The 72,089-nt window shown below is 37.1% G+C and overlaps 2 pseudogenes; both read left to right on the forward strand.

Moving 5' to 3' along the window:
• The first annotated feature begins 10,534 nt into the window (after positions 1-10,534).
• Positions 10,535-11,032, forward strand: LOC140523906 (UDP-N-acetylglucosamine transferase subunit ALG13 pseudogene; annotated as a pseudogene).
• Positions 11,033-27,997: 16,965 nt separating this feature from the next.
• On the forward strand, positions 27,998-29,145 carry LOC140527326 (cyclin-dependent kinase 5 pseudogene; annotated as a pseudogene).
• The last annotated feature ends 42,944 nt before the right edge of the window (positions 29,146-72,089 follow it).

The raw sequence follows: 72,089 nt of genomic DNA on the forward strand, positions 1-72,089 counted from the left end.
CTCACTTTGTAACATGTTCAATTTTTCTCCCCATCAATCCCCTCCCCCTACTTCCTAATACCTTGCATTCTGATTACTCCTTCCCTTAATGTACCCTCCCTTCTGTCACACCCGACCCTTCCTTTATCCCCATCTTCTCTCTTTTCTTGTAGGGCAAGATAAATTTCTATGCCCCATTTCCTGTAATTCTTATTTCCCGATTATATACAATACAAATTCTCAACATTCATTGCTAATACTTTGAATTCCAACTTCTCTCCCTCACCCCCTCCTCCCCAGCCCCACTAAGAAGGTAAGCAATTCAATACAGACTAAATATGTGTTCTTTTGCAAAAGACTTCCATAATAATCATATTGTGTAATACTAATTATATTGCCCTCTGTCCTACTCTATCCCCCCTTATTTTTCCCCCACAATTAACCTTGTCCCTTCTCTAAAGTGTTTATTTCTAGTGACTCCTTTCTCCCATTTGACCTCCCTTCTAACATTCCCCACTTGTCACCTCCTCTCCTACTTTCCTGTGGTGTGATACAAATTTTCATATCAAATTTAGTGAGCATGTTATTCTCTCCTTCAGCTACTTGTGGAGAGAGTAGCTTCATTTTCCCCTTCTTCTGTTCTCCCTTTTCTCCACCACTAAATAAGATTTTTCTTATCTCTCTTATGAATTATAACCTGTCCCATTCCATTTCTCCCTTTCACTTCACAGTATTTTCCTCCTTCATCCCTTAATTTTTATTTTATTTATTTTTTTGTGTGTGGATATCACCTCCTCTGATATAATACACCCTGTACTATCTATGTATGTGTATGTGTGTGTGTATGCACAATCTCTCCATCTACCCAAATACTGAGAAAAGATTCAAGAATTATAAATATTTTCCTTCCATGTAGTAATCTAAACAGTTCAGTTTTAGACAGTCTTTTATGATTTTTCTTTCCTTTTTACCTTTTCATGCTTCTCTTGATTCTTGTCTTGGCAAGTCAAATTTTTCTATACAGATCTGGTCTTTTCCTCAATATGAATGATTGAAAGTCATCTATATCATTGAATGACCATTTATTCCCTTGAAGTATTATACTCAGATTTGCTGGATAGGTGATTCTTGGTTTCAATCCCAGTTCCTTTGACCTCTGAAATATCCCATTCCCATCTCTTCAATCCCTTAATGTTGAAGCTGCCAGATCCTGTGTTATCCTGATTGTATTTCCACAGTACTCAAATTGTTTCTTTCTAGCTGCTTGCAGTATTTTCTTCTTGATCTGAGAACTCTGAAATTTGGCCACCATATTCCTAAGAGTTTCTCTGTTTAGGTCTCTTTCAAGAGGTGATCAGTGAAGTCTTTCAATATTTATTTTGCCCTGTGATTCTAGATCATCAGGACAGTTTTCCTTGATAATTTCATGGAAGATAATGTCTAGGCTCTGTTTTTTAATCATGGTTTTCAGGTAGTCCTATAATTTTTAAATTGTTTCTCCTGGATCTATTTTCCAGGTCAGTTGTTTTTCCAAAGAGATGTTTCACATTATCTTCTACTTTTTCAAATTTTTGGTTTTGTTTACTAACTGCTTGGTTTAACTCATAGTCATTCATTTCCCTGAACTCAATTGTCTCTTTCAAAGAATTATTTTGTTCAGTGAGCTTTTGAACCTTCTCCTCCATTTGGCTAATTCTGCTTTTTAAAACCTCCTTCTCCTCATTGGCTTTTTGGACTTCTTTTTCCAATTGTGGTAGCCTCTTTTTAAAGCTGTTATTTTCCTCAGCATTTTTTTGCTTCTCCTTTAGTAAGCTGCTAACTTGTTTTTTAAGGCCTTCTATTGCCTGAGTCCAGTTTAAGTTCCATTTGGAGGTCCTGGAGGCAGAGGCCTTGACTTCCTCTGACAGTATGCCTTGTTCTTCCTCATCTGAAAGGATACCAAGAAAGTAACCTTCTATGGTCTTATCATTTTTTCCCTTTTTTAGACATTTTCCCAGCCAGTTACTTGACTTCTGAGTTTCCTCTCCACAACCATCTAGCCTCCAGTTCCTGCCAAGCCAGCACTGTGGACTGAGATTCAGATGAGCTGCTCCATAGCCTCAGGGGTTTTAGGCAGGGGCAGGGAGGGCTGTTATTCAGTGTGAAATTAAGATCAGCTGCTCAGGAGGGGCAGAGCCTCCACACAGGGTTCAGTTCCCTCATGGGATTTAAGACGAGGTCTTCAACAATGGATGCTGGCTGCTGCCTGCTTTGGGAGCCTGGTCCACTGCTTCTTCTACTGCTGCCTCCCGAGGAGGCCTGAGTTATGGGAACACCATGCTCCCCTCCTGGCCAGCCAAAAAGACCCTCTCACTGACCTTTGGTGCCTGTGGGTTGAGGGATCTGTGCTGCTGCTGGAGATTCTGTCCCTGAACCCTGCTCGGATCTGCTCCTTTTGATGCTGCATGCCCAAGGCAAGGCTGGGCTCTGCTCCATGTCTTATTTGTGACAGATATTTCCCATCAGTCTTTCAGGTCTCTATGGGATAGAAATCTCCTCCATTTCATTTTTCTGTGGCTTCTGCTGCTCTAGAATTTGTTGAGAGTTCTTCTTTACAGGTATTTTATGGGCTGTTGAGTAAGAGCTAGCATATGTGCATCTTTCTACTCCACCTTCTTGCTTCCCTCAGTGGAAGATATTTTTTAGAAATTATATAAAAGATGAAGTCCAAAAATATGAACATAGATTAAATGAGCTTGACTTTAATCTCTGGGAATTTTTAGGAGTTTAGCACGTAAATTGTAAATACTCAGAAAACAAAGGAATGATTGTTAGGCTCAACAAATAATTGTTAGCATGTGCCTGAAGAGATCTAGTAAGAGAAATCTAGTTATTCTTTAAGCAATACTTTATTTTTTAGGAACACATTGTACTGCATTGTGTTAGTAAGAAATACATAGTGATCAATGTATATTACACAGGGAAACAGAGGAGATAGTGTAATAGATAATAATGGGCTATCAAACCTTAGCACCTACTAAATACTCATACCAATATGATCTGGTGGGTAGAATTATATATCAAAAGTTCCTTAACTTTCATTGACTGAGAGATTATAAATCCTCATACTATAAATATTTACCTTATAGTATCCTAGGGAACTCAACCAATAAACTATACTGGAAATACACCATTGGCAGAAATTGAGCCATTGCCCATATTCTTCTGGATATAACAATAATTCATAAAAATTTAAGAAACTGCCATTGTACATACCCATAATCTCTAATATAATGCAAAAAAATTAAAAATATAGAGTCAAAGAGTTCAAAATCATAAGAGAATAAAGTGCAAGTTATCTCGCTTGTCCTATCCATATTATTTGAGTCATACCAAAGTTGATTTCAGTAAGTCTACAAGAGGATGAGCTTTTATTCTAATACATTAATTCAAAAAGAATTTATTTTATTCACCTGTGCAATATCCCACTAAAAATTAGTCTAAAGGAACAATAACAAGGTAGCAACTTGTACCAGAAATATTTCTATCTAAACCCAACATAAAAACATGAGAATGAGATATCAACAAAGATAACAGGTAACATGATTACAATGGTTTAAGGTTTGTCAGACACCTATTTGATGTTAATAACAATCCTGTGATGTAGGTGTTGTTATTATCCCCATTTTACAGATGTAGAAACTGAGGATCAGAGAAGTTTCATCTTATACAGGGTCACAAACTGGTCAATATCTAATGAAGGGTCTCAATATAGGTCTTCCTGGCTTCTATTTCCTGACTGCTATTTTCCATGCCATGTTGCCCCCAATAAATGGGCATCTAGCCTTTTCTTGAAGAACTGTAGTGAAGGATCCTACTATTTCATGGGCTATTCCACTTTCCTTTTGTATTACTTTAATTGTTAAAATTCTTAATTACATTATCAGTGATGACATATACAATCTGTGGCATCAAATAATTCTATTCAGGAAATACATGAACAGAAAATGAGGTAAAATGTCCATGTGTTAAAGGTAAAAAAGTAGAGAGATTATACAAATGCTGCATTGGTACCTGCATGATATATGTATGTATGTGTTCTGCTGAGAAGCAAACATTATCAAGAGGTATCTTTCTCTGTATATAAAGTCCTACAGTGTATTGTATAAGGCCTTATGGAATAATATAGACCAGAACAATATATAGTTTTGTGCATGTTGTCTTTACCATTATAATGAGCTCTTGGAGAGAAGGATTCGATTTTTGTCTTTTTTGTATTACTAGCATTTTTCACAATTCCTGGCCCAGAATAGGCACTTAATAAATGCTTTTCACAAAGATTATATAGATACATGTGTGTGTGAGTGTGTATTTATACACTCAACATACAGATTATATATATATTATGTAGATCTGCTAGATAACAGTTTCACTGTAGCATTGAATTATTTACGAGACACTAACATTTCACGCAAAATATTAGCAAGGTAGATAGGAACCCATCCACTCTCTCTCTCATCCTATCCAATTCCCACATCCTCTGACAAATTCTCCATATAGGATATACTCATTGAACTAGGAGATTATCTCTATACATTTCATGAGTACCAGTGAAATACTCAGGCTATTCAAGAAAGGAAACAGAAAAAAGTGCATGTGTGCCCTGTTCCCTGTTACTAATTTTTTTCACATTTATTTATAATTTATGGAATAAAACAAACACTTTCATAACAGTATAATAAAAAAGATGGTTGCTCTTGAAACTACAAATCTATTATGTACCACTTGATAATCCTTTTAAATATATAATAAAATTATCATGTAAATTGCTCTTTTCCTTTTTTTCTTCCCTCTCCTCTACCCTAAAGATGAGACTACCATTAAACACAAATACATACATGTGTGTATACATATACATATATATAGTACATATGCATTATGTATGTGTGTATGTATGTGTGTGTGTATATATATATATATATGTATATATATATATATATATCAATAAAATCATTCCATATCTACTTCTCCTTCTCAGTTCTTTCTATGGATAGAATAACATGTTTCTTTGTATGTCCTTTATAGTTAATTTATTTGATACACTGTCATTAATATTATAATAAGAAAGAATAAAAATAAGTCTCAATAATTTTAACTAACCTTTAGTTAACATTTTTAATGTTTACAAAATACTTAAACTACTTTGTCTTAACTGATCCTTGTAATAAGCCTATGAGGTAGATACTATAGATGCTAATGCCCCACTTTATAGATGATTAAACTAAAATTTGGAGTGTTTAAGTAACTTATCCATGCTCATATATCTAGTAAATGTGAAGCAGGATTTAAATCCAAGGTTTCCTGAGTCTTAAACAAGCACTTGAGGGGTAACATTAAACTGCCTCTAATCAATTGCTAATATGTTAAGGAAATTCACAAGGAATAGACTATAACATGTTTTTGTTTCATCAGATATTCAAAAAGGATCATCTCAGTTAAAGATAGAGAAAATCAGACTGGGAAAATATATTGGCATTTTATTCTTAGATATGAAGAATATTATAACATGTAGACAGGATAAAGGATATTTTAATATCTAATATTTTAGTATCTCTACTAGACATGGTATGTAAAACTAATTTCCCCACTGGTGAATGAAAACATTATAACACCACCTGAAAAATAATTTAGATCTAATTTCATACTGTTTATTTTTGGTTCATAGTTGGAAGTGGCTTAAATTGATTGGCATGGAGAGTGTGTAAATATCCTCAAAATATATAATAAAGCACTGTAAAATGGCATATAAATATAAAAGCAAAGAAAAATTTCAGCTGGGGGCAGCATCAAATATATTTGTTACAGGAAAAATGCTTAGTGTCGATGTTTAAACCCAAGGATGATATGAAATAATATTTCCAAGACTTTGAATTATGCACTAGGGATGATGAAACTGAGCATGATATATGTTCAAAAAAGGATTCCAGAACTGAGGCATAAAAATGGATTTTCTGCTACTGTATTTCCATATTATTTCATTGATTTTCATGACTACACCAGAGAAACTCTACAACTATTATTAACAAAGGATAAAGTTTCATAGAGATGCTAGACTTTATTTCATGTCCAATTCATCTATCCAGTAGCATGAAGATGTGAAAAGTTATTTTCAACAAAACCAAACACATGTGAGTCTGCCTGTAGATAGCAACTGCTGCTAATACCCATTCATAGTAGTAATAACTCAGATGAATGAAATTCAACAATTATCCAAAGCTTGCTGCTTGTAAGGCATCGTATTATGCAGTGAGGCATATAAAGATAAACAGTAAGACTGTGATCTGTTTTCACAGAGTTTACAATCCACCAGGAGTATGTAGTACAACAATACACATATAACTAACTATAATTCAAATTAGAATAACATACTGGTAATAGAATTATAAAGGAAAAGCTACCTGAACAGCAAAGTGGAGAAGACTGTCTACAAGTGACACCAGGGAAGGTTCTCGTGAAGAAATAACAGTTTGTCTAATCTTGAAAATTAGATAGCATAGAGAAATAGTAAAAAAGACATCTTAAGGACAGAAAGTTTAAGATGGGAGACCAGGGGAAGCTGAAGGGCTGTCTTCCCAATTCTGTGTTCCTGACTCTCAATTTTCTCTACCACATTATAGAAAGCACTTCATTTCTGAAGTTCATTCCAACCTTGGACTTCACATACTGGAAAAATGTGCCTTTTCTCTCATCATGCCTCCTTGCTCCTCCTCAAATCTCCATTTAAAGGGGATGCTCAGGTCAATCAGGTCTTTATTCCTCTCCAGATTTCATTTTGGTCTTTTCTCTACTGAACCCTCTTACCCCTTCTCAGCTTTCCTTTATATGTTGCATTATTTATTAGAATATTAACTCCTTAGGGACAGGGATTGCCCTTCTGCTGCCATTTGTGTCCTGAGCACTAGAAGGATGGTGATGGGTACATAGCACTTAATACAAACTGGGCAACTTGCCTCAAGAGATTTTAAGTGGGCCAGTTTGGCTGAAGCATGTGGAATTAAAATGCTGAGAAAAAAATGGAAATAGAGGCAGGATCCAGATTGTTGAAGGTCTGATGTGCCACTCATTTGTGGGTCTTTGGAGGGATTTTGTGAAAAAGTGATATGATCATGCCTGTGTATACAGCTATGACCAAGATATCAATTTATACCAACACTGGACAGAGACTGATTCTCATAGCAAGGGCTACATGGATAATGAATATTAATCTGACCATTCTGTGAAGGATTATTTAGCTATGGACATTAATATAAATTAAAGAGATTATGAAATTATTATGAAATTTCTGTGTAAGTCACCAAAAGGCTTATTACCAGTTTATTTTAAGCAACTGAACTGGAGGTCAGAAGACAGTGTTTGAACTTTTCCTCTCACACTAGCAATGTGATCACACTCAGGTGATGTAAACTTTATGAGCATCAATTCCTTTAACTGTACATGAGGATAATAATATCTCTAGTACCTGTTTTGTAGAGCACTTATGTACCTCATATAAACTATTGCATATAAAGTATTTTCAAACCTAAAAATGTTATAAAAATGAGAGAGGTCATAACACTATCTAGAACAATCCCCTTAATATCTCTCCTCTCTTCTTTGTTTCTTTATCTGTCTTTGTCTCTTTCTGTCTCTTTTTCTGCAAGTCTCTGCCTCAGAATTTATCTGTTTCTGCCTCTGTCTCTCTTTGTCTCTTTCTGTCCCTCTTTTCCTCTATTTTGCCCAAATATACAGACAAAAAAATATCAAAATCATATGAAAATGGTTAAATGGATTATTTCAACTCAATTAACATGGATACTATGTTACTATGTTAAAGCACTAGGTATATAATCATTTAAAAGACAGTCCCTAACTTCGAGGAGCTCACAATGTAAGGGAGGAGGAGAGACAAAAAACAAAGGCAGGCAGGAAAGGAGGGAGGGGAAAGGGATATGAGGACATCTTATTCAGTGGAGTTGAAACCAGGAAGAGCAGCAGATGCTGACTGGAGTATGCCCTGCAGTCAGAGGGGAAGGGTATCTGAGTGAAGTGGTTTCAATCAGTGTAATGGATGTGTGGAGATAACCCTAGCAGCACGGTGACAAACTTAACCTGGGAGGCTCATCTTGTTCCTTGGAGCTGAAACCACCATTTTCCATTCTGCTGCCCCACCATCAAGTCCTCAGTTCTAGCTTTCATTAAGTGACAGAACTAAGTACAGCATGAATAATCATTTTCTTTCACATTTTACCAGTCCTTTTCCCATTTGGTTCATCTTGAGATAGCCCATGCCCTTCCTAAATGTGGCACTCAAAATCAAACATTATTCTTCCCATATTATCTGACCAGTATAGAATATCCTTCATCCATCTCTTCTTGATTCCTGAGAGCTATCAGTCAGCCATAGTTACAAAAGTGATTTACAGACTTATATATCCAGCCCTAGTCTGTCTCCTGAGCTTCAGTACAGCATCATCAACTGTTTTGGGGGCACTTAATATTCCAGGAAAAAAAGAAAGAAAAACACAAAAGAGTACTCACTATCCTTCAAAATCCAGCCCTCCTCCAAACTGTCCTATTTTGGTAAAAATGCTACCATTATTATAGTATCCCATGTTTGGAAGTTCAACATTATTCTTGATTTCTCAGTCTTTCTCATCCCACAAATCTATTCAATTGCTAAATCTTTCCATTTCTACCTTCAGAACATTTCTGAAATCTCAAATTTTGTCTCTGTTCACAGAGTTCTACCTTCTCTGAGGCTTTTGTTTCCTTCTAATTTATTTCCCTGTACCAAGTCTCTCTTAACTCTAATATGTCCCCATATAGATGTCAAATATTTTGTTTAAGCATTACTTAACCATTTTGTTTTCCTAGGAAGGATATTCTAGTGATTCCTTGACTGTTTCTAAGGAAAAAAGATATAAACTACTGTATTTGGTTTTCAAATTCCTTCAAATTCCTGACTCTAAACACTCTTTTCAGTTTCATTATACATATAGAATGTACATATACACACACATATATACACATAGATTATATACATAGATTATACATTTTGCACACACACACACACACACACACACACACACACACACACACACACACACACATACTATTCCCCTGAGAAAATCTGAATGGTACCTCATAATAGTGATTCTCTTCTTTGGAAACTCAGACTTGGAAGGGTGAAGAATGATTCAGTCGAGAGAAAGTCAGTGGTCCCACATCCCCATTGAGAGGCTCTAGTGACAGATTCACACACCTATTACATTGGCATAAAAAATCCTCATAACTCAATTCTGCATGAACATATCTGAAGGCTAAAAATATAAAGTTTAACAAACTCCATATGTAATCATAATTTCCCATGTATGCACAAAACAAAGAGAAACCATGGCATAAGTGTTTCCCTCTTCCATTGCTCTGTGGTCTATGATTTAATTAATTTGGGTACTCCTTACAATGCTGAAAACTATTTTAAAAGTGTATTATAAACTATTTTTAATGAAAGTATCATTTTTCCTCTTCTGTAAATCACAATAAAAAGTTTCTCTGTATTTTTTTAAATAAAGAAATTGATTGAGAGACCATGTGGTCAAAAGCTGTAGATCCTAAGACCTAGTTGTTTCACAGCTACTTTGATTTATGACCCAAGAAAATTTACTTCACCTCAGAGGGTCATAGTTTCTGTATGTGTACCAGAGGCAGGAAGAATAGTTCATACTGAAGGTAATTTCCAACAGTAATAATCTGTATTACTTTATTGCATTTGAAGTAAAATGAAGAAGGAAGGTTATTATAACTAGATTGGAGTTGTGTCAATACAAATTTTTGTCACTTAGCTTCAACTAGGCCCTCACTCCAGCAAAACAATCTTCTGTTTCCTCCCTAACTGATTTGACTACATACAAAAACTTTCCAAAACTTTCTCTTACTTTACTGAAGAAAATGAACCCATACCTCACAATCTCCCTCTATTCCCCTTTTCTTCATTTCAAAATCTTTTAATATCACCCCCAGTATTTATTCCCCTTTCCTTCTTTATCTGAAAATGTAATGACCCTTCCCTTTCATAAGGCTAATTCTTCTACCTGTGCCCTTGATCCCATTCTTTCCTATCTTCTTCAGGGTACTTACCCTTTGGCCACTCCACTTTCTCTCAGTGATCAATATATTCCTGTCTGTTAGTTATTTTCTGCCTTCAAACATTCCCAAATCCCAACCCTCAAAAAATAACAAACAAACAAAACAAAACAAAACAAAAAATCCAACCTTTACTAAACCTTATCATCTTCTCGAGTTCTCACATCAAATTATGTTTTTCTCCTTTTCTCAGTCAAATTCCTAGGGGAAAAATATCTATACTCTTTCTCTACACTTTACTCATTCCTCAAAACCTTTTTTATAATATGGATTCTCATTTCACTATTCTGCTTGAAAAAACTTATCACCAAAAATCACCAATAATATTAGTATCAGGCCGCTGGTGTATGACGTCACGTCCAGCCACTCTGAGGCAGGCTGACAGGTTGTGGCCATGAAGTCCATTTTCGTCACCGTGGGCACCACCAGTTTTGATGAGCTCATAACCTGCATTTCTTCGAGGGCTACCCTCCAGATACTCAGGAGACTTGGTTATCTCTAACTTGTTCTACAGATTGGAAAAGGCACAGTGGTACCAGACTCCTTTGCTTGGACCTCTTTTTCTTTCATTGGTTACAGGTTGAAGAATTCCTTGAAAGAAGACATGAAGAGATCGGATCTTATCATTAGCCATGCAGGTGTGGGGAGCTGCGTGGAGGTTCTGGAAGAGGGGAAGCCCTTGGTGGTGGTTGTAAATTAAAACCTGATTGACAATCACCAGTTAGAGCTGGCCAGACAGGTGCACAAAAAAGGGCATCTTTTCTATTGCACATGCAGCACCCTTCTTGAGCTCTTACAATCAATGGATTTAACATCACTGAAACCTTTTCCTCCTGGCCAGCCAGAGATATTCTCGGAATTTTTGGATAAAGGTGTGGGATTTGAAAAATGAATTCGTGTCCTTTTTTGCTTCACTCATTTGAAAACAAAGATATACACATAGACAAGCCTTCCTAGACAATGCAGTGAAATCCAATCTTCTCTTTAGTGTGTTTTTGTAGTATGACCTGTCCTTAATAAATTTTTCACATCTAAAAAAATTAGTATCAAATCTATTCATCTTTTTTTTAATCTATTTTTACTTCTTTGCTGCATTTAACATTATTTGCCAATCTGTCCCAGATACTCTTCTTTGTGAGTCCAAATCTAGATTTAGACACTAGCTGTGTGACCCTGTGTAAGTTACTTAACCTTGTTCCCCTCAGTTTCCTCATCTGTCAATGAGCTGGAGAAGGAAATGGCAAACTTCACTATTTTTACCAAGAAAATCCCAAAGGGGGTCACAAAGTGTCAGGCATGACTGAACAATAAATGAATAAGCATATTCCTTGAATCCTCAGTTTCTTTAGGCATTGACATAGTGATTTCTTGATATTGTGTTCTTAGTGTAACTTTCTGGAATCAAGGAAGGCAAGGTATAGGCATCACCATATATATCTCCTTCAAAAACCTAGATTTTATATTGCAGATTAAAGACCTCATAAAAGACTCACTGATCATTCGACATTTTGGAACAAGGCTTCTACCTGAATCCAGAAGTTTGGTAAATCAAACAAATGAAAACTCAAAATGGAAAATTTTCAAGATAATTTGAAATTCCTAACCACCCTTGTCTTTACAACTTTCTTTTGTGTGTTGTCTTCTTTCATTAGATTGTAAATTCCTTGATGGCAGAGTCTGTCTTTTTATACTTGTCTCTCCAGTGTGAAGCATAGTGCCTTATACATAGTATTAGATCTTTAAAATAAGAAATTTATTTACATATTTCTATAATTCAAACACCATTTAAATAGTGGGTTCACTTTACTCATTAACTTTCTTAAAACTCTTTAAATAGTGCATAATATATGATCAATATCATCTTAGAAGATATTTTGCATAAAATAAAAAATTAGTTTGCAACATATTTCATAATAAAATGTCATTATTGATTTTTCAACACACTAATCAATCACTTATTTTCATCTCATAGACTATTAGGAACATAATAACGTTGAAAGTATTATTGTTCTTCTATCAAAATAAGGGGGCCTAGACAGTCAACCCTCTAATATATCAAATTGTCAGAACACAAAATCTCTGATTTTGCAGAAATCATGAAATATTTACATGTCTGTGCTATGGGGAGTGATACCAGTAATATTCAGCCTCTAGTCTTTCTTTTATGAATGATGTGATTCATCTTACAAAGTGGACCTATATCTTAATTTTCTATAACCCCTGCAAGAAACTCATCAGAGAAAGAAACCTTGGTTGACTTCAAAAGGAGTTCTGAGTTTGGATAAGCATGATAGCACGTGGGAAAGTTGAAATAATATGCCACATTTCTTTCTTCAGGACAAATGTTGCTCAAGTTTTACATTCCCCTTATTAGTATAAATAAGCAACTTATTGAAAAAATATCTTCCACCCTGAGGTTTGGTTGTTCTCTATTTATTTAACATATACCACTGGTGTTCTAAGTACTTTTTAAAGATAATTGGTCATAAAAAATTCAGCCAGGCCAATTTTCATTACTTCTTGCTAATATTTTCCCATAGCATTTCTCCATAAGGAATCCCTACAAGTTACATTGGCTTCCATTTATCTAGGCTAATTTTAAAACCCTAGCAACATTTATAAAAAAAACTATTTTTTTAAATCCACCACTATATATTACCACAGCATCGGGAACAGCAAAGCAAAGGATTTTGCTTTGGGGGTCTTTGTTAATGACCATACCATCTGATACAAAGGCATCATTCATCCATAATTCTTGAAATAAATGTGCCCATTTCACCATCCTGCATTCAGAATGATGCTAGAGCTGAGAGTGATTTAGTCCCAATTATACCATGTCCTTAAATTTCTCCAGTCTCTACCCAAATAATACTGAGCACTCACAAAGCATAGAAAGTTTTAGCCTTTCTGGAGTCTTTGTGAGAAACCATGAAACTTTTCCCTGTTTCCCACCTAGTTCAGAGATACATTCTAGGGCATGGCAAAGGTGGTCTGCCTGAATGAAAATATCATAGTTATCTAAAATCTCCAGCAGGTATGTACTAAGCATATTTCCTGATCCTTGGGGTACCCTCCTTTGTCTCTCTTTTCTGAATTAGTTAAATAAAATTTTTGAAAGATTAGAGAATTCTAATCAGCATAATGGCCAAGAGGTCAATTCATTGAATGGGTGTATCTCACTCAAAGTGAGAATGTGAAAAGACATTAGCCTAAATGACCAGGGTCACACATTGCATCCTGGGCCATCTCCAGTCATCCTGATGAATGTCAGGCTACTGGACTCAGATGGTTCTGGAGGAGAGAGTGAGGCTGGTGACCTTACACTGCAAGTTGTGTTGTCATGTTGAGGTCACAGTCTCTTTGAAAATGAAAGACAAACACAGTCTGTGAGTGAATAGCAACTCCTCTCCTGTCCTTTCCTTTCCATGGCCAAAATCTATCCTTTTTCCTTTGGGTTTACTGGCTAGATTTCTTGCTCAAAAACAAAATCTTAAACCCAATTCACTCTGGAGCTCATATATTAGAAGAGAGGTCCCCGACCACTTAGCACAGAGTGAATGTAAATACTTAACAGCAACTGTTTCTCTTTCACCCTGGAAATATGAAGGTCTTCCCCTCCCAGACTGATTTTTCTTTAACTTACAGGGGACATCCCTTGAGTAACTACTTAAAGAGGCCTATTCATTCAATGGGTGCATCTCACTCAAAGAAAGAATGTGATAAGACCCTTAGCCTAAAATGGCCAGAGTCTCACACTGCATTCTGGGCCATCTCCAGTTATCCTGATGAATATCAGGTCACTGGACCCAGATCACTCTGAAGGAGAGAGTGAGGCTGGTGGTGACCCTGCACAGCCCTCCCTCACTCAAATCATAGTCAACTGCAAGTCATGATAATCTTGATGTCACGATCCTCTTCAAGAACAAAGGACCAATACAACAATGGCCAATGAAGATTCCAGAAGACGAATGATGAAGTATGTTACCCATCACTCAATAGAAAGGCAACTGAGTCAGAATGTAGAATAGTACACAAATTATTGGATATGATCAATGTGGGAATTTGTTTTGCTTGATTTTGCATATTTGTTATAAATGTTTACTTCTCCCATCTATTTCCACCCTCCATGGAGAGCAGAGATGGGAAGAAAAGAAATAAAAGTGAAATTTAAAAAAAATCAATAAACAAAATAAAAAGGGTATGTATAGAAGGCCTTTTTGAGCTATTAAAAAAAATTCTTCCTTTCACATATTTAGTTCAGCAACTTGTAGTTCAGTCATATAATACTCTTAGTGCATTTTGTAGGACATTAAGAAGTTTAAATAACTTACCCAAGGTTGGACAACTAGTGTATGTTAGAAGTAGAACTTGAGCCTTGGACTATTTGATTCTTAATTTCTGTTCTCTACCCACTAAACCAGGCAACCTTGCATCATATATGTATGCATATATGTGTGCATGTGTATGTACATATATCTGTGTGTATGTGTATATATATAATGTGTGTGTATGTGTGGGTATATATATATGCGCTACATGGTTATGTATGTGTATGTATATATATATATATATATATATATATATATACACATGTGCCTATACATATATAAAAAGACATATATACACATGCTATCTACACACATATATGTATATATATGCATGCACATATACATACACACACACATACTTTCAGATTAGAAAATGAGGGACAATAGCCTAAACATAAAATTACTACTATTCCCCAGACATCCCCTTCAATCTTTAGTTATAATTCTTTTTTTTTGGACTTTAGAGTTTACAGAATGTTCTCTTCCCATTATCCCTTGAGGTTGATAGATGATGTAACTATTATTTTTCCTACTTTGTAAATAAGAAATGAAGACATGGAGATCAAGTGACTTGCCCAAGATAACACAACTGAAGAGCTTGGACAGAAATCTGAATAATCAGGGCCAGTTCTCTATGTCTTTTTTGATGCTGTCTCTCAAGAGAGATACTTTAGATAGAATATTGTTTTGTTCAGTTGTTTCAGTTGTATCTGATTTTTTGTGACCCCATTTGGAGTTTTCTTGGCAAAAATACTGGAATGGTTTGCCATTTCCTTTTACAGTTCATTTTACAGATGAGGAAACTGAGGCAAACAGGATGAAGTGACTTTCCCAGAGTCCCACAGCTAGTGTCTGCAGCCAGACTGAATCCTGGTCCTCCTGACTCCAAGCCGGGACTGTATACACAATGCCACCCACATGCCTCTTCGGACAGAGTAGAAGCTCCCTAATGGCACCAACTATTTCACTATTATTTCCAGAAACAAAAATGTTCACTTTCATACAAGTGAAGTGCTTGTTGACTCACTATTAAAATAAACAAACATTCCCACTATTCTAGTGAATTTACTGAAAAGTTCAAAAGTAAAATTTCAAAGATTCTGAATCTTCAAAATTGGTGCCACTAGGTAGTGGATAGAGAGAAGGGCTGGAGTCAGGAAAATCTGTGTTCAAATGAGGCCTCAGACACTTACTGTGTGACCCTAGACAAGTCTATCTGCCTCAGTTTCCTCATCTATAAAATGGGGACAACAATAGCACTTTCCTCCCTAAGTTTTTATGAGTATGAAACGAGATAATAATCATAAAGACTACAGCATAATGCCTGACCTATAGTAAATACTATATACATATTAACCACTCTAATCATGATGTTTTCACTTTGATACATAACATTGGTGGAAAGAAAGAAGAGAAACCATATAGAATAAGCAGAAATCCCACGGCTTCCAGGTATAGCAATTGTTTCACATCAAATGCAAGTTCTTGAAAATAATTCATTTTTTTTACATTTCTTCTAGTACAATAAAAATTACATAGCTCTTTAAGTTTTATGAAGCACTTATCATAAGCCATCTCATTTGATCCTCATAATGACCTAGTAAAACAGGTGCTATTATTGCCCCCGTTTTACAGATGTGGAAACAACTGCAGAAAAGTTTAAGAGACTTACCCATGGTCACACAGCAAATATGTTTCTGAGGCAGAATTTGAAATCTAGTCTTTCTGAGTTCCGGTCTGGTATTCTATGCACCTACCAGAAGGCAGGTGCTTCTAACAGAACATAGCAACATCACAAATTTTTTAAAAAATAAAGAAGCCCCCAAATTATATTCATCTTAGATAAAGAAAAATCTTGTCCACATGGTCTTGATCTGACACTTCCCCTATTAAAGCACTTTCTTTGGGGTTGAGTTTTTCTGGTTTCTCTTTTGGTAGCATAACTCAGGATAAAGCAGAAAGCCCCTTCAGCAATCATTTATTCAATAGAGATTTACCTAAAACAACTTGCTACTCGTTCTTACCTAGAGAGAACCAGAGAATCAAATAAAAGGGTTAAATACCTGTAAACCCCTCAAAAAATATCTATGAAGCTTCTCTGAATTTTATGAAAAATGAACCTCTACTGCCAATATTTGGGCAAAAACTCCACAACAAAATTAGCTTTGCAGGAACATATATATTTATTACATATACTTTAGTATATCTATTTACTATATATCCATCTCATCTCTATATGTAGATGCATAGAAATTGATAGAGAAAGATATGAAACAGAGAAAGAAATGGAGATAGTGATGTAGAGACTGAAAGGGAGAAACAAATCCAGATAGGGAGATAGAAGTAGAGAGAGAGAGTTGAGACAGAAATAGAATCAGTATAGATGGACAATATTTTGGACTTTTCAAAGTCCTTTGGAAAGGAAGACACTGGATCATATGAATTCCTTGAAGTGTAAGTGAAGGAATAGGAATAGAATCCACATCTTCAACATGTAGACAAAGCATCCTCTAAATGAATTCTGACCTCATGAAGTTGTGACAAGGAGACATCACAAAAGTAAAGCAAACATGAAGACCCGTCAGGTGAGATAACTTTAAGGAAGACAGTTACATCATTGGGGGTAAAAATAAAACAACTATAAGTCCTGTGTCATCTTTATTCCCCTCTAATTCTCAGAGTCCTTGACACTTTATGCAAATGTGCAGCTGCTTGCCACATTTCTCCAGGTTCCTCCAAGCCTGGACAACTCCCTGCAGGGTGATGACGGGGAAAGACCTCTTTCAGCCTCCCACAGTGTTCATTTTGGTAAATATATGTGCTTAACTCAAGTCCTATGTTGGAATTGAAAAAAAAAACTAAATCAGGAATAAGTAAATAATTTAGATAATTATATATCATAGCTCTAAAGCTGGAAAGGATGTCAGAGGCCATCTAGTTCAACCCTGATTTTACAGGTGAAGAAACTGAAACCCAAAGAAGCGAGACGATTTACCCAAAGTGTTGTAAATGATAAACATATGAGGCAGAATTTGAAACTATGCCTTGAGAGCCAGAGATCTTTCCACTGCACTATGTTTCATCAGAATGAAAAAGAGACAAAGAGACAAAAAAACCACTACCATCATTGTGTTGAATGGTAAAATCCCATTGAAACTGTTTTGGAATATCCATTCATTAAAGAAAAACATAAGCCAGAACTGGGTCCAATCGTAGGAAATGAATCAACCAAGGCAACCTTTGCTTCAAACCACAATTCTTATCACCTCATCATTCAGTGTTGCTTTAGCTTTGATGAAAGTGTCCTTTGGTTGAAAGCTTAATTCTTTCTTAAAGGCTAGAATAAGGCAGCTCCTATTGGTGGATATAACAATATGATAGCAACTCTCACTCGACAGGAATGATTGTCCCTCTGGGTTTACAACACAGGTAACTAACAACTGTCTCACATCAGGGACACTGCCAGACCCTGATAATCCAGATACATTTTCCCCACCAGTACAGAATAGCCCAATTTTCCCTTCAAAATAACCTGAAATACTCCAAATGTAAATGCTCTAATGCAGAAAATAGACAATGGGGAAGAATTCTGTCCCCAGAAGATCACAGTTTAAACTGCTTAAATTACCTGAATATGGTAGAGTAAATAGTACTGGATTTGAAGTAAGAGAATTTGTACTCAAATTCTATCTCTGCCAGTTTCCTAATGTGTGACCCTGGACAAAACCCTAAACTTTTGGGAGGGAGGGGCTCATTTTTCTCGCTTATCAAGAAAGGGAATTGGATTAGATAGCTTCTAAGGTACCTTTTTGCTCTAAGTCTATGACCCTGTGAATTGCAAAGGCTACATCTCTCTTTTCTGTGAGCAAACCAGGAAAAAGCAGTTAATCATGTTAACTTAGCAGAGTTACAAGTCAAGAAAGCTGTACAAGGGGATGGAGACAACAAAATCATAGATCTAGAACTGGAAAGAATCACAGGAGCCACCTTTTCTAAAGCCTTCATTTGAATTAAGATGAAACTGAAGCCCATTTATTTTAAGTGAATTCACCAAGGTCATGTAGTTTGTAAGTGTCTTAGTAGAATTTGAACCTTCTCCCAGAAGAGACAGTGCTCATGCCATTTTACTAATTCATGCTCAGAAGCACATTTCTTAATTTTATTTTGGCCAGTCCTCATTCTGCAATTAGCGTCCATCTAATGCTTGATTAATCCCTTGAATATGCCCAAAAAATAGGCAACATTCAAATCATATTGAAGAAAAAGATCAGGGACAAAATAGAGTAGAACTAGATTAGACTCTTAATATTGCTATCTCCTGGGTTGCTAGATAGCAAGATGGATAGAGTGTCAGCCCTGGAGTCAGGAGAATCTGAGTTCAAATTTGGTCTCAGACATTTATAAACTGTGTGACACTGGGAAACACACTTAACACTATTTCCTCAGTTTCCTCATCTGGAGAAGAAAATGGCAAACCATTCCAATATCTTTGACAAGAAAACCCCAAATTGAGTCACAAAGTGTCTGAACTGACTCAACAATAAAAATTGCTACCTTCCTGATCTTAAAACAAATCACTTAGCGCTATTTTTCCTTTGTTAATTGGTGATGGTAACACATTCCTTGCTTATTTCAAAGTGTTGTTTCAAGAATTGAATATGTGGAATCGATTTAATTTTTTTAAGCAAAAATCAAAAGCAGAATAGTATTCTTATTAGGGATGAAGCAATCATCACCACATACAGAATTTTAAAAGCTAACTGGGGCTACCAATAGGTGGATACTTCCTGCTCTGAAATCTGCTTATTTTTTCACAAGGGATAAGCATCTACTAAAACCTGAAGAAACCCCAGCAATAATCAGCTGCTGATTTTCATCAGTTTATTTTTAAGGGAAATCATTTGGAGCAAAGGAACAAGTTGAACTAATTTAATTAATGCTTTAACAAAAAGTATTCCAAGAGAGTTGTCATTATCTTTTCTTAACCCCCCCAGGTCTGTAAGACTATGAATGTCTAGAGCAATCATAAAGGGAAAATCAATAGAAAATTTTGGGGAAACATTGGTGTGGCATAATGGGAAGAGGATTGGAGTATAGTTATAAAAGTGGGTACTCAATTTTCTTCTTGCTGATATGACTTGAAGAAAGTCCCTTCATCTCTTGGGGATTCAATCAATCAATAAACATTTCTCAATGCCTACTATAGTCAGGCAAGTGCTAAGTGCTAGGGAATATAAAAAAAGACAAAAAGCAGTCTCTGCCTTCAAGGAGTTTAAAATCTAATATATTGAGAGGCAGCTTGGAATAGACAATAGTCTATTAGAGTTGGAGTCAAAAATGTTAATTCAAATTCTGCCTCTCATACTTGATACATATGTGGCTACAGATAAGTCACTTAGCCATCTTAGAACCTCAGTATTATCATACTTAAGATGATAACTTACACTTACTGTTCTTACTAAATGTACCTACATTTAGCACATCATGTCCCCAGAGGGAGGCTAGGTATTTCTCCCCTTGCCTTTCTAAAGGTAACCGTGAAGGACTGGGAGATTTTTCCTAGTCTATTAGTTCATGATAATTATCAGTGTGATTTGCCCCATTGTTTATCAGTTCTTAACAACTAGCCAGTCGGACTTAATTTTTAGAAACTGTTATTTACTAAGGTGAAATAGTAAGAACACATGAAACAAACTTCTTATCAATGATCTGAGACTCCCTGTCCTACAAAATACACACAGAAACCAGAGGGAAGTCTACAACATAGGGATATAACACACCTCCTTGATCTTTTGCTTAGATATCATTTTCTCCTCTTCATGGGTCACTCATGAAGTTCTTGTTTCACACAGTGGATCTTTTGAAATTCTTTTGGAATTATGAATTTGCATTTCCTTAGTTTGTCCAATTTGTCATTGCTTCCCAATGCAGACATAAACTATTCTAGTGACACTAATATTCTCAAGGGCAGTCCAAAATCATCTAACCTTTGAAAGCTTATAAAGTCATCTTCTGGTCAAAGGTTGGCAGAATAATATAGATGATTTCTCTTTCCACACACCCCTCCCCAAATGAATATCTTCCAGAAATTTTGCTGGAATCATTTCCGACACTGGAATGCAAAAGCTAACCTGTCACTTCTATGCTAGAACCTAAGTTCACTTGCTATTTTACTCAAGTTCCGTGGGGCATGATTGAATTTCCTCAACCAGACTTAAAATATTGCATGTGTAACATTATTTCACTTCATTCAATGGCTTGAAACACTCACTTTATTTTGAAGTTGATCAGCTAGGTTGCTTGCATTCACTTTCATGTCTTTTCTCGATTTAATGAAGTCCAACCCATGCATTGGGAATCTTATATTAGTAACTGTGGGAGTATGATTTGGAGAGGGGAGGAGGTTAAAACACAAATTAGGAGGCTATTCCAATGTTCCAGGTGGGAGGTCATGAGGGACTGACATTAGGTGGTGGCCATCTGGGTGCAGAGAGGCAGATAGATAGGAAAGATGTTGGAGGAGTAGAAAAGTTAAAATAAATTAGTTTTAGCAACTGAATGGATATGTGGGTTGAGGGAGAGCTAATAGTACAGTATGATTCTACTAGTGTTAGCCTCAGTTATTGGAAGGATGGTGAATGGATGAATGGATGAATGGATGAATGGGTAGATGGATGGATGGATAGATGAATGAAGCATTCATTAAGTGATTTCTATGTGCAGATTACTGTGGTGGTACCCTCCAAGAAAATATGGAAATTTGAAAGAAAAGTTGATATGGAGAAAAAGGTTTTGGATTCTACTTGGAAGATAGTGAAATTGGATGTCAACCTTATAATCTAATTTGAAATAGCCAATAGAAAATGTTTTCTAAACTTTAAAGTTTCCTATATATAAATTAGCATTATTAAACTTCATCTTTAAAATGAAGGGATTGAACAAGGAAAGGGAATAAACATTTATTAAATTCTTACTCTGTGTCAGACACGGTGCTGAGACTTAAACTGATAATATCTCAGTTGATCCTTACAACTCTGTGAGACAGGAACTATTATAATTTCTGTTTTAATGTTGAGGATATTGATGGAAGTTAAATGCTTTATCCAGGGTTACACAACCAATGTCTGAGGCTGGATTTGAACTCAGGACTTCCTGGTTCCCAGCATAACACTCTATTCACTATGCCACTGGCTACTTGCAGAATTAGATGAATTATAAGGTCTCTTCTAGTTGTAGCATCCTCTTGATGTATGGTTCTTGCAATATTTCTCTCGATGTCATAAAAATATACTAGATGACAGAGGTATAAGCTCTGGCACTTAGATGGTTAAATGAGTCTTTCTGAAAGTGCTCTGTAGAGACTGAAATTGCTGCGATGCTTTCTTTGTGGATGGGCATGGCAAGCAAAATACAAAAGGTATTTTTAATGTCTGGATATATTAAAATTGAAGGCTTAATGTCTAATATCCTCTCTCCAATCAGGTATGGATTTAAGATCCATTTTACCACTGCTGTTATTTTTGCTTAGCTAAAATGCCCAGTGAAATCCACCTGGCTGGAAGATTGTTGACTTTCAGCAATTTGATTTTTAAAATTACTTTCCAGATCATATTGCTGAATATAATCACCACACCAGGTCAGGGACATAAGAACAGAAAACCTCAATGAATAAGATGGCAGGGGTTCAAGAAAGTCCAACATATTGTATTTAGGAAAATCCATATGATCATTTAAAGAGACCCATCTGAAACAATGGCTGACCTTCGTGGCTAGAAATTATTCTTCTTTCATATCCAGGTGTTTTATCACTTGTCAGTTTCTGAATACAAATATCACTTCTAAGTAGCCAGAGCTATCCAGGGAAATATGTCTGGGTGGACTTAACAGGGTCTAGTTAACCCTAGAGCCCAAAATTTTGTTTTGCCTATCAGTTACATGTTGTTTCCAGCCATGAAGAAGAAGGCCAAAAAAGGCACAAAGAGGAGAATGGATACTCGTAGAGGTACTAGAGACTTATGAGTACAAATGTTAGGGGGAATATTGTCAGACTTATCATCTTTTTGCGCAGAGAAGAACCTTCTCCTGACTGCGTCATTTCTGTTAATAATACCATTATTTGCCCAATTACTGATATATCAAGTCTCAGAGCTTCAAAATCATACATGTGACATTTATCTTAGTGTCCAACCAGTCCAGTGGCTAGGGAAAACATTAAACCCTTCCTTTACAATATGTTTCCTTACCCCCATCAAATTGGTCATCTCACCTCTGATTGAAGACATCTAGCAATGGGGTATTTTCACTTTCTGGGGAACTCCACTTTTTATATCTTTACTGATATCTTCTGTTTATTATATCATCACCATTATCCCAATCATCTCCCCCCCTTTCCAGAGAGATTTCCCCTGTAACAAATAGTATTATTTAGAAATGAAAAAAATTAATTGATATATTTGAAAAAGTTTGAAAAAAAGTGCAAAGTAAGAGTCATTTTCATGAATTCAAGTTTGGCCTTAGACACTTACTAGCTGTATGACCCTGGACAAGTCACTTGACCTTCTTTTCCTCAGGTTATCATCTGTAAAATGAGCTAGAAAAGAAATGACAAACCACTCCAGTGTCTTTGCCAAGGAAACTCAAAAAATGGGGTCACGAAGAATTGAACTGAAAAAATGGCTAAATAACAATAAAAAATGATTTCATTCTCTGAACCAATCAATTCTGTTTCAAATGGAGTAACTTAACTATGCTTTTAAATCTAAATTACTCTGATTTTCATTGAATGACCAAAAATAGTCCCTAGCCCAAACCTTTATAGCTAATTGCTTAGGATTTGATGGCTTAGAATGAATATAAATAACAACTGTTTTTTGTTCTGATCAGAAACTTATGTTTGTGCTAGTAAATTAGGCCATCAATTCTTACCTAGCTTTTAGTCACAGAATGGCTGTTGCCTCAGACAAACTGAGGCATGGGAAAGTTCTTAATTTACAAAGATTGAGGTCATCCACTGCATCCTGGGCTGTAGTCAATCACCTTGACTTTTATCTTGTCACTTGACTTTGATGTCTCTAAAGGAGAGAACGAGGCTGAAGACTTTATGCAGCTCTGCCTCACTCAAATTTAATTCACACTTAAGAAATCATCCTTGTGGGGGGAGGAGCCAAGAGGGCGGAGTAGAAAGACACACATATGCTAGCTCTGAACCCACAGCCCATAAAATACCTGTAAGGAAGAACTCCCAACAAATTCTGGAGCAGCAGAACCCACAGAACAATGGAGTGGAGGAGATTTCTGTTCCAGAGAGACCTGAAAAACTGACACGAAGGATCTGTCGCACACCAGACCCAGAGCAGAGCCCAGCCCTGCCTTGGCTGCGTGGCCCAAGAGGAGCGGATCTGAGCAGGCTTCAGGGACAGAATCTCCAGCCACAGCACAGGTCCCTCCACCCACAGGAGCTGAAGGTCAGTGAGGGGGTCTTTTGGGCTCTCCGAGAGGGGAGCGGGGTGTCTCCATAGCTCAGTCACCCTTAGGAGGCAGCAGCAGACAAGGGCTCCCAAGGCAGTCAGGAGCTCAGATCCATTGTTGAAGGTCTCTGCATAAACCCCCTGAGGGAACTGAACTCCATATGGAAGCCCTGCCCCCACCTGACCACCTGAACTTAATCTCAACTGAATATCAACCCTGCCCCCACTGAAAACCCTGAGGCTGGGAAGCAGCATTTGAATCTCAGACCCCAAGCACTGGCTGGGCAGATCTGGAGGCAAGGTGGGTGAGGAGAAGACACTCAGAAGTCAAGTAACTGGCTGGGAAAATGCCCAGAAAAGGGGGAAAAAAATAAGACCACAGAAGGTTACTTTCTTGGTGAAAAGATATCTCCTCCCTTCCTTTCAGATGAGGAAGAACAATGGTTACCATCAGGGAAAGACACAGAAGTCAAGGCTTTTGTATCCCAAACATCCAGAATAAATATTCAGTGCACTCAGGCCATGGAAGAGCTCAAAAAGGATTTTGAAAATCAAGTGAGAGAGGTGGAGGAAAAACTGGGAAGAGAAATGAGAGAGATGCAAGAAAAGCATGAAAAGCAGGTCAACACCTTGCTAAAGAAGACCCCAAAAAATGCTGAAGAAAATAACACCTTGAAAAATAGGCTAACTCAATTGGAAAAACAGAGTCAAAAAGCCAATGAGGAGAAGAATGCTTTCAAAAGCAGAATTAGCCAAATGGAAAAGGAGTTTCAAAAGCTCACTGAAGAAAATAATTCTTTAAAAATTAGAATGGAACACAGGGAGGATAATGACTTTAAGAGAAACCAAGAAATCACAAAACAAAACCAAAAGAATGAAAAAATGGAAGATAATGTGAAATATCTCAGTGGAAAAACAACTGACCTGGAAAATGGATCCAGGAGAGACAATTTAAAAATTATGGGACTACCTGAAAGCCATGATCAAAAGAAGAGCCTAGACATCATCTTTCATGAAATTAACAAGGAAAACTCCCCTGAGATTCTAGAACCAGAGGGCAAAATAAGTATTCAAGGAATCCACAGATCACCGCCTGAAAGAGAACCAAAAAGAGAAACTCCTAGGAACATTGTGGCCAAATTCCAGAGTTCCCTGGTCAAGGAGAAAATATTGCAACCATCTAGAAAGAAACAATTCAAGTACTGTGGAAATACAATCAGGATAACACAAGATTTAGCAACTTCTACATTAAGGGATTGAAGGGCATGGAATATGATATTCCAGAAGTCAAAGGAACTAGGACTAAAACCAAGAATCACCTACCCAACAAAACTGAGTATAATACTTCAGGGGGAAAAAATGGTTTTTCAATGAAATCGAGGACTTTGAAGCATTCTTGATGAAAAGACCAGAGCTGAAAAGAAAATTTGACTTTCAAACACAAGAATGAAGAGAAGCATGAAAAGGTAAACAGCAAAGAGAAGTCATAAGGGACTTACTAAAGTTGAACTGTTTACATTCCTACATGGAAAGACAGTATTTGTAACTCTTGAATCTGGGATTACACACACATACACACACACACACACACACACACACAGCACAGAGTGAATTGAATAGGATGGGATCATATCTCAAAAAAATGAAACTAAGCAGTGAGAGAGAAATATATTGGGAGGAGAAAGGGAGAAATGGAATGGGGCAAATTATCTCTCATAAAAGAGGCAAGCAAAAGACTTTTTAGTGGAGGGAAAAAGAAGGGAGGTGAGAGAAAAACATGAAGTTTACTTTCATCACATTCTGCTAAAGAAAGGAATAAAATGCACACTCATTTTCGTATGAAAACCTATCTTACAATATAGGAAAGTGGGGGAGAGGGGGATAAGCAGGTTAGGGGTGGGATGATGGAAGGGGAGGGCAATGGGAGGAGGGAGCACTTTGAAGTGAACACTCTTGGGGAGGGACAGGATCCAAAGAGAGAATAGAAGCAATGCGGGGCAGGATAGGATAGAAGGAAATATAGTTAGTCTTATACAACTCGACTATTATGGAAGTCATTTGCAAAACTACACAGACATGGCCTATATTGAATTGCTTGCCTTCCAAAAGAAATGGGTGGGGAGAGAGGGATGAAGAGAAGTTGGAACTCAAAGTTTTAGGAACAACTGTTGAGTTCTGTTCTTGCTACTAGGAAATAAGAAATACAGGTCAAGGGGTATAGAAAGTTATCTGGCCCTGCAGGACAAAAGACAAGATGAGGACAAGGGAAGGGAGGGATGATAGAAGACAGGGAAGATTGGTGATAGGGGCAATTAGAATGCTCGGTGTTTTGGGGTGGGGGGAGGGGACAAGTGGGGAGGAAATTTGGAACTTAAAATTTTGTGAAAATGAATGTTAAAAGTTAAATAAATTAATTTTAAAAAAAAGAAATCACCCTTGTGATGCCATTGGTCCTCTTTAACAATGGAGGAAAACCAAAACATGTACACACACATGCAACTTTGCTGAAGCTATTAATTTTCTCAGTGGGTAGTGATTTGAAAGTATACCATCATATTATCAACAAATAGGGATAGTTTTATCTCCTCTTTACTTTTATGCATTTAATTACTTTCTCTTCTCTTACAGCTGTTAACTAGAATTTATCAAACTATATAAAATAATAATGGGGAGACAGAACATCCTTGCTTCACTCCTGTATGTTTTGGAAAAGGTTCTAGTGTATTATTTTGTATATGACCTTTTTGTTGTTGCTGTTGTTGTTTTAGGTAGATATTATTTATGATAAAAATGTCCTGCTATGTTTACACTTTGTAGAGTTTTTTTTGAAAAAGTATGTTGCGTTTTGTCACAGGGTTTTGCTGCATGTATTGAGATTATCATGTGGTTTTGAATGGTTTATTTTGTAGTATGATTAAATGTTATTTTTTTCAATGTTGAGACATCTTTGCATCCCAGTTTAAGCCCCCCCCCTTAGTTATACTGAATGATTCTTAAATAAACTGCTATAGATTGTTTAATGGGATATTGTTTAACATTTTTGAGTTAGTGTCCATGAATGATACTGATATATCTGTATTTTTCTTTCCCTGGTTTAGGAATTAGAACTTTATGTGTCTCATAAAAAGATTATAGCATGATCTTTTACAAATTATTGAGAATGAATTATGGAATATGTGTACTAACTATTCTTTAAAAGCTTGATAAAATTCTTTTGTCATTTTATCATGACAAGAATTTCCTTCCCTCTTTGGCAGTTCCTTTACAGCTAAGTCTTTTTCTTTTATGATATTGCATTAATTAAGATATTTATTTGTTCTTCTAAAAATTTGGATATTTTATTTTTTTAAAGCTATTTCATTATTCTTTTTTGTCCTCAGTTGTGATTCTTTTTATTTCTTGTAGTTTTGTTGTGATTTCCTTTTGCTTGTTTTCTATTTTATTTGTTTCATTCTATTTTCTGCTCTCTTCTTTTTGAACAAATTAGCCAAGGGTTTATCAATTTTATTAGACTTTCCAAACATGGCACTTTTAGTTTTATTTATCTTTTCCAGGGATTTTTCTTTTGTTTTCAATTTATTTCCCATGTAATTTTAGTCTCTTGTGTTTATTTTAGGTTCATTTATTTGTTGGTTTCCTAATTGTTAAATTCATATTTGGTTCATTTAAACTCTCCTTTCCTATTTTGTGCATGTATGTATTTTAGGGATATATACTTCCCCATACATTGAGGATTTTTTTAACTGAATTTCAGAAATTTTGATATGCTGCTTAATCATATAATTTTTATCATTTTACAGTTTATTTTATACTTCATCATTTATCATTTTTTATAATTATTAACTATTTCTATGATTTATTCTTTGACCCATACAATAGTTAGAATTTCATTAATAAGTTTTCATTTAAGTCTGTACCTTTTATTTGTTTTCCCTGAACCAATTAGTTTTCAGTTTTGGTTTTGGTTTTTGCACTATGGGTTAAAAAAGATCTATTAACTATTTTCATCTTTTTACATTTGTTTACATCTGTTTTTATAAAAATTTCATATGGTAGGGGGTGCTGCCTGGGGGGACTCCTTGGAGCCTCCTCCCCACCTGAGCCGGGGTCCTAAACCGGGAGCCCGGGGCTCGCTGGGGACCCCGCAGTCGCCGTGATGCAGAAGTATGAGAAGCTGGAGAAGATAGGCGAAGGCACCTATGGAACAGTGTTCAAGGCCAAGAACCGAGAGACCCACGAGATTGTGGCCCTGAAACGGGTTCGCTTGGAAGATGATGATGAGGGGGTACCAAGCTCTGCCCTGAGAGAGATCTGCCTGCTTAAGGAGTTGAAGCATAAGAATATTGTCAGGCTTCATGATGTTTTGCACAGTGACAAGAAACTGACCCTGGTTTTTGAGTTCTGTGACCAAGATCTGAAGAAATATTTTGACAGTTGCAATGGAGACCTGGACCCTGAAATTGTGAAGTCATTCCTTTTCCAACTGCTAAAAGGCCTTGGATTCTGCCACAGCCGTAATGTTCTGCACTGGGACCTGAAGCCGCAGAACCTTCTAATTAACCCGAATGGGGAACTCAAGCTTGCTGATTTTGGCTTGGCTAGAGCTTTCCGGATCCCTGTTCGATGTTACTCTGCAGAGGTAGTCACTTTGTGGTACCGCCCACCAGATGTCCTGTTTGGGGCCAAACTCTACTCCACATCCATTGACATGTGGTCAGCTGGTTGCATCTTTGCAGAGCTGGCCAATGCTGGACGGCCCCTCTTTCCTGGCAATGATGTAGATGATCAACTGAAGAGGAGTTTTAGGCTGCTGGGGACACCAACTGAGGAACAGTGGCCTGCCATGACCAAACTTCCAGATTATAAGCCTTATCCTATGTATCCAGCAACAACATCACTTGTCAATGTTGTACCCAAGCTCAATGCCACAGGGAGGGACCTATTGCAGAACCTGCTCAAGTGTAACCCAGTTCAGCGCATCTCAGCAGAAGAAGCTTTGCAGCATCCCTACTTCTCTGACTTCTGCCCTCCCTAGCCAAGGGTCTCCTTTTGCCTTTCCTTGTCCAGAGAACTAAGTCCACTACCCATGACCCCTCCTCTAGGCCCTCATATTGGAACTGCTCAATGCACTCTCACCTTGCTGGTCCACCCTGTTCCCTACCTACCCAGAGACCTCATGTGTTGAGGCAGGAGAAATAGACCCTGGAAGCTATGGGGTTTGAGACTCTTTTGTCCTCTCCTCTCCCCTGGCCCTTCCCCACTCTCCCCCACCCCACTGGAAAAGGGGTGGGGGTGGGGATGGTGCTATGCCCTTAAGCTGTGCTACTTGGGCCAGATGTTTGGGGTCAGCCTTGGTGGGGTTAGGGGTGTGAAGGATGGATGCCAACCGGAGCCCCTATCCCCCCACTTCCTGTGCTCCTTCTTGTGTATGGACTTTATTTAATTTCATAAATTGGCTTCTTTCCCACACAAAAAAAAAAATTTCATATGGTAGAGGAAGAATTTAAAGCTATCCCTAGTCATCCAAAAAACATGTTCTAAATCACTATTGACTAGAGAGATTCAAATCTAAACAACTCTGAGGTATCACATCACATCTATCATATTGGTTAACATGACAAAACAGGAAGATGATAAACATTGGAGAAATGTGGGAGAGTTGGAACATTAATTCATTGTTGGTGGAGCTGTGATGTGATCCAACCGTTCTGGAGAGCAATTTGGAACTATGACCAAGGGAATAAAAAAAAATGTACATACCCTTTGAGCCAGCAATATCTTTTCTAGGATTGTATCCCAAAAAGAACATAAAAATGGGAATGGGTCCCACATCTACAAAAATATTTATAGCAGCTCTCTTTGTGGTGGCCAAAAACTGGAAATCAAGGAGATGCCCATCAATTGAGGAATGGCTGAACAAGTTGTGGTATATGAATGTAATGAAATACTATCATGCTATAAGACATGATGAGGAAGACTTCAGAGAGGCCTGGAAGGACTTATATGAACTGATGCTGAGTGAAAGGAGCAGAACCAGGAGAACTCTGTACATAACGACAACCACAGTGTGCAAGAAATTTTTCTGGTCGACTTAGTCCTTCACAGCAATGCAAGGACTGAAAAAATTCCCAATGGATGTTTGAGGCAAAATGCCTTCCACATCCAGAAAAAGAACTATGGAACTGGACTGCAGAATGAAGCAGACCATTTTCTCTTGTGTTATGTTTTGTTTTCTTTTATGGTTTCTCTCATTTATTTTAATTCTTCTATGCAACATGACTAAGGTAAAAATGTATTTAATAAAAATGTATGCGTAGAACCTATATAAGACTGCATTGTAGGGAAGTCTAAAATATCAAGAATGTGCTTCCTAGAGCTCTCTTACAAATATACTCTCCCAAATCTATAGGCCTGGGGATTACATGGCATTCCAATGAGTTCTTCAGGTAGACAAATATCAATATAACTGACAGTAAAAAAAAGTTCTTTGGAGTAAAAAGGGAAGGGAATAGTATGATAATTAGTGATGAGATTATTGCCATGTAGAAGTGAACTGATTTCTCCCCTTAATTCACATAGCAAGTCAATAATAAAGTTGGGTCAAGAAATCAGGTGTCCAGATTTCTAGTCAAAATTGTCTGTCTTTAATACCAGGGGCTTCCAATGCAATGTCGATAAAGCACATATATTTTAATTCTGTTCTTCTATCTATTTATCTTTCCATTGTCAAAAATGTCATGAAAAAGTCTTGGGGTGGAAGGGGAGATTTTCCTCATCATGTACCAAATCTCGTATCCGATCATCATTTCCTGTGTCAGGACACAACCTCACCTATTAGTAGCAATAACTTTAATGGCTATATTGATGATTATTGGTTGGTTGGTTTTCTTCTTTAGAATGCTCATCAGAGTATGACACTTCATGATAGAAGTAAAAAACTACAATATTAGTTAACAAAGTCCTCATTGAATAGACAGACTTGGATGTTCCACCCCCCCCCCCAAGATCTTAAATGAAGCCAAGGCAATTTGTATTTCATTACCAGAAAAACAAATATAAATATAATACCTTATAAAGAAAGGGAAAAAAAGAGAGGGTCAGAACATTGGTGCTATATAAGAAAATTAGTGAAGGTAATAAATGTAAGCTTCTTTTCTTTCATGACACTCTACCCTTGTTTCCATTTTGGACAGGGTTGCAAAACTGGTGAATTGGAAAAAAGTTAAAACTTTTCATATTACTCTTGCAGAAAAGATGGAGAATTATGGACTCCTTCATTGAAAATTAGGTGTATATTTAAATGGTTGAGCAGTTATACAGAAAAATAATGACTGTCCTAGGAATCCATCTTTGACTATGTTCTATTAAAACTTTGTTTAAATTACTTAGACAAACATATATTTTGCTTGTCAAGTTCTAGATAAGATGAAGCTGGGAGGACCAACAGACACAATGGATGACAGATTCATAATTCAAAAAGATGAGTAGCATGCTAGAAGATTGGGCTAAATCAAACAACTCAGAGTTTAACAGGGGTAAATATTCAGTCGTCCATTTGAGTTCAAAAATCACCTACACAAGTCTGAGATGGTAGAGACCTGGCTAGACAGCAGTTCTGATAAAGATATAGTAGTTTTAGTGAACAGAAACCTACGAGTACAAATTGCAATGTAGCAACTGCAAAAATTAATCAATCTTAGATCACTTAGGCATAGAACTGACGACTTTTCAGGTAATGATCTTTTGAACTCTTCCACGAACAGACAACCTCTGGAGTATCAGGTTAAGTTCTAGACAACATATTTTAAGAAGGACATCAATAAGTTAGAAATTGTTCAGAGAATATTAGAAACCATAAATCTAGAGGTTTAAAAGAACACATAAGCCATGTACAGAAACAGAAACTGATGGCAAGGGAAGACGTGACTTACTTAAAGTTATAATGAAAATGTTAAGCATCTGAGGTGGGGTTTGAACCCAGATCCTTTGACTTGAAAACCAGTTCTCTTTCCTCCCAGGAACAATGAGGATGACAAATGTTTTGCTTTGTTTAATTTGTGCTATATGAGGTTAAGTTGAATAAACTGAGATTGTCTAACTTGAAATTAAAGTTTCATAGGGACAATCATCTTCAAGTTTTTGAAGAGCTATAAGAAAAGGGATTATATTTTTGTCTACTGAACTCCATTGGGCATAACTAAGAGAACTAAGGCAAGATTTCAAAGAGACATAAAAGGGGGTGGGGAAACAAAAGAACATCCTGACATTAGTTACATAAAAGTTATTAAATGGCTGATTTGAGAGGTAGGTTCTTTCATCTTCAGTCTTTGAGAAATGGCTGTATGTCCACTAATCAGATATGGTATAGATGTAGGGGGCAGATAGGTGGTACACTAAATAAGAGTGCCAGGCCTGGACTCAAGAAGACCTGAGTTCAAATTGAGTCTCAGACACTTACTAGCTGTAAGCCTGGGCGAGTCATTTAAACTCTATTTGCCTTAGTTTCCTCATCTGTAAAATGAGGATTAAAAATAGCATCTAGTTCCTGGGTCTGCTGTGAGAATCAAATGAGATCATGGTAAAGAACTTACTACAGTGTCCAGCACATAAGAAGCACTACAAAAAAGTTAGATATTATAGCCTATTATATTTCAGTGGCAACTCTTTTGGGGCTTTGGACTGAACTGGATGCCCTCTGAGGTGCCTTTCAAATATAAAACTCTTGGTTTTCTGCTCCTAAAAGACTCTGGGGTCTGTGCTCTAATCCTTAGATGGTCCATTCACAAAGGGACTTTTTCTACTTGCAAAACACAGGCACTTTGACCACTACAAACTAGAAAGGGTATTCTACTCTCCTCTCTCATGACCCTACTCAAAATTTAATCCTGAAAAAATCTTTTAATCCCCTTTAAAAACCATCTGTCTGGAATAGTGACCTTTGGAAATCAGTCCCCAGTTCTCCCTCATCTTGCAGTATTATTCTCAATACTTAGCTTACTTTTTTTTTTTTTTCACACCTGAAGATGGGAAGTATAACTTAAGGGAATTGTACAGTGTGAAGCAAAGAGTAATTGGTGGGGGGCAAGCTTTTGTGTCTCACTAATCAGTTCTCTCTCTCTCTCTCTCTCTCTCTCTCTCTCTCTCTCTCTCTCTCTCTCTCTCTCTCTCTCTCTGTCTCTCTGTCTCTCTCTCTCTCTCTCTCTCCCTCTCTCATTATCTGCATTATCTCACAAGGTACATAGCCCCTACCCTTGTGTTCTCTGGGCAGAGAGTTCAGCAAGTATTAGCATTCACAGAGTAGTGCAAAGGTAGATCATGTCCAAAGGCTTTGGGTCAGACGGTAATCACTTGTGGGTCTCCTAAAGAGATAATAAGAGACCAGCTGCTTAGTAGAGATTTAACTCCATGTCAGAGCATTTACATAGGCTCTATACCCTGGATCATCTTGTTTGGAGATTCAGAAAGGGTGCTGCTAGCCATTCTGTGGGACCTAGAGATCAAACTAAGACCAAGTTCCAAGCCGTTGTTGCTGACATTCACCATTAATGAACTAAATTCCTAAGATGAAGACATGACAATCCATAACTATCAGCATGCACATTTCCTTTGAAAGTAAGTTTAAGTCATGAAGGAGAAAAGAAGAGGGGAGGAGAGCAACAAGGTGATTAAGAGTATTGTCCTTTATCAAAGCCTGTACAAATAAAGCATCCAAGAAACACTGGGTCTACTTGCTGCATGTTAGCCATTCATATAGGGTCCTCAGGACAGGGAGTTTGTGTTTTTCATTTCAAATATTTTGCATCTTATAAAATGTCATGTGCTGCTCAGAAATGGCATTAATAATAGAGTATGAGCTCATGAATTCACGCTAATAACAAGAAAACCAATACAAATTACTGAATTTGGTAGATTAATGAGAACGCAGAGACATACAATAACCAAATCAGACCCACTTCATCAAGCGGATGTTCTTTGCTGCACAATAACAAAGATAATTGAAGATTGTACTGGAATGGAGCCGAACAGTCTAATAAGTACTTGGCTGTGATTCACTCGCCAATCACAAACTGGGGCCTGACAAGTGCTGATGCCTACGCAATGTCGGGTTTGCACACTCTCCTTATTGTTTATTGATTTCCAGTTTAGTAGAGAAGGATTTCTTAAAATCCAGCAAGAATCACATTGTCAAGCGAGGGACACAGGAAAGACTGTGGATTTTAATGAAAGCTTCCAATACGACTTGCATTCATTTTATTAATATTCAAACCATTAAACAAAAAAACTGCAGCAACAATTTGTGATTTCCAGATGGGGGGGGGTGTCTTTTAGGGCAAGAATAGCTCATGGGGAAGAGAGTGAGGGGGTTCTGTAGGAAAGATACAGTCTTTTATGTCCTTTGAAGACATAGTTCAGTTCAGCTGACATCAGTGAATGTTTGTTGAAGGCTTCTGCCACAAGGCTCCTGTCTTCTCTTATAAATTCTCAAAGGACAAGGAAAGAACTCAGACTAAGGCTATAAATGAATGAATGAATAAATGAATGAATGAAACATTAAGTACTTAACTATAGGCAAGTGCTGTACTAAGCACTGTAAATAGTAACAGAAAAGTAGGGCAATGCCTGCTCTCAAGTAGTTCATAGTCTTATGGTGGGGAAGGAGAACAATATGGAAGGCATGTAGGGGGATTTAAGGGGAAGAGAAGTATCCCTTGCTCTTGGTCATGGTGGGAAGGGGAGCAACCCCTGATCTGAGGAGGAAGATGGAGTCCTATTCTCAAAAAGTTACCTAACTACATACAGATCATGCATTTCTATAACTCCCTCACCTACTCATGACTCAACGGCATGTCTGCTGCACTGGCCTGTGACATGACTCTCCACTCAACCTTTGGTCCATGGTGTCAGATAGTTCATGTGAATTCAAGAGGCCATTAGGTGTTAATCCACAGAGTTCTGGGCCTGGAGTCATGAAGAACTGATTTCAAATTTGACCTTGAACACTAGCTACATAACCCTGGGCAAGTCCCTTTGTCTATCTCAGTTTCCTCATCTGTAAAATGACTATAATAATAGTAGCCAACTTACAGTCATGATAAGAATAAATTATTTCTAAAGCACTTTGGAAAAATTAAAAAAGTTATGCAAATTTTATTATTTCTTTTTTCTTGGCTTCAACTGTCAGCCCTATGTAGATGACTCTTAAACCTGCATCTATACCTTAAATCCCTTACCTTACATTTTAAGTAATAGAGTTAGGTGAAGAAAGTAGTACACTAGACTTCTAAGAAAAGAAAAACCTGAAATCAGAGACAGTGTAAGTGGCTATTGTACTAATTGGAAACTAGTTTAATGGCAAGCTGAATAATTAAATTTCTGTACATTAATTGAATCCCTACTATGCATCAGAACAAAATTGGGACATATAAAAGAGCTAGCTATTTTTTTTAATGATACAACTGAAAGACCACTGATTTGTGGGGTCCGAGGACCTAATTTCAAACCTGATACTATCTAAATGACCTTGGACAAGACACAACCCCACTGGCCTCAATCTCCTTTTCTTGAAAATGAAGAATTTGGACTAGATGCTCTCCTTCCAGCTCTAGCTATATGATCCTATAAAAATATATTGTGTAGGCACTGGGATCAGAAAAGGGGAAAAGGGGTTGTAGAAATCATTTTCTTTTTTTTTTATAATTAAATTTATTTATTTAACTTTTAACATTCATTTTCACAAAATTTTGGGTTACAAATTTTCTCCCCTTTTATCCCCTCCCCCCCCCAAACACCAAGCATTCTAATTACCCCCATGACCAATCTGCTCTCTCTTCTATCATCCCTCTCTGCCCTTCTCTCCATCTTCTCTTTTGTCCTGTAGGACCAGATAGCTTTCTATACCCCTTTACCTGTATTTCTTATTTCCTAGTGGCAAGAACATTACTCGACAGTAGATCCTAACACTTTGAGTTCCAACTTCTTTACCTCCCTCCCTCTCCACCCCTTCCCTTTGGAAGGCCAGCAATTCAATATAGGCCAAATCTGTGTAGTTTTGCAAATGACTTCCATAATAGTTGTGTTGTATAGGACTAACTATATTTCCCTCCATCCTATCCTGTCCCCCATTACTTCTATTCTCTTTTGATCCTATCCCTCCCCATGAGTGTCAACCTCGAATTACCTCTCCTCCCCATGCCCTCCCTTCCATCATCCCCCCCACCCTGCTTGTCCCCTTATCCCCCACTTTCCTGTATTGTGAGATAGGTTTTCCTACCAAAATGAGTGTGCATTTTATTCTTTACTTTAGTGGAATGTGATGAGAGTAGACTTCATGTTTTTCTCTCACCTCCCCTCATTATCCCTCCACTAATGAGTCTTTTGCTTGCCTCTTTTATGAGAGATAATTTGCTCCATTCAATTTCTCCCTTTCTCCTCCCAATATATTTCTCTCTCACTGCTTGATTTCATTTTTTTTTAAGATATGATTCCATCCTCTTCAATTCACTCTGTGCACTCTGTCTCTATGTATGTGTGCGTGTGTGCATGTGTGTGTGTGTACTCCCACCCAGTACCCAGATACTGAAATGTTTCAAGAGTTACAAATATTGTCTTTCCATGTAGGAATGTAAACAGTTCAGCTCTAGTAAGTCCCTTATGACTTCTCTTTTCTGTTTACCTTTTCATGCTTCTCTTCATTCTTGTGTTTGAAAGTCAAATTTTCTTTTCACCTCTGGTCTTTTCATCAAGAATACTTGAAAATCCTCTATTTCATTGAAAGACCAATTTTTCTCCTGAAGTATTATACTCAGTTTTGCTGGGTAGGTGATTCTTGGTTTTAGTCCTAGTTCCTTTGACTTCTGGAATATCCTATTCCAAGCCCTTCGATCCCTTAATGTAGAGGCTGCTAGATCTTGTGTTATCCTGATTGTATTTCCACAATACTTGAATTGTTTCTTTCTAGCTGCTTGCAATATTTTCTCCTTGACCTGGGAACTCTGGAATTTGGCCACAATGTTCCCAGGAGTTTCTCTTTTTGGATCTCTTTCAGGCGGTATTCTGTGGATTCCTTGAATATTTATTTTGCCCTCTGGTTCTAGAATCTCAGAGCAGTTTTCCTTGATAATTTCATGAAAGATGATGTCTAGGCTCTTCTTTTGATCATGGCTTTCAGGTAGTCCCATAATTTTTAAATTGTCTCTCCTGGATCTATTTTCCAGGTCAGTTGTTTTTCCAATGAGATATTTCACATTATCTTCCATTTTTCCATTCTTCTGTCTTCGTTCTGTGATTTCTTGGTTTTGAAAAAAGTCATTAGCCTCCATCTGTGCCATTCTAATTTTGAAAGAACTATTTTCTTCAGTGAGCTTTTGAATCTCCTTTTCCATTTTGCTAATTCTGCTTTTGAAAGCATTCTTCTCCTCATTGGCTTTTTGAGCCTCTTTTGCCAATTGAGTTAGGCTAGTTTTCAAGGTGTTAATTTCTTCAACATTTTTTTGGTTCTCCTTTAGCAGGGAGCTGATCTGCTTTTCATGCTTCTCTTTCATCCCTCTCATTTCTCTTCCCAGTTTTTCCTCCACCTCTCTAACTTGATTTTCAAAATTCTTTTTGAGCTCTTCCATGGCCTGAGCCCATTGGGTGGGCTGGGACACAGAAGCCTTGATTTCTGTGTCTTTTCCTGATGGTAAGCATTGTTCTTCCTCATCAGAAAGGAAGGGAGGAAATGCCTGTTCTCCAAGAAAGTAACCTTCTATGGTCTTATTTCTTTTCCCTTTTCTGGGCATTTTCCCAGCTAGTGACTTGACCTCTGAATATTCTCCTCACACCCACCTCATCTCCTGATCCTCCCAGCCAGCATTTGAGGTCTGAGATTCAAATGCTGCTTCCAGCCTTAGGGCTTTTGGCGGGGACAGGGCTGCTATTCAGTGTGAGATTAAGTTCAGGTGGTCAGGTCAGGGCAGGGCCCCCTCTCAGGCTCAGTTCCCTCAGGGGGTTTATGCACAGACCTTCCACAATGGATCCAGGCTCCCGCCCGCTTGGGGAGCCCCATTCTGCAGCCGCCTCTCAGCTTCTACCTCCCGGGGGGGCCTGAATTATGGGGGCACCCCACTCCCCTCTCGACCCACCAAAGAAACTCTCTCACCGACCCCCGTCACCTGTGGGCGGAGGGACTTGTGTGGCTGCTGGAGATCCCGTCCCTGAAGCCTGCTCGGATCTGTATCTCTTGGTGCCACGGCCCCGGCCGCAGCAGGTCTGGGCTGGGCTCTGCATCTGCAGTGCAACGGACCTTTTGCGAGAGGTTTGCAGGTCCCTCTGTGGGTGGAGGGTCCCACGTGGCCTCTGGAGATCCCATCCCTGAAGCCCGCTCGGATCTTTTCCTCTCGGTTCCACGGCCGTGGCAGGGCTGCACTCAGCTCCCAGTCCCGGCGCCCAGTCCACAGCGCAAAGGACCGGCCTGCAGGTCTCTCTGGAACAGAAATCTCCCTCCCTCCAATATTCCATGGCCTCTGGGTGCAGAATTCGCCGTGAGTTACTTCCCTGTAGCTGTTCTATGGGTTGTGGGTTCAGAGCTATGTGTATGTGCATCTTTCTACTCCGCCATCTTGGCTCCTCCCCCTAAATTGGGACATATACAAATATGAAGGGAGAGGGATATTTCAAAGGAAAATTATGTGTATGAAGACATATGAATATGTATATATATGTTTTATGTATCTATACATATGTGCATATATACATACATATGTGTGTGAAACCTAGGCTGGTCTGGGTATGTCCCATTTGATTAACAGAGACACTCTTGAGGTGCCTTTGGAGAATATCCAGATTGCCTAAAATGGAAGTTTTTTTATCCTTTACCACATGAGTGCATTTAGGTTCCACTGACTGGCTACCTGTGTCTTTAAAAAACTAGGCACACCAAATCATTCCCTCTCATTCTGAATGAGCTCTTTTCTATTATCAGTTTCTTTTGCATTCTTTTTACTGACTATTATTTGCTGCATCCACAAGATGAAGATCCCAGTTCACTCACATCATGGGATCCATGCACTGAACAGGTGAAAAAGGATTTTCCTTTCCTTCCTCTTCCTTTTTTCCTGACTGAGAAATGGGGCCACAACTTTTGTTTCTGTTCTTTAGTCCTCCTCAGTTTCATTTGCTGAGCTACCATGGCAATCTTGAAGCCAGGACTGTAAGCAGGATAGTGAAGCCAGTCAGTTGGAAATAGAAGCCCTGAGAAACCAGGGTGTGTAGGACTCGAGCCCAAGGGGGATTTTGGACTTGAAAATGGAACTATGCTCTATTAGAACAGAGCTAAACTATGAACCTAATCACTTCCCTTCCCCAGAGACTGAGGTGACACAAGGAGGGATGGGGGTTATGCCTCCCAGGTATTGAGGAAATTGGTTTGAATAACTTTTAAAGTTAATATTTCTGTGCAAAAGCTAATCTGACTGTTGGTAGCTAATGGAACTGGTGGTGCAGGCAATCATCCTCAACACTTAAGAGGAACAACATTATTTAGTGCAGGAGCCAATGGAAGAGAATTTAGACCCACCTGCAAATCCCCTTAAAGGTAGTAGAAAATCCTGGGGAAAGAATGAGAACCAGACTACCTGGCCTTCCAAATAACAAAACAGCAAGGACTATGGGAGATAGGGAGGTAGAGAGATAGATGATAGATAGATAGATAGATTGATAGATAGATAGATAGATAGAGAGATAGAGAGATGATAGATAGATAGATAGATAGATAGATAGATAGATAGATAGATAGATAGATAGATAGACAGATAGAAAGATAGGGGGAGAGAGAGACAGAGAGACAGACAGATACACAGATACATAGATTATCAATTCACGTGGTTTATATAGTTTGTATAGTCTTTGGTAAGAGATATCTAAATACTAGGTCTACTCTCCCTTCTTCACAAAGGATATACAATTGAACGTATATCTTGTTAAAACCTTTTGGATGAATCAGGACATATTAAAAATTTGGAGAAGTAAAAACATAGACTTGAGTGTAGGTTTGACATGCTGTATCTGTAGTGGAAGGTCAGGAACATTCACTATAATACAAACATGATCAGCTTTACAGCTCTAGTCATGCTAATAAATCAAGATTTGAGGGAAGACTCCTGTTATTTGTGGTCAGAAAGCTTACTTATTTTCTGCCTCCATAAGTCAATATCAGTTTCCACTGAAAGAATTTAAACTCTCTGAGGGAAGAGACTATGTAAACCAGTTTTTTTTGTATCCTGAGTGCCTTAGCATGGTGTAGGTCCTGAATAAGGTTTATTAATTTATTGATACCTGTATTTGTTAAGCTCAAAGACTTCATTCCTTCCAGCGTTCAGAGTCCACACAACAATACCAATTTTCTACCAAATTTTCTATTTTCTCAGTTTCTAAGTAGAATTTCACTTTTTTTCAAATGTCCAGAATAAACCAAGTCTGTCTCATAATGAGGTTGCAAAGACGCTAAAGCAAAACCATCTTTACCATTTCCTTTCTCTCATGAAAAGGAAGAAGATGGGAAAATCAGATCTTTCAATACTGAAGCTTAAAGCTTTCAGAGAATTCCTTGCTGATCTGGACATATGAGGAATCCATGAGAGCACAATTTGAAGGATTCAGAACCACTGAATAGCTGGATTCCAAAAGAATTAGTTAATGGCTTGATGTCGAAGTCTCAGAAGTGGAATGGAGTGTCCCAGTGATCTGTGCTGCTTAAAATTGTCATCCTTAATTAAGATGAAGTTTTGTATGGCAGAATTATCAAATTTACAGGTGATACAAATCTGGGAGGGATAGATAACACTCTAACAGGGTCTGGGACCAAGGAGATCATGGCTGGCTAAAATATTAGGTTGAATTTAACAAAATGGACATAAATAAAAAGTTTTACACTGGGGTTGAGAAGATTGACTTTTGCTTTTATAAGTTAAATTATTTTATTTGTTTTCAGTGTCCTACAATCACTTCCATATATCTTAGATTTTTCCCCTCCCTTTCCCTTCTTCCCCACTCCCTCCCTGAGAAGCTATAAAATTTTATATAGGTTCTACACATACATTCCAATTAAATACATTTTCACCTTAGTCATGTTGCATATAAGAATTAAAATGAATGGGAGAAATCATAAAACAAACCAAAACATAATACCAAAAAAAAAAAATGGTCTGCTTCATTCTATGATCAAATTCCATAGTTTTTTTTCTGCAAGTGGAAGGCATTTTGCCTCAAGAGTCCACTGGGAATATTTTTAGTCCTTGCATTGTAATGAAGTACTAAGTCTACCAGAAAAATTTCTCACATACTATGGTTGTTGCTGTGTACAAAGTTCTCCTGATTCTGTTCATTTCACTCAGCATCAGTTCGTATAAGTCTTTCCAGGCCTCTCTGAAGTCTTCCTGTTCATCATTTCTTATAGCACAATAGTATTCCATTACATTCATATATCACAATTTATTCAGTCATTCCCCAATTGATGGGCATCCCTTTGATTTCCAGATTTTGGCCACCACAACGAGAGCTGCTATAAATATTTTTGTACATGTAGGCCCCTTTCCCATTTTTATGATCTCTTGGGGGTACAGTCCTAGAAGCAGTATTGCTGGGTCAAAAGGTATGCACACTTTTGTAGCCCTTTGGGCATAATTCCACATTGCTCTGCAGAGTGGTTGGATCAGTCGCAGCTCCACCAACAGTTAATTAGTGTTCCAACTCTCCCACATTGAGGTGATTGACTTTTCAAGTGTAAAAGTGGTGAGACAGTTAGAAAGCAGTTTGAGAAAGAACTGTGGGTTTTAATGATTTATAAGGTTGGTATGAGTCAATAGCTGTTTGATATGGCAGCCAACTAAGCTAATAAGAGCTTGGGTTATGTTGAGAGAGTCATAGCCTCCAATTATAAAGTGATGACTGTGCTAACTGTCCTTTCACCTAGTCAAATCAACATCTGGTGGGAGTGAGGGTAGTGGGGGGGAAGTGTTACAATGATTTCAGAAGGACATTGATAAGCTGGGCAGCATGTATTACAGGATAACTGGGATGTGATGGTCCTTGAGTTGATGCCATGTGAAGTCAATTTGAAGGAATTGATAACAAGAGAAGACCTACTTGAGCCTGATAAACTATGTTCAAATATTTAAAGAACTAAAGATTTAGCTGGTGGAAGAAGATTTAGACTGGTTCTGTAGGCTCCAAAGTGAGAAACAGGATGGGGAAAAGGTTAGATGTTGTAGAAAATCTATATTTAGGTTTAGCATGAGAAAAACAATTAAGTCTCAATTAGAGTTGTCCAAAAGTGAAACAGCATGCTTCAAGAGGCAATAGTTTCTTTCATTGGAGGTATTCAATTGAAGTGAATTGAATTAGATGACTTAGGGCTTCCAACTTCCAAGAGTTTTGCAATTCTGTGACTGTGTGAGTGGTCTTCCATCTGTCATTTGTCTCAGATGGTTCTTCCTGCTGTAGTGATCAGGAAACCTTGGCAAGTAACAATGCTTAGAAACAAGATGTCTTCATGATCAGCACATAGCACCAGATACCCAATGTCACTTAGTAAGAAGAGTAAGTAGATTATGTTAGAAAATATATGCTCTCAGTTTCCATAACCTGATGAAGAAGACAAACAGAAGATATTTTAGCCTCTAACACAGAGTCACCTATCTCTAGAGATTCACTTGATATGACTAATGGCAATACAAGAAATTTGGTCCTTAATGCAGCATCTGTTTAAAATTATAGGTGTTATTCTCAGATCTTTTCTTTGCTTTGGTGCTTGTGGGTGGATAATATTTTCAATATACCTACATGAAATTCTAGGTTTTTCTCTTAATGTGAAGATTCTCCTTCATGTCCACTAGATGAAATGGACAAAATCCTAGTAATTTCAAGAAATTCATTCTTCCATGGTTCATCAATATGGTCCAAGCATCCATCATGGGCAGACAGAGTTGGTCTCTTAAATATAACTCTCAGTTTAATGCTTAGTGCAGTTCTTTAGTTTAGAGATTGAATTAAGGATGCTACACATAAAGTATGCTTAAATTCCACCAAATTCTTATCTACTCTATGGTCATAACTCAGACAAAAAGCTTCCCATAGGCATGCTTCAAATGCTGATGGATGTTCTCTTGGCTTTTGAACTATGCTACTTAAGATTTTCAAATTTCCATCCTATACAACTCCTAGAGCTAAATACATTACTTCTATCCAGGCCCTTTTGCCCTAGACTTTGAAAGGAAAATCTCCATGTAAAGCATGGGATATCATGACAAATTAAAATGGTAGCCACTTCATCTTCTGAAGGGGCAGTTTGTTTTTTTTCATAATGACAACTACAGATATTGAAGCACCAGGCTGAAAACTTCCTGAATGATCACAAACACAGTGAATATTTTCAAAGAACTCAGTGTCACATCATTTCACCTCTCAGGGCTACAATTCCCTTATCTCTGAAAAGCTTGTTTTGGATCTATGAATTTTTCTATGTAGGAATGACCCTCTACTAAATTTGTTCTGCAGTTCATAGTTTTAAAGAGTTGTCCAGAGTTACATAGTCATTGTGTTGAAGGCAGTATGTGAACTCTATTCTTCATGATTCTGAAACTTGTACTCACTCTTGCTGTAAAACGAGAGGATAGGAATTAGATGATCTCATCATTCCCTCTCAGCTAAAAATTCTAGAACCTAGACTGTCCTTAGAAACCCTCTTGATCCTTCATTTTCCATATTTCTTTATATGCTATATGTCAGCAAAGTCCATAATTTATGCCTTTTAGATGACACTAAGATTTGTTTATTATGCTCCAATCCCAAAACTTATATTGCCTGAACTGAAATAGATTAGTGGATTACACCAACCTCCTAACTGGTTTCCATTGCCTCCAGTCTCTTCTCCAATCTTCTATGACCTTAGGCACTTAATTTAACATTTTTAGACAACAATTTCTTTACATCTAAAATGAGCTAATTGGATTATATGATTTCTGAGGTTAATTCAATCTCTCTGTCTTACTAGGTAAATTGGGAAGGGGAAGATGGGACATTCCTGGGTACTAAACATGAGGGGTTTGTTTCTAAATATAATAATGATCCTGCTTCTTGGAATAGCCTTTCCCCCGCTCTTTGCCTAAGTCCCACATACACTCTCCTTCAATTGTGCCTCCCCAATGATTGCAGACCCTTATTTATGAGTATCTATTGCCCTTATCGCTCATTCTATGCAATGTTCAATAAATTTTTATTTTTAACTCTATGTGCTTTTGGTACTTACTTGGTCTGCTTGCTTTTATTCTCTTCCTTTTCTAATTCACATTCCACACATGTGTAAAATTAATATTCTGAAAATACAGCTCTGATCATCTCTCCTCCCTCACTTACACACACACACATGCACACACACACACACACACACACACACACTTACTCACTCATGCAAAAATCTCCATTGTTTTTTAGCACAACACAAGGTAGGGTTTATCTCCAACTTGCCTTTCTAGTCTTCTTTCATATTATTTCTTTTCAAGAACTCTTTGTTCCAGTAAAACTGGACTGTTAGGTATTCCCTATACAGAACGTGGGGCAGAGGTGAGTAGGTAGATCATTTAATTCATGGGGACAGCTTGTGCAGAAAGGCACATAAATGAGAAATAGAAGTACATGTACACACAATAGCAAATATGCTAGTTTGACTAAAACATGCAAGAGTTGAGGGAGAGTCATATGTCATCAGCCTAAAAAAATAGTTTGGCAACAGACTACGAATGGTGTTACATAACCAAGCAGGGAAGTGTGTGCTTTATCCTGTAAATAAAAGGGAATACTTGAAGCTTTTTCCCAGGGAAGTCACATGATCAGGACTTGGCTTTAGAAATATTAATTTGGCAGCTACGTAAAGGATAGGTTGGAGAGGAAAGAAATTAAATACAGGGTGACCAATTAGGAGAATACTTTAGTAGGCCCAGCAAAATAAAAATAAAAATAAAAAAAGGAATGGAGGCCTCCATTAGGGAGGTTGTATCATGAGAGGAGAGAAGATGAATGTGAGAGACTTTATGCAGATAGCATTGGCAAGCCTTAGTAATCCATTAAGGACTGGGAGCATATGTGTGGGCTGAGTGAGAGTAAAGGGTACCCTCATGAGAAAGACAAATATTTCAAGCCTAGTCACTAAGTGAAAGAATTATGATCTGAATTTTTATTATGATATGAAATAAAGTCTTTTGACTTTGAGTCCACTATGCCATGCTCCTCTCCTGGATCATTGCCTTGTTATAGCACAGGGGCTTTTGCACCTCAATGAAATTATGAGTTATATTATCCAGGGTTGCCCAAGATAGAGAGGTCATAATGGAGAGTTCTGCCAAAAGGTGATCCACTGGAGGAGAAAATGGCAAATCACTCTAGTATCTTTGCCAAGAGAATCCCATGTGCTAAAATCCATGAGATCACAAAGAGTGAGACATGACTGGATGATTGAACAATAAATAAAATACCATGCTGATTCCCATATCCTATCCATTTGTGATGAATGCTAAAAGATACCTGTCATTTTTTGTTTGTTTGTTTTTGGTTGGGTTTGAATCCAGCCAGTAAATACCATGCTAGTTAGTGCTCAACAAAATGAGACACTTGAAAACTATTCAATGATTATCAAAATATTTGCCCATACTAAGAAAAGTCTATTCAATAAGAACAGGCATTTAGGACACCTTGATTTGTTTCAGTTAAATGAAGCTACATCACTTGAGTGATTCACTCGCCAAATCTCAGTGTACTTTTGTAGATATTCCTGGTCACTTAGTACTCAGCAAGGAGAAAATGACATCAACAGTCTGAGCTTTTAATTTTAATCTCCAGAACCAAACAAGTCTCAAGGAATGTTTTTAATAAATACTCTTTTAGGAAAAAAAACTAGCCCAATGTGCATGGGAGGAGTTAGAATACTGCTCTTACCACAGAGGTATTAGATTATGTTCATACATATGTACGTACATATACATATGTATATACATACACACATATATGTTGCTTATTTGTTCAGTTGTATCTCACTATATTAGAATTTTATATATATATATAGTATATGTATAGATATGTGCAAATATTATGTATTACATATGCAAATCATATTTTACATATGCATATTCATGCACATGTGAATTATATTATAACATATACAATGCTTACCATACATATATAGTATATGTATACTACACTTTGAATATGAAGAGACACATATACAGGTTATGCAATGCCTATGGGTACATATAGAGTATGTACTCTCCATATATGATCTCAATCTACACAGTATATATGCTTTGTTATATATAGTTACCATTTTATGCTAGTAACTAATAAACTTGATACTATCATATGCCAGATATTTCCATTATCTCTGAAAGATGCCACAATTCTTCCTTTCTCAAGTCTCAAAAGCTCTGTCATCTTTCATTTCTCCTTCTTATCTGTCCCCTTAAACAAAATCTATTCATGCTTTGTGATATCTCTTGCAATAGTTCTTTGTTTCCCTTGCCACTGCCACCATATTATTTCAGGCCTTTATCTCTGTAACCCTGAACTACTACAAAAGCCTTCAACCTTGTTTCCTATCTGGTCTCCAGAATGCTCTAGCCTCTATCCCTGTTGCTTTACTGTGCACACAGCTGCCAAATACAATTCCATTCAACACACCTAGACCACACTTTAGGCATGCCTATGTTGAGGAATTGATATTCTCGTTATATTTGACAAATCTTAGTTTATGTTAAAGCCCAATCTATATCATGACATAAAAGAAGCTGAAAGTGCTAATTAAGTGCATAGTGCTATGGGAAAAGTTCTGGATTTGAAGCCAGAGGACCTGAGTTCAAATCCTATCTCTGTGGCTTACTACTTATATGACCTTGGTAAAGTCACTAAACCTCTCTGAGTCTCAAGTCCCTCATTTATAAAATAAGGCTGTTTAACTAGATAGCCTGAGGGGGTACCTTTTAACTCTAAATGTATAATCCTGTGATCCTAATTCAGCCAACCAGATGACCATAACTTTGTATAAGGTTATTTTTTTCTCTTTTAATCATTCTAGAAATAGCCACTTTGACTCTCCCATTGAAGTAACTACTTTGATAGAATATTTTAAATCACCTGCTGATTTAGGAACTGCTTCAATATTTCCTTTGCTTTAAAAAAAGAAAAAGAAACTTTAGATCCCAAAGTCAAAATTAAATTAATTAAAATATATGGCGCCAAATTCTATCATCTTTTCTAAAAGAAGAAAAAAAGCACACATCCGTCATGCTAGACTTCATGAGAATAATTAGTCATAGCCCCTAGCATTGTCTCACATGCAAATTGCTCCTACCAGAAGTTTTAGTAGCATACATCTCGGGGGATTTAAAATTATTCAAACTCTTCAATTCACAGTGGAATTTCAAGTCTACTCTTTCACATAAAAAACTAGGGCTAAATTGTTAGAACTAAGATGTATGCCATCAAATATAATGACATGTTTAAGTTGACAGTCAGTAGGAGGTAGTGGAAAGAAAGCTGGCCTTTGCTTCCAAAAGACAGGTTCAAGTCCTTCCTTGGACACATTAGTTGTAATTAATTTGACTTAGTTATCTGATAGTAGCTTAGCAAAATACTGTAAATGGATTTTATTTTTTCTCTCATTTCTCCAGTTTGCATAAGAATTCATTATCCAAATCAAATTGCAGGTCTCTTTCTTGTGCTCCTATTAGGAAGTACTGGACAGAAATTTGGGTATAATTCGTCTATACACTGACAAGTCCATCTGAGTCAAAAACTGACCATTTAGCCAACTTTGGTTTGCAAATGGTTTCTGCTTTCATTTTTATGTTTGCCCTGATGACTTCAAAGTATGAAAATAAATTTAAATTCACTTTCAGTGGCCTTCTGGCTATTCCCCAGCAGGAGAAATTCAGTCTTCTAATTCTGAAAATTTTCACTGGCTATTCCCCAATGCCTGGTAACGTTTCCCTTCTCACTTTCACCTTCTGCGTTGTTTTCCTTCCTGCTATAAATAATGCCACAATTTCACCTCCCAAGTCTCAAACCTCTGTCATCTTTCATTTCTCCCTCTTATCTGTCACCCCCAATATAAAATCAGAAATCAAGCCATGTCTATTTATGCTTTGTAATATCCCTCACAATTGTTCTTTCTTTCATATGCTACCACCGCCATATTATTTCAGGCCTTTATCAGTGCAACCCTTGGCTACTACAATAGCCTTCAACCACATTTGCAATCTGATCTCCCAGAATACTCTGTTTTCTACCCCTGTTCATTTTATTGTGCACAGATAAAGACCCAGCTAAAATCCTACCTTCTACAGGAAGACTTTCGCAGTTCTTCTTAATCTTCATGCTTGTCTCTGAGAGTATTTCTAATTCATTCTGTATATATTTTGTCTGTACACAGACATTTGTGCACTGTCTTTCCCATTAAATTGTGATCTCCCTGAGGGGAGGGACAATTTACTACTTTTCTTTGAATCCCCAGGAGGGTCTGCAATGAGGGTTCTTCTCCCCTCACTATTAACAATCAATGAAAAAGCATTTATAAAGAGCTTATTTTATTCCAGGCACTGAGCCAAGGCCTGGTGATACTACAAAAAGCCTGTTATGATGGGTGAAACAATAAATTAACTATGTACACAGAAGACATATAATGGAGATAAGTTAAGAAGCTCTAGGGTCAGGACGACTTGGTCTTAAATACTGTGCTAGATTTGTAATTGTAGGACCTGGGTTCAAATCTACCTATGAGACTTTAAGAAAGTTTTTTCCTCTCTGGGCCTTTGTTTCCTCATTTCTAGAGTGCTCCCAGTGGATTAGGTGACCTTTATGGTCCCTACCAATTCTAAATTTGTGATCCTTCATCAAGGCTTCAAGGAACCTCCTTTTCTATTTTTATAAAATGGAGATAATCGTAGAATCTATGTCACAGGAGTCTCAAATGAGATAATTCAGGCAAAGGACTTTGCAGACTTTCCATTACTGTATAAATGAACTATTATTATAGCCATACATCTGATAAGCTAAATAATATCCCTGTGGAAGTCAATAGAGAAGTCAGCATTGGCACCCAAAGGTCAGGCTGACTGTCTATCAAAGCTATTACATTGTTAGTGGAATCATTGTTTCCCATTTTAAATGGATCCCAAACCTTGCTAGTGTATACACTTTATTCAAAGAAAGAATGTGCCCTTTTCTGTTTATTTTAGAATAGGAAGATTTTTTTTTTTTGAGTTCTTGAACACTGTGATTTTGCAAGGGACAATCATAATTGTAAAGTGAATTGTGTGACAAAAACTACTGAATCTGTCATTAGGCAAGTAGGTGACCTTTCTACTCAGGCTAACTTGCCAAATTCAAGCAGTTTCCTTAACATTTTGGAGAGAATTTACTAGCAGCGAGGGGAAATGACTGTCAGCCAAAAGGCTAAAATCCCTTGTTCTTTCACAAAATATATGCAAAGAGTAGCAACATTCGTTTTTCCCCACCTTTCCTCTTAAGTTGAAAAGAACTACGTAAAGAATACATCATTCCCTACATGCATTCTACCTTAGAGTTCCATTTGTTTTTTTCTAAAAGGATCCCCTTTCCAGGATAGTCAACCTATGGAAGATGATTATTAAACATAACAGCAAGAATATGGGCAGAGGCTTATGACTTAAGGAGCTTGTTGCTTCGCTATGGTGTCTATGAGAATATAAGTACTTCTGTTGGGAGTTTCTGTGGCTAGGATGATAGGTTTAGATAACACATTAGATAAATTTAAAGCTGGGAAGGAGCAGTGGAGTCAGTATTACCCTACCTTTTTTATGGAAAATGAAACTGAATTACAAGAGATGACATCTAACAGTCCCAATATCACATAGGTGCTAAACGGCAAACCTTTCTGTGGACTATGTATAGGTGAGACAGAGAGTACACCAGCAAAAATCAAAAGTTCTACCAAGAAAGCCCAAGCCAAAACAAACAAAACCCTCAAACTTTCATTCCATTTCTCCTTTCTTTCACTGGCAAACTTCAAAATTAGGGAGTGTGTTTACCTAATGCCTCCACTTTGTTATTACTCAGCCACTTTTCAAACATGTGCCCTCTGGACAAGTCTGTCACTGTCAATGGTCAACTGCTTAAGATACACTTCAGTTACTCCCTGTAAGCTCTGTAAAATGAAGATCTCACTTACTTTTCCAGTAATTTTCCAGATTTCCCCTACTTTTACGGTTTGAGTATAAGCAAACTGAAAATATTAACTGTTGCTGAATTTTGGACTACAGTTTCCTATCTCCATTCTTTTATCCAAACTATCTCCTATGCCTGTAAAGCACTCCCTCCACATCTCTGCATATTTGAGTTCTTATATTGTTTTTCTCTGTTTACCTGTAGAGACAACCTGCACAGCAAACTCTACCTGATTTTCTAGCTGAAGGCAATATCTTTGCTTTTATATTTTCTTAGATTATTTTGTCTGGATCTCTTCTTTTCCTCTATGATATTATATTTAAATCATACTTATTTGTAAGTTCCTTGAAGGCAGAAAAATCATATTTTTTTTTTTTTATTCCTAGTTACTAGAACAGTGCTATAGGTGATTCTTACGAAGTTTTTGTTAAATTAAGGTAAATCAAAACAAATTTCCTTTTCCTAAATTGTGTCATTGTTCCAGCCATTTGAGAATGTTTTACATATATATTTAATATATACATATACATATATAACCTATATATTAAAAATGAGATCTTTATCAGAAATGTGCTGCAAAGATTTTTGCCCAGTTTCCTGCTTTTCCTCTACTTTTAGTTGCATTGATTTTGTTTCTGTAAAATTTTGTTAAATGTTATGACATTAAATTGTCCATTTTTACTTTATGTGAACCTCTATCATTTATCTCTCCATGAATGCTTCTCCATTCATAGATTTGATAATTACTTCCATGCTCATCTAATTTGCTTAGGATAGTAGTCTTTATGTCTAAATTATATACCCATTTTGAGTTTATATTGGAATGTGGTATAAGATATTGCTGAGACCCTTTCTAAAACTTAGAGATTATATGGTGTCAAAGACTGAAATCCCAGATTAGCTAATGGGCAAGGTAAGCAGGTAACTTTTCTTAAAAGTCAGGAAGACCTCAAAATTCCACTTCTAGTATGAACTGACAAGGAAGAACCCAAGTTTCAAAATGCCTAGATAAGCTATGGTTAAGCAGCAATAACACAAAATCTGCTAGAAATAAAGAAATTATTTACAAAGGTACAATAAAGATCACAAGAAATATATTTTAGAGAGAAGAGAGAATAATCACTATATATGTATATATGTATATATGTATATGTGTGTATATATATATGTACACATATATACATATATATGTACACATATATACATACATATCTATGTTATTTGTCCTTTTTTGAAGAGGTCCAATAACATCCTGGGGTGATATCTTGACTTGTGCATGAATCAGATTTAAGTGAGGCAGAGTTGTACAAAGTCATCAGCCTCACTCTCTCTTCCAGAGTCAAAGAAGTCCAATGGCAAGAAGAAGTCAGGATGACTAGAGATGCAGTGGATGTCCTTGGTGTCTTTGATGTTTGACCAAGCTCTAAGCATTCCATGGCAACTGCTGTCACTGCCTTCTTGACAGTTGGAACAAATTGTTCGTATCTGCCCATTCCAGCAAGGGGAAGTTTTGACATGCTCAGGGTAAACATCTCCCTAATTCGCCAATAGGTTTGAGGCCTGTTGGTTCCCTTTGACCTGGTTTAGCCTTTCTGCCAAAATGGTTTCACTGGGGTATGGAAAATGAGCATGCTACAGCTTCTTGGAGTCACCAGACAGAGTTGGGTGAATGCTTGGACACTAAAGGTAAATGAGCATCCCTGAAATGGGTGCAGCAAGTCAGAGGAGCTAGTCCTGCCTTAACACTCCATACTATAAATACATATATACATACATACATATATGTTTATGTGTACATATACCTGCACACACATATTGAAACACATATCCATATAAAACACCTGTATTCATACATAGAATATATACACATAATGTTTGCATATGCATATGTGTCTATACCATACACCATATATACACACACAGACGCACGTGCACACACACACACACACACACACACACACACACACACAGAGGCAGCTAGGTAGTGCAATGGATAGAGCACTGAGCTTGGAGTCAGGTAGACCTGAGTTCAAATCTGGCCTTAGACACTCACTAGCTGTGTGACCCTGGGCAAATCACTTAACTCTATTTGCCTCAGTTTACTCATCTGTAAAATGAGTCAGAGAAGGAAATGTCAAACCCCTCCAGTATCTTTGCCAAGAAAACCCCAAATGAGGTCATGGAGAGTCTGACATGACTAAACAACTGAATAAGAACAAGAAGATGAATATATGCACATATATATGCATGCCTATATACATATATAATACACATGTATGCACAGAAATATAAATAATGTGTATAAACGTGTTTATATTGATTGATTGAAGAATTAAAAAGCCACTACCAGGCCTTACTGCATGACCTGCCACTGATTCCTAAGGACCTCCAGGTCTTACCATCTTCCCTACCTCTATCCCTTTCAGTTTCTTGACACTGTCATTTGACCTACTTATGCAACTTAAGGAGTGAGTTCTGGACCTTGCCATCCAGCCTACCTCTGCCTCTTAAGGATGTCCAGGTCTTGTCATCTTCCTTGAAGTTGAACTTTCTTACTATCTTCCTCAATTGAGAGTGTGACCTCCTTAAGAGAAGAAACTGTTTAGATTTTTCTTTTCATATTACCAGCATTTAGTACAGTGGCTGGCACTCAGTAAATACTTAATACATGTTTTTTTATTCATTCATACATGCATTGAGAATTATCTAGCTAGCAAAATTCAGCATGCTTTATGAAAATAGAAGCTAGATATCTGAGAAGTAAACAGACTTTGAAAAGTTTACCAAAAAAAAAAATCAGTGGAATAGTTGAAAAACAAACAAGTTTCTCAGCCAAAAAGAAAAAAAAATATTTTAAAACAATGAAGACAACATAGATGCTAACAAAATTTAAGAATTATCAGATAATTTGGCTAAATCCCTTAAAATTTCAAGAGGAAGAAAGAAGAAAAGAGTAATCCTACAGAAAATTTCTTTTAAAAAAATTAAAATAATATTTTATTTAAGAAAGGTCTTTCTTAAATGAAAGGGAAAGTCCCAGTTAAATTATCATCCTTCCAGTCTCTCATTCAACATATAGATTTAGTTGCAAATTCTGATTTTATCTCTGCAACATTTCTTTAATCCTTGTCCTTCTCTCCATTTGCCATCACTCTGTTTCTAACCTTCCCCAACTGTTTTTTGGGAATATAGTCTCTTCATTGGTTTCACTGTCTCCAGTCTCTTCTCTCAGATTGATCTCCAAACATCTGACTGTTAATTAATTGTCCTGCAGCAGAGTTCTAGCCTTGCTTTCCTCTAGTCAAGGAGTTTCAGTTGTCTCCGGGACAAAATAAAAAATATTGTCTTTGGCATTTAAAGCCTTTCACAACGTGTTCCAGCTTATATTTCCAAGCTTACTGTTGTACATTACTCTCTTTTATGTACCCTATGCTCCAGTCATACTGGCCCAGGTGTTGCATTTTTCACACAACATGCCACCTCCCATTTCCATCCCTCTGCCTAAGCTTTACCCCAGGCTTCAAATGTACTCCCTTTTCACCTCTGCCTCAAAAGAAGCTGTCCTCACGGCTCAGAGCAAATGCCAGCTTATAATAAAGATCAGTTCCACCTTACCCTCCATTTGTTACTGCCACCCCACTCTAACCCAAAATTATTTTGCATGTATATTGTATATATTTAATATATTGTTATAGGGCTAGTCTCACAGTACAGAGCTACTTTTCTAGTTGCACCTCTGAAACTTTACTAGTATTGTGACATTGGGGGCAAAAAATAAATAAATAAATCTACAAGTGAGTGTGCGTGTTGGTCCCTCGTTGCCGAAGAAGACTATGCCATCAGAGAAATGATGACATGACTTGCACTTGACTTTGTTTTGAGTGAGGGAGGGCTGTGCAGGTCACCAGCCTCACTTTTCTGAGCCATTTGGGTCCAGCAGCCTGATATTCATCAGGATGACTGGAGATGGCCCAGGATGCAATGGGAGACCCTGGCCCTTTCAGGCTAAGGTCTATCCCATTCTCACTTTGAGTGAGATACACTCATTCAATTAATAGACTTCTATAAGTAATTGTTCAAGGGATGGCTCCTTTAATTAAAAAAAAATTAAACTTAGAGAGGAAGACCCTCAGGGTTCCTGGGTAAAAGAGAAACAATTACTATTTAGTAATAATATTAACTCTGTGCTAGTTAGGTGGGGACTTGTTGTCCAGTCTATGGGCCCAGAGTGAATTGGGTTTAAGGCTTGATCTTTGAGCAAGAAATGTAGCCAGGAAACCCAAAGGACAATCTGTGAGTGAGTAGCAGATGAATGAATGAATGAATGAATGAATGAATGAATGAAGCAAGATTAAGTCAACTAAATAACAGTGACATTTCTAGGGAACACTGATTTTGCTTCCATCTCTTCAGTTCAAAGTTGCAGATATTGAGTATTATATAATATTTTCATTCATTAAAAAGTATTGATAGCTATACATCGCTTCTGATGACTGCTGCATTCCATGCAAGATCCATTTGCAGAAATACATTTGTCTTTACAGAAATGGAAGCACTCCATGCATTCATATTATTAGAGCAGTTATAAACATTATGATTTCACTTTTAGCCATGACTTTTCTCATCATAAAGCCTTGAGAAAACTCACTAGGAAACCTAAAAAATATCAGCCCGATCATTATTCTGAAAATTAATCCTTTGAAAAGGGGTTCATTGCCTTTAACCATTGTATTAGGGATGAATAGTCATTACTGGAGGAAATTTTAGCTCTATTAAATCTGTTAAAATATAAGCAGTTTTCTTAGATTTCTGTCTTTGAAACTTGATAATATGCTTAAGTGATTTCACCTCATCTGGAATGAATACTATCCATTTTCAGAGCTTATCCAAATCAAGGATTTGTTAATTATTTATGTACAATATTAGAACATTTTGATTGACTGTTCAGATCCTTTTGACCAATGTGCTTCACCAGTACACTATCGTTTGTGTGTAATACATTATCTTTTTTCATTTATTTTCAGTATTCAAAATATGAATTTTCATCTTGCTTTCCATTCAAATACTTCTTGGATTGTTCATTTCAGAAACAAAGTGCTAATAACTCGTAATATCATTTTTCAGTTCCAGTGTACTTGGATACACTGTTGGCTTCCATAAAGTTTTCTAGTAACAATTCCAAGAACAGTCACATGGCATAAAGATTACCCACTTTAAATGTGTTCACTCTGTATAAAGTAAAATCAGAATCATCTCTAAGCCTGTTCTAACTCACTTTGCCCTCCCTGTCCTCTGAATTCCTATGAAAATTTATTGTCCCAGGAATTATTTAGCTCATTCCCAGAGGGCAAAACTAGGAGCAAAACGCTTGAGGTTATTTTAGAAGTGATTTCTGTTCTGGCACAGTTTGGATTATAGGGCCTTGGAGGCCCTTTCTGACTCAGATTTTGTGACTCTGTGAGTTATTTTTTTGATTCAGTACAATAAACATTCATGAAACACTATGTGCAGAACACTATGCTAGATACTTGAGGGAAAACAAGAGAGAGGGAGGAAGGAAGGAAGGAAGGAAGGAAGGAAGGAAGGAAGGAAGGAAGGAAGGAAGGAAGGAAGGAAGGAAGGAAGGGGAGAGAAGAGGAGAGGAAGAAAGAAAGAAAAAGAGAAGAAGATGGAAGGAAGGAAAACAGGAAGAGAAAAAAGTGGAAGTGAAGTGAAACAAGGGAACAAGTGAAACAGGAGAAGATAAGATGAGAGAAGAAAAGATATTAACTTCATAGTTAAGTGTTTATGGCCTCTGTCCTGTAGGCCATATCTCTTCCAAGATATTAGATGGTGACTTCGTTATTTCTAAAGCAATGTAACCTCCCTAAGTGGGAGATTTGCTGGAGCACAGCACCCTGAAGACATTAGGCATCAAATAATTATTTGTTTAATGAAATGATTGAATTACATAAGCAGCAGTTTGAGGTAAGAAGAAAGTTATTTAATTAAAAGAATGTTTAGAAGTCAGTCTCAAAAAACTTACTAGTTGTGCAATTCTAGCCAAGTCATTTAACCACTCTGGAGGTTTCCTCATCTGCAAAATGAATAGTCTGCACCAGAAGAATTGTAAAGTACTTTGAAGCTTTAAATGTATGATGTTATGATCCAACAGACTTTGTTTTGAATTTTGGTTCCAACACATACTACTTTTATAGTAAATGATCATGAGCAGGTCAGTTGACTTCCCTAAGTCTCAATTTCTTCATTTTTCTAAAACAGAAAATAAAAATAATAATAGCAACAACAAAAATAAAATACTCTGGTTGTATGTGAAATTATATTGTATGCATATACATATATACATATATATGAGTGCTTATATTATGTCAACTAAAATTCTGTTAATACATTTTGAATTGTTTTTCTTCCCACTTTCCATGTAATAATTATAAGACTGTAAATTCTATCAGTTCAAGACAAATATCTTAGGTTCCTTCATAGTCTGCCCAATACTTGGCACACTATCTTGCCCATTGAAGAAGCCCCAAAATAAATACATATTAACTGACTGGTCTTGCTTCCTCCTTCTAGTTGAGAAATGGCTCCTTACATTCCACAGTTGCTTTTGTTGCAGTTGTCACGCCTGCCATTGTTTCAACTGATGGTACTGGAGACCATTTCCTAGTTCCTTCAAGCTAATTCTGTCACAAAATCACAGAGCTTCAAAGAATTTGAGAATTTGAATGAACTTCATCAGCTATCTAGTCCAAGTCCTACTTGGAAGGATTTTCCACTATAAATATCCAACAAATGGTTTGTCAGACTCTGCATGAAGACCTCCAGTGAGAGAGAATCCATTATCTCCTATAGCTCAGTTCATTTGTGCATAGTCCTAACTGCTAGGAAGTTGCTATTGTTTTTCCCTGTCATCAAACCTGTATTTGCCTCTTTATAACTATCACCCATTTTTTCTGCTTATCACTCCGAGGCCTAACAAAATAAAATGATTTCTGTTTCTACAAATGAGCTTTTTGAATACTTGAACACAGCTCTCATGGTCCCCTCTACCACATTCTCTTCTGTATATGCCATGGTCTCATGACCCATCAACATCTTGCTTGTACTCCTCTCAACACATTCCAGTTCATCACTGCCTGGCTAAAAATGCAGTGACCATAAGTGAGGATAATACTCCAGAGGTGATCTAAGGCAAGACACTGTATGACTATCACTTTCTTATTATTGGAGACATGACTCTTTAAATGCACCTCATAGTTTTAGACATACCCACATAAATAATACATATTTCATTATATATATGTATATATATATAATAAGGTGTATATAATTATAAATAATGAATACAATAAATATAGTCAGGATGTATACATATATATGTATACACATATTTACAATTTTATACACATATATTTTATACCTCTATCTATCTATCTATTCTATCTATCTATGTTTGTATGTATGTATATATATGTATGAGACTAACAATTGTCTAGCTATGTCTCTCCCAAGTCTGTACTTTTAAAGCTGAATTTTTGAATCTAAATGTAATACTTTTGCCTTTACTTCTATTGCATTTCATATTATCAGACTCAGTCAAATGCCTTATCCGGTCAAGAATTTTTGGGATCTTTATTCGGTCATCCAGTGTATTAGCAAGGCTTCCTGTCCTGATGATATCTTCAAATTCAATGAGCTTGCCATCTATTCCTTTATCCAAGTCATCGATAAAAAATGTTTAACAGCAGAAGGCCAAGCTCAGTAGGGCATTCTGCTGGAGACTTCTTGTCAAGTTATCACTGAATCATTAATGACTGTTCTCGGAGTCCAACCTTTCAAAACGGTCTGAGTCTATTTAATTGGATTATCATCTGTTCTACATCCCTCTATCTTTTCCATGAAGCCAGAGTAAAATACTTATCAAATAATTTCTTAAAATCTAGGAAAATCATGTGTACAATATTTACCTGATGGCCTAGTGTCAGAACCCTGTCAATAAAAGAAATAAGGTTAGCATGAGTTGATCTTTTTTTCTTAAATAAAAGGACTAATTTTTTTTTCATTTTATACTTTTATTTCACAACTGATCCCTATCCTTCCTCTCTCCTGGAAAGTCATACATTGTATCAAAGAATTCAGAAAAGAAGGGGAAAAAAGAATCCTTCAGCAAGACTAGTCAACACTTCAACCAAGTCTGACAGTATAAAGCAAGGTTCCATATCCATAGTCTCCACCTTTGCAAACAAGGAAAGGGGATACATTATTTTCCTATCTTCTTTGGGACCAAACTTGATCCCCATAAGTATATTGCATTGATTTTGTTACTGTTATTTCCATTTAAAACTTTATAGTCATTATGTGCATCTATTCTGTTTCTTACTCAAATTTACATCAATTCATATATTTTCCTATGTTCCTATGTATTCTCCATATTCCTCATTTGTAACAGTGCTGCATGATTCCATCGCTTCCCCTACCACAACGTATTTAGCCAATCAATAGGCATATATTTGTTTCTATGTCTTTGCTACTACCAAGAGTGATATTGTAAATATTTTGAGACAGATCTTTTTGCTCCTCAGATTTGATTTTCTTGGAGCATATAATTAGCAATGAGATCTCTACATCTAAGTTCATAGTCCCTTAATGATCCTAAATTCTACCTTTTAAAAGAAATATCAACATATCACCATTTCATAGACTCCTCTTCCATTTCTTACTTTTGACATAGTGGAGAGTTCATTCAAATATCCAATCCAATGGGTTGGACCACACAGACCATCTAGATCAACCCATACTTGAACAACGTACAAGATAAATGGTCATCTAGTCTCCATTTATAAATATCCAATGAGGTGAAGTGCATGACCTCCCAAAGCAAGTCACATTGATCAAACTGTCTAAATTCTTCTTGCAATATCTAAACCCTGATCAAATAGAGGAATATGGCCTCCTATCAAGGGACAGAAAACATATCCTTGAATAGAAGGAATTGAGAATATTAATTTGATAAGTCAGGTCATGAAACTGTTAAGTAAAGCAAAGATTTCAGGGCTTGGAAAACTATCAGGTTGGACTATCTATCACAAATTTACCAGATATCAACCAACTTTTGAAATTCCATTTAACTTACATTTTTGTTGTTGCTTCTGTTCAGCTGTTTCATTCATATCTGGCTCTTAAGAACCCCATTTGGGGTTTTCTTGGCAAAGATACAGGAGCAAATTGCCATTTCCTTCTCAAGCTCATTTTATAGATGGGGAAACTGAGGCAAACATGGCTAAGTGAGTTGTTCAGGGTCATATAGTAAGTATCTGAGCTTAGATTTGAACTCAGGAAGATGAGTGTTTTTCACTCTAGCTCTGGCACTCTATCCGTTGTACCGCCTAAGTGACTCTTAATTTATATACATATGTTTTTCCTCTCTCCTTCCTATGAATTTTCAGAACTTTATTCAATTAAAAAAAATAAAACATAGGCATGAAAGGCCAAGAAGTGCACAACATATTCTCTAATACAACATTATCTGTTGTCCTGCTTTTCTGTAAGGTGTTTTAGCTATTAGAAGTCTGTTATTGTCCTTTTGTCTGGGATGGTGTTGATTAAGTGATTTCTATCCACACCTGTTAATACAGAGGTGCAGAGTTCACCTGGGGGTGAGTGCTAGAATTGCACATCTGTATGTTTATTTGTAACAGAGGGGCAGGAGTAGACATTTCAGCCAATCCTTGATGTGATACATGACAGCCTGGGAAACTGACATCAATAAGAAAAGACAAAAATGTTTACAACTCTTTCATGAGGTTTGAGGGTAGTCCCTTCTTAGTTTCCTGAGTGCTGATGAATGCAGCCATGACTGAAGTGTCTCTTTGAAGAGGGAACAGTTATGCAGGAGATTAATTAACATGTTTCTTTTCACATGGTGATGTCCTTGGGTTGTCTACAATCAAATTCCATACTTCTTAAAAGCCAGGACACAGACTACATACAATAAGGAATCTCAGAAGTAGTTATGTGACTTGGAGACATGGTGAGACAGTCACATATCTAATCCTTCGTGACTGAGTTCCAGCTCCTATGACTGGCAAGCTTGTCCAGCATTAAGAATCTTCTTCAGAGCATGGCATTTCCTACCCATCCATATAATATAGTTTCATTTTAGAGACCATCTTAAACTTTAAATGCCTTTCTAAATTACAATTCTTTTGAGAACTAATTTTTACTATCCTTTGACAACTAGTGGGGAAGGAAATGTATGTGTGTGTTTACAAGTGTAGCTAATAATTTCAATGCTCAACTAGGTGTTGGAGTGGATAAAGTGCTTAGCCTGGAGTTATAAAGACCTGAATCCAAATTCAGTCACAGACTCTTTCTAGCTGTGTGACCCTGGGCAAGTTATTTAACTCAGCTTCCTCATCTGTACAGGTGTAGCTAATAATTTCAATGGTCAGCTAGGTGTTGCAGTGAATAAAGTATTTGGCCTGGAGTTAGGAAGACCTGAATCCAAATTCAGCCACAGACTCTTTCTAGCCGTGTGACCCTGGGCAAGTCATGTAACTCAGTTTCCTCATGTGTAAAATCAGCTGCAGAAGGAAATGGAAAACCACTCCAGTAACTTTTCCAAGAAAACCGCAAATGAGGTCATGAAGACTCAGACTTGACTGAAATGACTGTAGAGCAACAATAATTCTTACACATATTCAGTCACAATGTGTTGATTTGTTTCATTTTGCTGAACTTGTTTTTTTTTCTTAAAGGCATGTTTCTACTGAGGAGAGTCATGTGTGTTCATATATGCATACATGCATGTGTGTGTGTAGATATAGACCTATAATGTGTGTGTATACACAGCAGATATATATATATATCTGTATTATATACATATGTTATACACATATAAGTATATGCCACATATGCATTATAGACGTGTACATATATCCATATACATATATATGTGTGCACATATATCAAGCATGTATTTGATTCTACTCATTTTGCATAATTTTCCTTGTAAATTAATGGTCCCCTGTCCTGCAATTCTTATTTTTATGTTATTTTTGTTAATTTCTCTTTTATGTGACTTTGCTAATATATACATATGTTAGTAGATTTCAGGGGAGAGAGTCACTGCTTCACAGAACTGTAGGACAAAATGTTAATATATCCTAATGCATGATACACTTTAATTTTGTTCTACATGATTAATAGTTCTCTATCATTTTCTTAAGTATAGACAATAAACAAAACAACACATCAAGCCCTGATTTATAGCTTTTGCAGTTTCTCTGGGTCATGTCAGTGTTAAAGGAAGCTTCTACAAAGTTTACCTACTTGATCCTTAGAAAGTCATGAGACTGTGACTATTATCATCTATCATTCTGCTTATAGAAGAAGGGAAGATCAGGATATGTCTCACATGAATCATGATGGAGACATTTCATACACAGTGACAGGTGGTAAAAGACAGAGAAAAAATAGTTCTGCTAAATCAAGGAGGGAAATTGCAGCCACGATGACCGGTAGAGGCAGTGGGTTACCATCAGGCCTTGGTAGAGCCAGTCTCTGGACCTAAGCAGCTTCAGTCTTGGCCCGATGAGGATAAGACCATGAGAAAAGATTGTAGCTGAATGATTTAAGAACATCCAAAGCCCGTACAGAAGGATAATGGGTAACACTGAGACTGAAAAATGAATCTAGTGAAATTTCTACCTCCCTGTTCTTTCTCTTGTTTTGGATCTCTCACATTAAGCCTATATTCCTCTCCTCATTTATCTTAAGGTAGTGATAGATAGGTAAGTAGACATAGAGATAGAGATAGATAGATAGATAGATGGATGGATAGATAGATAGATAGATAACAGATATCTCAAAAGAAACTAGCTTCTCTAAGATTTCATTCATTGTGCATGTATTTTTGTGTATATGTGGGTGTGGGGGTTGGAATAAAGGAGTGGTAAATAAAGGTAAGGTAGACGGTGTTATTGAGGGAAATAGAATGAATAAAGGGATAGAGGATTTCAAGATTTTATATACACATATATACATATATGTGTGTGCACAGTATGTGTGTATATGTATGAATTTATATGTTCCCCAAACAGGGAATAGATTAGTCTGCACCATTTTGAAGTCTTCTAGACACAAAATGAATCAGCAGCATTCTGATGGAGATGATATGGTTGGTAGAAGCAGGAGAATCTCATAACTAAAACAATAGCCTCAAATAACACTTCTTTACTAAATCTACCAAGCAGGTTTGTGTAGCCTCAGGTCACACAACTAACAAGTGTCTGAGCCAGAGTCTTTCTGACTCCAACCACAGAACGGTTTCTCACTGTACTGCCCAGCTCACCCCTACCAACAAAAACTTATATTCTTACCTTGTGTAGAGGCAAGACACATATATCCGAAATGGGATGATCTGGAGATAAATATCAGACCTTGTTTTTGGACCTATAGATAATCTCCATAAAACACATGGAACTTCTGAGAATTTTCTGAAGTTGAACTGCTTTTGCTAAAGGTGTAGCACTTGTGATTCTAACCAAAGTTCACAAGTTCTTCCATTTGAAGAAGGTCTCATCCCAAAGGCCCGAAAACATTATTCCCCAAATATTGCTACATCCAAAGACAATTCTGCGGCAAAAGACCACAACATCCCTTAACCCCCAAGTCTTGCCTAAAGCATGAGGCCAAGAGTACTTTTAGAAGAGGGTATTCCCTCCTGCAAGTAAAGTCAATGTGTGATATGTGTGCATGTGTGTGTGTGTGATTATATGTTTATGTCTGGATGAGAAAAAAATAATTTAATTTTCTTTATAATTGTCTGTCAATATTAGGCTATACTGCAGAATTCAACCCAAACCTTAGACAGGTGGATGATTTTTTGACTGTATATTTCCACACATTGACAGTATCATTTACATACTGAAGAAATAAAAGTCTAGTTCTTTAGAGGCCACTAAGGATTAATTAATGATTTCAGTAGAGTTTACATTGCCTCCTGAGAGAAGGGATTATTAAAAGGTACATTTGCTAGATATTTAAATTCATTAACCTTTGTTTTTTGCTATAGATCTTAATGGTTGAGAACATGAGATACTTTCTACAACAGCTGTGGCTTGCTTGAAAATGCATGAAACACACACTTGCATATATATATATATATATATATATATATATGTATGCACATGTAAAACACTTATTCTTTTATAAATTCAGTGGTATTGTATGTATACAATTTGTGTATGCAGACAAAGAGCATTTTAAACGTGCTAGACATTTTAAACATTTCTAAATATATTTATTAGGTGCTCTAATTCTTACACCATCAAATCCAAATAGGATAGTAAGTAAATTCTTCAAAATGACAAATCAAATTGTCTCTACTACCTCTCCACTTAACACAGGACACGAGGCTACCCTATCAGATATAGCATCACATAAAGTCCCTGACTGGTTTGTATGTGTATGTTTTAATTATATTGGTTGCTTGTGGATAAAAATAAGTAACTTCTTATCTTTAAATTTGTGTTCTGGGAACCTTTTTAGCCATTGATTAGTTGACATCTGGTATTCCCCTCACAGACTCCAACATAGAGGCAGCTCATACGCGCAAGGTTTTACAGCATCTGATCATTCCTTGCATCACATAAGCCTCCTTCCACAATGAAAGAGACATTACAAAAAATCTGTCTAATGAAGAGGTAACAGTCATCTCTCAGAACATCTGAAGAGATTTGCTTAATATCCATTGAGGAGAATTTTTTTTGACAGAGGCACATACACATACAAAATAACTTTGCTAAATATGCAGTGACAAAGATAAAAGAGGATGTCTAAGGATGAACTAAAATAACAAAAGAATGAGAATTTAAAGGATAAATAAAATACTCAGAAAATTTAATTTACATCAAGTTTTTAAAACTGAGGTATGTTTCATCCCAAGGAAAACTTTCCAGGGAGGGATTTCTCTGCTTAAGACCTAACAATATCATTCAGAGTAAGGAATTTGGGGTCTTCCATTCTTGCATCCCAGCCTACCTTCTGAACAAATGCCAGTGGACACCAAGGGCCCAGCAAGAGAAGGCTCCAATGTGCTTTTTCCCTCCCCGCCCCAGCTCCTATTGCCCAGTTCTAACAAAGACAGACATCACTTTCTGTCTATGTACTGATCATCCCTCCCAATTCAACACCACAGTCTGAGGTAAACCAGAACTCTGCTCCTCTTTTATCCTCAGACCCAGTGCCCTCTTCCTATATGTAGTAGATTGGTAGGTTAACGTCTGCCTTGGCATTACTTAGCTTGGTCACTGGAGCTGTACCATCTGCTTAGATACTTTTCCCTCTGGAACCCTGGGAATTACTATTTGACCTTTACCCTACTAGACCCTGTCATTCTCTCTTATTCTCTACCCTAAGAAACACTTGTTCATCACCCAGAAATTGAACTCTTTCATGTCTGTCATTTCTTGTGATTCGTTTGGGAGCTCCTTGAGATCTGGGACTATCTAATTTTCCCATTCCTCTCTCTGCCCTTTCTTGGGTAAACCACTTGAGAAGGCCACGTACAGTTTGTGACTCTACTTCCTTTCTTCTTCCTCTCTTCTTCATGTACTGCAATCAGACTTCTAAACCCATCAGTCTGCTTAAACTACTGTCTCCAAAGTTACCAATATTCTCTAAACTTCCAAATGTAATTTTCTCAATCCTCATCTTTCTTGATCTGTCTGAAGCTCTGGCACTGTCTTCCTCTTGTATATTCTCTTCAAACTATACTTTGTGATACTACTCTCTCCTGGTTTATCTCCTACCTATCTCATGGCTCTTGCTCAGTCCCTTTTTGCTGAGTCTTCATCCCAGTCAAGGAAGCTAGGTGGTATAGTGGACAGAGCACCAGTGAAGGAGTCAGGAGGACCTGAGTTCAAATCTCACCTCAGACACTTGACACCCACTAGCTGTGTGACCTTGGGCAAGTCACTTAACCCCAATTGCCTCATCCTGGGTCATCTCCAGTCATCCTGATGAACATCTGGTCACTGGATTCAGATGCCTCTGGAGGAGAAGTGGAGATGGTGACCTTCACAGCCTTCCCTCACTCAAAACAAAGTCAAGTGCAAGTCATGTCATTATTTCTCCAACGGCATGATCTTCATCAATGAAGGACAAACACACACATATCCCAGTCAAATTTGTTAATTTTGTATCCTCTAAGACCCTGTCCTAGGCTCTCTCCCCTTCTGCCTCTGTAGAATTGGCCTTAGTGATTTCATCTGCTCCCATGAGTTTATGCACAAAATTCTCACATTTTTCTTATGCATAACACCATATCTTCAAGAGTTTATTGGACATCTCAATCCGAACATCATGCAAATATCTCAAACTCAATTTGTCCAAAATTAAACTCAATATCTTCCCCCTATACTTCCTCATTTTTCCTAACTTCCAAGAGTACCACCATCTTCCCAATCAGTGATTTAGAGGTATTAGATATTCCTATGAAAATATTAGGCTGACCTTATTGATGTATTCTAGTGAAACCTTGAGAATCTACCAGCACCATGTCAATCACATGAATCACTTACATTTGAATTGTCTTAGGAAGATTCTGAAGATCACCTGGCAAGATAAGGTACTGGACACTGAGGTCCTTTCTCAAGCTAAACTACAAAGCATTCAAACTCTACTGCAGAGAGCACAATTCAGATGGGATGTCCATATCGTTTGAATGTCAAATGTCCTTTTGCTAAAAGACTATTTTACAGAGAATTCATACAAGGCAAGATCTCACATGGAGGTCAGAAGAAGCAATACAAGGGCACCCTCAAAGTTTCTCTGAAGAACTTTGAAATCAATTGTGAAAGTTGAGAAATACTGACACAGGATTATCAAGCATGGTGGGCCCACTTCAAAGAAGGTTCTGTATTCTATAAACAAAAAAGACTTTCAGTAGTTCAAAAGAAATTTGGGATGTGCAAATTTAGAGACATCTCTGTTCCAAATGTTCATGTGAACTATTTGTGCCTATGGTAGAACCTTCCAAGTATGTACTGGTTTGATCGGACACAGTTGCAAACAATGTACCTTGACTACAACACAATGATGTCATTTTGGTCTTCTTTAAGAACAAAGAACCACAAACTTAGGAAAAAACTTTTTTTAAACTATGTACATGGTATTATGCTAATTAACTGGTTACCCTAGCAGATAATCTAGGTATCATTTCCATCTCCTCATTCTCTCTATTCCCCCTTATCTTATCTGTTTCCAAATATTATAATCTCTATCTTCATAACATCTATTGTAATCACCCCTTTCTCTTTTATGACATTAAAACCAACTTAATACCAGCTTTCATTACTTCATGGCTAGACTAATGCAAAAACCTGATTGGTCTCCTTGTTTCCTGTCCCCACTCTAGTCAATCACTTCATTTAGTTGTCAGCATGATCTTCCTAAAGCCCAGTTCTGACCACGCCACTCCCTCCCATTCAATAAAATCCAGTGGCTCCCTATTATCTCCAGGATCTAATATCTCTAGGATCTAATAGAGCCTCATCTGATTCTCACCTCACTTCTTTCTGTCTTTTCAGTTTTCTTACTCTGCTTACTCCGTGTTCCAGTGACACTAGCCTCTTTTCTTTTCCTCATACAAGACATTCCTGCTGACTCAAGGCATTTTCATTGATTGTCCCTAATGTCTGGTGCTCTCAGCCTCCTCATCTCTGCATCCTGAATTCCCTGATTTCCTTCATGTCTCAGATAAAATTCTACCTTCTACAAAAGTGTTTAAAGGAAATTTAACATAACAGTAGCCAAACTGCCCTGATTGGGTTCCTTTCTTCTCTCTTCTTTTTTTAATGGTTCATTGACATTTTTTCATCACTTTTGCTACCCACTCTATACACTGCTCCTTTTTCTGTTCTCTGAGTCCAAACAGAAAAAGTACAATCCTTCTTCAAAAGTATATACCTTCAAATATTTGAAGACAAACATTATGTATGCTTTGAATCTTCACTTCCCTAAGCTGAATGTCCCACATGTCTTCAATCATTGTTCATATCACATGAACTTGAAGATGTTTATCATCCTGTTTGCCCAGCTTTCTAGCTTATCAACCTCCTTAAACTATGGCATATAGAACTGAACACCATACAGTACATAAAATTTGAATTGGGGAGGGGGGGATCTTACTGAGGGTTCTATTCTCTCATTATTCCTGGAAGCTATAACTCTGTTAATATAGTTCAAGATTACTTATGCTTTTTGATTGCCATATTAAATTCTCTGTAGAGAAAGAATACATATTTTAGAAGTAATAGTTTAGTATTAATCAAAAGACTGATAATGAAATAATATTCTTCCCAGATACAACTATTGCCCACAATTATCCAAATATAATGATGATTCGTTAAATTTCAAAGCAACATTTTAATGCAATAAATGTCTGACAAAATGTTCACAATCTCCAAATTATATGGCATGAAAACATAGACCGAGAAAAATTAATAATAATAACAATGTAGAAATAAAATTAATTCCATATCATCTTCATTCTCCCTGCTACTAGAGATATATGAAAGATGCATCTGGTAAGGCTGAAGAAGGTAACTTTATATTCTAATACTTTTTATTCAATTAGAAAAAGCAGTCATTTAATTCACCTGTGTAACAGAGCTTCAGAGTATCAAATATAAAAATGGCAAGATAGTGATTTTTCACAGAAATGTTTCTATCTGAATTCCACCAAATATAAAAAAAGATATGGATAGTAATTATTTTCTTCTTTATTCCCTCCAAAGTTACAAGGCATTCTCAAGCATATATTTCCTTTCATCTTCTCAATGACCCTGTGAAGTAGGTATTGTAATTACTATCAGATGGCACCTCCTATGATAAAACTTTCCTGATCTCCCTAGTTTTAGTACTCTCTCCTTGCTCAAAGAGCCTTCTGTAACTTCACTGCAAACATGTAGTATGAATGTTCTCTCTCCACCTCCCAAACAGAATGTAAAACTCATAGAAAACAGGACATTATTTCCTAGAGTCTAGCCTTGTCTCTACACATAAATTGCACACATATATACACATTTGTATGCATTTAGGCTAGTCCTGTGATTTTACAGATCAAAAAGTTCCCAGTGCAGAAATTCCCTTTAGCAATACATTTTGGCAGCTCTTCCAAAACTTATTTTTAATCTTTTCCTTGGACATGGAGAGGTTATACTTTTATCAAGTTCCTACAGCTAGTATTTGACAGAAGAGGTACTTGATCCCAAGTCTTTCTAACTCCAAACCCTGCTGTTTATCTCCCATGTATTGCCAAAGTTCTTATATGTGAGAGATGCTTAACCATTTGTTGGAAAAATTAGGAAATTGAAACTCCAGGAAGTGAAGGGACTTGAACAAGGTAACATCAAAATAATGCAAATGAGATTTCAATTCAAGTCTTCTGAGTGAGTTTTCTATCTCTTGCCCCCTACCCCTACCATTAAAAAAAAACTGTACAAAATGTTCACCTTACTGAGACATATAAAAAGTTTGAGAGACATTTTTTCGGGGTAATTAATAATTTTATTAATTATGCTAGCAGATAATTAATAAAAGGAATCAGTGACATTTTTGAATGCTAAAGACTCCTCATGGAAGGAACCTCCTTAATGCTCATATGCCCTTAGAAAAGTGGGTGCTTCTGAGGGTGAAAATCAACTTTGATTAGTTAACAAGTAATGAGAAAATGAATATTATATAATAAGAGGTAGACCTATTCTAAGGATGAGTTCAGGACATGATTCTGATCACTCTTTCCAGACTACCCCCAGTGTCCAGCAATCTAGACAAAGCATCTTCCCTCCCCACCCCAACAAGGCTGAATAGAACACAACGGTCTTCCTCACTCAAGCAGGATCTGAACAAGATTGAGGAGAAAATTAACCAAATTCATTATCAGCAATGTCCTTCAGATGTTGTCTTGGCCAAATAGAGAATAGGGAAAGAGAAAGGGAAAAATTCCTGGACCTCCCCAATAATTATTATTTAATAATCATTTCTCTCATTATTATGAATCACTTTATTAAAGGTTAAGCTGGTCCGGTGTGTTCATCCTTCATTGTCTAAGAAGACCATGCCATCAAAGAAATAATGACATGACTTGCACTTGACTTTGTTTTGAGTGAGGGAGGACTGTGCATGTCACCAGCCTCACTTCTCCTCCAGAGCCATCTGAATCCAGTGACCAGATATTCATCAGGATGACTGGAGATGATCTAGGATGAGGCAATTGGGGTTAAGTGACTTACCCAAGGTCACACAGCTAGTGCGTGTCAAGTGTCTGAGGTGAGATTTGAACTCAGGTCCTCCTGACTCCTGCGCTGATGCTCTATCCACTGCATCACCTAGCTGCCCAGCTGATCAAGTACTGAAGGAATGAAACAGAGAACAAGTAAATTGGAGGAGAATCAGTGGAAAAGATAGGTAGAAAATAAAGTCATGTTTATAGAGTAAGTGATCCTGAACAGTAAGAGATATTTCAAGGTAATTGGGCACTGAAAGACAAGGAAAACATAAAAAGGTACATGGGTATGTTCTGAAGATGAACTTTTAATACTTTACAAGTTGGCTTAGGATGGCCTTAATGGAGTTGCTCAGTATGCCAGATAATCTCTTGTTCATTTTTACAGCTGCTTTTCCAAAACTGGAGAAGTTCCAGATGGCATCTTGGAGTTACTGAAGAAAATAAGAAAAACAAAACCTATATCATGATGCTTCCCTTTAAGAAGCATCATATGGTGTAATTCATGCTTACATCAATTTTAGAGGTTTCATTGCTTTTGCATATAGATGCTGAGACAGAGAGATTTAAAGTGACTGCCATCAATTTTTACCAAAAAACAGTGACCGGTTATATACATCCTGGCCTTGATTCTCAGAACTACACTTGCTATAGAAACTGATGCAGTCCAAAGAAGGCTAGTCTGAGAACTGAGTCAGTTTTTTCATCCTTCAGTTGAAACAATTGTAACATGGAACTAGGCCTTCCCTGTGTCAAGTAAAACTTTGCAGTCAAGCTCCATTTCCCTCAAACCAAAAATGTTTAAAATGTCTGCATTCTATCCACTTTATTACTAATTTATATACTGTCAGCTCTCCATTATTCACATGCTGACTTGCCATTCTTGTAATTAGCTAAGCCTTTGGCCGCTCCTCTTCCAAACTCTTCCATAGTATTTTAGGCATTCATTCCACTGTTAATTAGCTCTTTAGCTAGAAAACAGGAATGGAAGGAGAGAGGAGGTGAAATCTAAATCCGTCCATTTTTTCACTTGATTATGCCTCCAATAAAATATTTTATTGGGGACTAGGCCAAGAAGGACATCTAAAATGAGATTATTTCAATTATCTATGCATTTCTTTTCCCTTTTAAAGATTGTTTTAAAATGATTTTTATTAATTTTGTCAAATATTTCTCAATATTATGTAAAAATAATTAACATTCTTTTTTCTTAAATTTAGACTTGCCCATAATCTCTCCCTTCTGCCCCTCCATCTGCTTTGAGAAGGCAATTTGATATCAATTATACATGTGAAGTCATATAAAACATATTTCCATATTATTGATGTTGCAAAAGAAAACGTTAATTTAAAAAAGCAATAAAACTAGAGTTTTAAAAAGTATGTTTCAATCTGCATTCAGAGTTTATCAGTTCTTTCTCTTTGGAGAAGAGAGCGTTCTTGGAATTCTTCTTGTGCTTGTGTCCACTTCACTTTTTTCCTTTGAGGCTTTCATTATCTTCTTCAGAGTTTGTCTTGGTCTTCCATGTCACCACAGTAACTTTTTATCGTCAAGTTCTTTGTTGTTCTTATTTTGCTTATTTTTCCATCTTATTTTTTATCTGAAACTTTATTTTAAAGTTGAGCTGTGTTGCTGATGTGGCAGGGGCAGGGGAGAGTAAGATTGTCTCAAGCTTTAGGGTTTTTCACACTGCTATTTTCAGAGCCTGTTTTAAAGATATAAAAGTTTTCAGTATTTTTAAGGTAGTATGCTTTGGGGAGAGGTATGGTCATTGGTCTCCCAGTCTGTACTCTGCTCCTCACCTAGGAGGGGCATGTGATCCTTTGCCATTATAAGCAATACTGCTCCTCAGGGCCTATACTCCCTTGGAACCACAAAAAATACTATTCCTCAGGGTCCCTGTGCTCTTGGGGCTGGAAGTGATACTATCCCTCAGGGCTTCTATTCTTTCTTGAACAAAACTGTTCTTCTCTGCCCTTTAACCCAGAAATGGATGTAGGCAATAAAGTTGACAAACAGCATCTGGTCCTGCATCCCGTGCTAGCAAAGGGAGGTTGTGGGGCAGCTAGGTGGTGCAGTGGATAGAGCAACAGTGCAGGAGTCAGGAGGACTTGAGTTCAAATCTTACCTCAGACCCTTGATACTCACTAGCTGTGTGACCTTGGGCAAGTCACTTAACCCCAATTGCCTCATCCTAGGTCATCTCCAGTCATCCTGATGAATATCTGGTCACTGGATTCAGATGGCTCTGGAGGAGAAGTGAGGCTGGTGACCTGCATAGCCCTCCCTCACTCAAAACAAAAATCAAGTGCAAGTCATGTCATCATTTCTCTGATGGCATGGTCTTTTTAGGCAACGAAGGATGAACACACAGCAAAGGGAGGCCATATGATTTCTTTCTGATCATTTGCCAGGACCCCTCACCATCTCTGTTTTTAGAACTCCAGAAACTGTTGCTGCTTTGTCATCACCATCTAGTCCCATCGTTGTCAATTCATCCATGTGGGCTCCAAGCCAGCCTCCTCTCACATGTCATAGATCTCCAACCTTCTAAGTTTTATTCTGCTGGAAAAATATCTTACTCTGACGTTTTGCTATTACAGAATTTGATTTGCAATATTATTTTTAAGAGGGTTTTTT

Source organism: Notamacropus eugenii, chromosome 2 (assembly GCF_028372415.1).
Source record: "Notamacropus eugenii isolate mMacEug1 chromosome 2, mMacEug1.pri_v2, whole genome shotgun sequence".
NCBI lineage: Eukaryota > Metazoa > Chordata > Mammalia > Diprotodontia > Macropodidae > Notamacropus > Notamacropus eugenii.